We start from the raw sequence: 72,089 nt of genomic DNA on the forward strand, positions 1-72,089 counted from the left end.
TGTGTATATTTTAAAATCTACCTTACTGAGGCACACTCACTCCCTTTTTTCTATAATGGGAGAAGAACTTGTTCACTCACAGCAGTACTAAACTGGACATGACCACTTTAAGCCCTGAGACCTAAGAAAAGCCCTTAGAGTTTTGGTCTTGTTTTTGTCTATTCTCTCCAGTTCTAGATCCAGGAGACAGAGCACCAGTCTAGGAGCTTGAGCCATGGAGACTTTGAAGTCCAGGATTCCAGAATAGGTAGCAATCAGCCAAGCAGAGAAAAGATTTACAAGCTCTGGGTGGAGTGAAGAAGGTGGAGGCTTTGTCCTTTGATGGGACAGATGCTATGTAGGAACAGAGTTAAGTTTGTGAATCTCCCTCCCTTTCCCTTTCCCAGAACCCTTGCAAGTGATTTATGAGGAAATGTTAAGTATTAAGGGGAAATGTATGTATGTCTATTCAGTGCTTAGCACAGTTACTGACACAATGTAGGCACTTAACAAATGTCTAATGACTAAGTGATTGTTCTTGATATACCTTTGAAGTACACTTTTTTTTTTTTTTTTTTTTTTTTTAAAGCTAATCTAATGATTAAGTGGTTAAATATAATTGAGATGTCAGGATCCCTAAAAATGGATGAGCCAAATTGGTAGGAGTTTAAACCAATAGTAGAGGTGAGACTGTCTTCACCTCACCCCTCTAAAGGTACCAAAGTGCCATGGAAGGAACAGTGAAATCTAACAGACTAGATTTTCAATCAGTAGGAACAGAGAATCAATCATTGTTATAAATAGGAGATACCTGGAATCTGATGCTGAGATGGGAGATTTGGCTCATATAAAGACAATTTGTGTTGACTACCTATATAAGTTCCTCCATTTTAGATAGTCTAGGCATCTGCTTAAATTCTTGTTATAGGGGCAGCTAGGTGGTGTAGTGATAGAGCACCAGCCCTGAAGTCAGGAGAACCTGAGTTGAAATCTGGCTTCAGACATTTAACATGTCCTAGCTATGTGACCCTAGGCAAGTCACTTAACCCCAATTACCTCAGAAAAAAAAAAAAAAATATATATATATATATATATATATTCTTGTTTTATCAGGATTCATGAAAAGTATCTCCCCTCCCACCCTGACCCCAAGCCTATGCTGTATAAGGATCTACTTATACTTAAACAACTGGGGTTGTTTAACATCAAGGAAATAATATGATACGCTGCCTTCAAGTAGTTGAACTATCATACAGAAGAGGGATTATGTTTGTTCTGTTTAATTTTAAAAATTAGGAGCAAAGAAAAGTTGCAAGGGGGAAAATTTAGACTTGATCTAAGAAAAATATTTTCTAACAAAAAGATCTCCAGGTTGAATGGACTATTTTAGGAGACAGTACATTTCATTCTTAAAAGAGATCTTTAGGATCTAGATGACCACTTGAAAGGAATGTAGTAGTGGAAATTTTTGCTCAAATAAAGATTGACCAGATGACCTTCAAGGTCCCTTCCAATACTAAAATTTTGTGATTTTAGGTACATAGATAGTCATATAGCAGAAGTAGGTTATGTAGCATCTTCATGCTACATACATATGAGATAGGGATGGAGGAAGACCAATTATAAGGCTTGTTTAAAAAGAAGATGGGGAGACATTTTACATCCAAATTTAAAATAACTCTTTCCCTCTTTACATTTATTATTGTTCTTTAGCAAATTGAAAGTAGGAATCTCATAGATGTATGAAACTTATTGAAGGTAACTTTCTTTATTATTCCACACACACAAAATTAATAGTATTTTTTAAAATTACATATAAAGATAGTTTTCAACATTAATTTTTGTGAGATTTTCGAGTTCCAAAATGTTCTTCTCCTCACTCTTCTCTCCCTCTTCCCCAAGACAACAAACAATCTGAAATAGTTATACTTGTACAATCATGTTAAATATATTTCCATATTAGTCATGTTGTGAAAAAAATCAGAAAACCACTAGGAAAAAAAAAAAGAAAAAACAAATTTTTTTTAAAAAGTGAGGGGTAACTAGGTGGCACAGTGGATAGAGCACCAGCCCTGGAGTCAGGAGGATCTGAGCTCAAATCTGACCTCAGACACTTAACATTTCCTAACTGTGTAGCCCTGGGCAAGTCACTTAACCCCAATTGCCTCACCCCACCCCCCCAAAAAAAGTGAAAATATGCCACCTAGGGGAGGGAGTGGGGGGAAGGAGGGGAAAATCCGAAACACAAGGCTATGCAAAGGTCAGTGTTGAAAAATTATCCATGCATATGTTTTGAAAATAAAAAGCTTTATTAAAAAACCAGGGAAAATAAAATGCTTCAATCTGAATTCAGACTCCATAGTTCTTTCTCTGGATATGACTGGCATTTTCCATCTTAAGGCTTTTGGAATCATCTTGGATCACTGTATTGCTAAGAAGATCTAAGTTTACCATAGGTGATCACACAATGTTTCTGTTGCTGTGTACAACATTCTCCTGGTTCTTCTCACTCAATGGCAGTTTTTCTGAAATACATCTGCTGATATATCATTTCTTAGAGAAATTCCATTATATTCATATACCACAACTTGTTCAGCCATTCCCAAATGATGGGTATCCTAAGGATGACTTTAGACAACAATCTGATAGTTTTTCTCTTAGTTCCTTCTACTACAAGTTTATAGTGAATATATTAGGGAGTAGGAGGTAGGAGAAAAAAGAAGCAGGAAGAAAGTAGGAAATTATATGTGTATTTGTGGAACAACATCTTACTTAATATAATACATGTCTCTGAAAAAAAACAAACAAACCTGTATAATTGGCAGGTGGGTGGGCAGTACAATTATATTTTAAATGTTGGAAGTACTAAAGATATTATACTGTGAAACATTTTCTTAAAAAATCTGTAACAAAAATATGAGCTGCCACATATAGGTAAAACACGAACAAGTAGCAATAAAATTTAATTGAAATATATATATATATGTGTAAATGGGCTCCCTCATGTAGGAAAAAAATGGAAGCTCTAATGTGTAAAGGAAATTTGTGAATTCAGAGAATGGGATCCTACCCAGAATATGCCTACATATGTAAAAGGAATATAATAAACAGTAATGAGAGTCCCAAGTAAATGTGTCTATGTACATAAAAATGTATGTATGTATATATATACATATATGTACATATATATGTATATATATACATACATACACACACATGCATGCATGTGGCCTTCCTTGCAAGGTCTGAAAGGGAACAATTTTGATTCTAGAAACATTTCTAGGATCGGAGCAAAGATGAGAATATCACCCAGCTTTAGCAATAGAAGGTCTCCTTTGCTAATATGTCAAATTTTCTAGGTTTTATGTCATTTGAGCTTATTTTTTCTTCATTGATTTTTTCTTATAGGACAGGTCTGAGTTATCATGATACACATTATTTTCTCTCATCTATGTGCACTCAAGATAATTTATCCACTCTACTTCTGCTCTTAATAAAGAAAGTCTATTTTCCATTTATGGGTAAAACCTCTCCATTCTATCAATTAATATTTTCTAAATCAGAAATTAAAATACATTAGCTCAGACATATTTTGGTGGTCACCCTTTTTTTATATAAAGCTACTGATAAGAATTCAAAAGAGGACAGTTAAGAATGTAGTTAACATCCCAGAACTGACAAATCACTAGTTTCTAAAGAAATTAATCATATATAGCTGGAGACATGGTATAGCTCCTTTTAGCAAGCAAAGATTTCAGGTGATTAAGTTCAACTTTCATCCAATTTTCTTATTAATCTCTTGTCAGCCTTTGTCTTATTCCCTTAGCTCCCATCCTCTGTTGTCTACAATAACAATTCATACAGATACCAGAAAGGTTGGCAGAGTGCTCACAATATGGACTCTCCACTCTGACTTCAATCTCACCTCCTCACCCATCAGAAACTTTTGGTATGTTTCAGGCAAGACAGACTATCCACATCTTTCTTCCCAGAGTTTTCTATCAATACCAACAATTAGCTGAAATAGGCCAAGGTCACCCACTGCATTTGGGGCCATCTCCAGTCATCCTGATCTATATTTTCCCACTAGACCTAGATGGTTCTGGAGGAGAACGTGAGGCTGAGAGTTTTATACAGCCTTTCCCTCACTTAATTTCAATTCATTTGCACAGCATGTCACCTCCTTCCCAAAGTCATGGTCCTCATGGACAAACAACAAATGTCCTGAGTTTTTGTGAACTCTGAATAAAAGTCTGCTCCATTTTCATAAATTCTTTTGACATCCAAAATCTTCATGGAAATACTCCAACACTGCTGGACTAGGGATTACAAATCATTTTGTAATTTATCATAATTTGTATCTCATGTAAATTCAGATTTTTACAAATTAAGTTTGTTTAAAAAGTATCTTTAGTGTCTTCCTAATTAAATTAAAATAATATTTTTAAATTTAGGCATGAAACTAATAGTATCTTAACTTTTTATCAAATATAATAATGTTAGACTCATGCTTTAAATAATCTTTTCTATGGATGTAAACTATTGCTTAGTAAAATCTGTCTAGTAAAAATGACAAAATTATATTTGCTCCTTTCACTAATCCACAAAAAGAGATATTGCTAATAAAAAATAATATAAGGACTAAGAAGCATCAGAGACAAGAAAGTTTGAACTAATTTGATAAATTTTGAAAAATTTTTTTTTCCCTTTACATATGTGGACTCAGAGGGTAAGAAAAAGGAAGGAAGTGTTAGGTTTCATAAGCAAATAGAATAAGTTTGAACGAGATGAGGTGAGATCTTTCAAGACAGTTGTGAAAATCGAGTAAGGCTTCCATCTATTTCAAAGCTTGAGTAGGCCTGAAGGACTTTAAGCATCAAGTCAAGGGCATACTTAAGTTCCCTCCCTGCTATCCCCTAAGGGCATACTTAAATCCCCTTGTTATCCTCCTATGACATCAGTGTCTTTCTGTTAGGTCAAATATGGGCAACTATGTACTTATTGGTCAAGTTCAATTTCTTGGGTAGTTCCCCAAGTTTGGAATGTAAGATCCTCAGCCAATAAGGATGAGGGTCAGTGGTGGGAGGGGGTATTTGCGTTAGGGATAAAAAGTGTTGACCCTGCCCCCTACGGTGCTTCCTCCCTTCGATTGCTCGATGGGTTCGACACCCGATTCTCGAGAATGTATAATAAACTTCACTTTGCTTCTAGATATTTCTCCAGCTTTTTTTTATTAAATGCTATCTGAACCACACAATTTTGGGGGCTAGTCCAGATCACACTACTTGTGGTGAGTAGGTGAACCCCTGGGGTGCTGGCGGGGTGGCGCCCTGCCCTGATTTAGGTAGCCCGCCATTGTCCAGGGCTTCTCCTTAATCCCCAAGGGAAAGTGGGCCTGAAGTGGAGAAACTCGGAGCAAAGCAAAGGGAGAAACTCCGCGGTAAAAATTCCGACCAGTTCGGTGGAGGACCTATCAGTCAAGTAATTTGTTGGGCAGCAACCCAGAGGTAAGCCCCCTGTGAGGCCCTTGAGTCTTAAACTCTGGAAGGGTCTCTGGACAGGAACCTGTCAGGCCTGGAGTCTTAAATGGGTCTCTGGACAGGATAGGCTTGGTGAGGCCTTCTAGGGTGACTGGAATCAATTGGCGACAATTGGTGTGTTTGGGCGTTTTGGAATTTAGATTCCGTCCAAATTCAATGGGTATGGCCCAGTCTCAGCCAGCCCTTGTGGAGAGAAATGAGAAAAATGATCAGAAAATACCGGTAGATAGTCCCTTGGGAGATAAATTAAGTAATTGGAAGGAAAAAGCGAGGAAAAAGAAAAGCTGATAAGGTACAAAGATATTGTTGAAGGCACTATTGCAGACTGGGTGTGCCAAAGACTGAATTTGTACCTGAAAGAGAAGGAAAGGATTTAATTCCATCTGCCCCTCCAAGGGCCCTTGGGGCCAGGAGGAGAACTTGGGTCTATTTTGAATTCTCTCTTCTCACAAGAGAGGGGAGTAATTGGAGGTGCAGCTATAAAGGAGTGGGACAGGAGAAACCCTCCAGCTGCAAGAGTAGTTTCAGCTGACCAGAAATACCTTTAGCTGATCCCAAATGGGAGTACAATCACCCTATACATCGGGGAAGTATGTGGGATCTAGAGTGAAGATGGTGGCTTCTTTTCTTTCCCTCTCATGTGTCCTGACCTGCAGTAGGGCCACGTGGGACCAAGGGAAAGAAACTGCTATTTGGTGAAATTAATTATTTTAAATATGATGGCGAAAGTGGTTTTATATTATTGGGAATTTAAAGCCGTGTTTGGGATTTTAAGTTATAATATAGGTTATTAAAACAAAATGCTGGTAGTTTACCTTAGGGGAGGTTGGGGTTGTATCTCCCTACTTGGATGATATGTTGTTTTCTAGAGGTATTGGGTAATTTGTAACTGGGTTATGCCTTAAAAATTTGAAATCTGTTGGGCATGTATAAGTTATGACATTTGGTTCAGTTTGTGAACCTTGAAGTTTAAAGTTTAAAAAAAAATTTTTTTTTTACTTGAAGATGAGGGACAAGAAAGATTGATTTGCAAAAGCAATTAATAGTTTAAATGGAGCATCTAGTATTGGTTTGGGAGTGTTGAACATATGTTGGAGAAGGTTTAAGCAAGTAAGCTATGAAAGGAGAGCTATGGAACAGAAAGAGATGTGAGAGAAAAAGAGAAGAAAATAGCTCTCCAGAAATGGGGAAGAAAAAGGCACAATTACCTAGTGAATCTGCCATTTCCATGGGAAAAGGAGATAAATCCCATGAGGTTGGGGCCTGTCTTGAGCTGGCAGATTAGATCCTGGGGAAATGGCAGCTAAAAAGTGAACTGTGATAAGTTAGGGTCAGGAAGCATGGTGAAGTGGGGGAAGGATGGCCACGTGGAGAGAGACCTTGTCAGGTGATCTAATCCCCCTTCCCCTTAAGTATGGCGGCTGCCACACCTTGCTGGTTGGGATATCAATTACTTCTACTGTTAAAAGGAACAGCCTACATTTATATGGTGTTAATAACTGAATGTTTTTTTTTTTATTTTTCAAGTCTAGCTGCTCTAAGAAGTTTGGAACTGTAAGTTATTTGAAAGTGATTTATTTCTACTAAGATCCCATCTGTCTAAAGCAAATTATTTAATGCTTATTTATGTGCCTGATAGACTCCTTGTTTAAGGAAGAGGATAAAAAAAAAATCTAAGAGCAGGATTTTAGTCTGAGCTGATAATTTGATAGTGTTATTTCTAAAAATTAAATGAAGAGAGTATTAATGTTTGAAAGATCTAAAAGTTTCTTTTATGTGGAAACGGGATGGACAACATGCGATTTAGAATTTCTTTTCCTTTGTATTTGAGTATTTTAAAGGCAAAATGATCTGTGTAATGTTAAACTTAAGCTGTATAAGCTGTGAACTTTCTAGGATGAACCCTTTACTGTGATTCTTGAACTAGATTCATTTGAAGCCTTGATTAATGATAATTGCTGTAGGAGATAAAATCTTTTGGGACTGCAGCTAATATTTGTTGGGAATTTTGAATTCATGTGTGACTGCATAGGTCATAAGGTGGAATTGTGAAAACTTTAAGGACAGTTACCTGAAGTAAAACTGCCTTAAATAGATATTTTAATTTGTGGCCAAACTTTGGTTGCTGTTTACCTTTTTACTTCCTGGGGCTAGAGTTTCTTTATCTAAAGGTTTAGCCCAAGTACTTGTGGCCCAAGGTACTTGGGGCCACTCCCACCTTGCCTTTTGGGAAAAAAAAGGGGGGGGGGGGAATCTCATGCCCTGATTAGGCTAAGGTTTAAGTCTAGACTCTTTTACATTGTATGTTGATGGAAGGCAGGGTTATCTCTGGAACCCCAATCCTAGGCCCCTGGCTTACTTATCAAAGATCTATAGTGTCTTTAGATACGTTTTTCATGTTTTTCATGATCATGGTGTGTGGGAGGGCTGTATTGAAAGAGAACTTTTGACACCCAAACAATTACCCATTAAATACTCAGAGCAAATGAAATGAAGGGGAATTCACTCTAGGTGAAGGGAAGGAGGCTTATAGGATCAGCTGCCCATGTTGCATTACTGAATCTTAATCCAGCCTCCTGTCCCTTGGAACAGAACCACCCTTGCAGAGGAATATTGTTTAGAGTTAATTGATTTTCAAATGAAAGTAAAAGGATTCGCAAGAATCCCCAATGCCTGGGGGAGTAAATTGGTTTATAGATGGATCTTCTAGAGTGGTAGATGGGAAATTCTTTTGAGGCAAGGGGAAATAGATTAGCAGATGAGAAGGCAAGGGAGCTGGAGACCAGATTTCTCATATAATGGCCTTGATACCTGTACTTCCCTCTAGTCTACCCTCTCGCAGTTTTAACCAGAAGGAAAGAGAAGGCCTCGACTCTTGGAGCAGTTGGGAACTCGGAAGGATGATGGCTCTTACCTGATGGCAGAGAGGTACTGACCAAAGCAAGTATGAGGCAGGTCCTTCAGCAACTGTACCAGGGCAGTCACTGGGATGTCCAAAACCAGTGTGATGCTGTGCTGACAAGGTATGTTTCCCCTGGCCTATATACTATGGCCTGACAACTGGTGGACAGCTGTCTCGTTTGTCTAAGGACTAACAAGGCTGCTCAATACCAGATCCCAAAAGGGGAACGAGCTCTGGGAATCGGAACATTCTAAAGCATCCAGGTGTGGGCTTCACTGAACTGCCACCAATGGGTCGCCTCAAATACTTGCTGGTCATAGTGGACCATCTGACCTCATGGGTGGAGGCATTCCTCTCAGCCCGAGCAACTGCCTTGACAGTAAGGTCTTAGTAGAACAAATTATTCCTAGATATGGAATAGTGGAGAGGATACACTCGGATCAGGGAACACATTTTTCTGCCCAATTATTGCAGAATCTGATTGGGGCCTTAGAAATCACTTGGCATCTCCACACCCCTTGGCATCCTCCCTCTTCTGGGAAAGTAGAAAGGATGAATCAAGAAATAAAAGGGCAACGGACTAAATTGTCTTTAGAGACCCAACTACCTTGGACTAAATATCTTCCTCTTGCTGTAGTTAGAATCAGAACCAAGCCACATAGAGATGGAGGGCTTTCACCTTATGAATTATTGTACGGTCATCCTTTCTTGGCTTGTCCTATGGGAAACTGGGACCCTATCTTGGAGACAAAGGATTTATTTCTTAAGAGATATGTTAAGTCATTGCTAGTGTAATGCTGGAAAAACTGAGGCAGGAGAGAGATTAGAGAGTTTTCAATTTTTTATTAATTGGAGAGTATAATTGAATGGACAGGACTCTCGTCTGATTATCCAGTCAGATAGTGATAAAAATGTACTGGGACCAAGGAATCCATGTTGGTCCCAGGGCTGGGGAGACTGTCATTTCAAAGAATCCAGCAATCAGTAGGAGAAAGCCAACCTCTTAAATATTCTCTAAAGACAAAGAACCAAGAAGCCCGCGAAACTTTCTGTCAGGATAGGGGAGGCCATAAATCCTAAAAGCCCAGAGACAGGATGTCTGAATACTCAGAAATAAAGATGTCAATGAGGTATCTTGGAATATTTTAGAGGGATATTGTAAATTCTTGAACAGGGGAGGGTCAGGAGTTCTGCTCTCTTGTTTATCTTGCTAGCAAAGGCAACAAAAGGGTTAATAGCTCAGACTCCTCTAGGTTTCCCTGTTCATAGAATTCAGGTTGGTGATTGGGTGTTGATTCCATCCTGGAAAGATGAGAAGCTGACTCCGTGCTGGGACGGACCCTGCCAGGTGATACTGACCTCGGACACTGCAATTCGCACCCAGGAACGAAGCTGGACACATCACACCAGAACAAAAGGACCTGTGGCACCACCTTTATCCGAGTGGACAGTTGAAGATGGGGAGACTTCAAATTACATTTGAGGAGGCGACCTCTGCTGAATGGGAACACAAACTCTGAATCCAATGCATTGTAACTATGACTTTTCTTACATTAATTACTTTGGGAATTACTTTGGGAACTCTAATAGGGCTTTCCCTGAGCCTTGGGTTTGCCTATTTCCTCATGATAGCCATAGAAACTAGACCTCTGTCTTCCAAAGAATAGAACCAGCTCCTCCTGCTCGTGCAGAATATAGGGAGAACTCTTAACTTATCAAATTGTTGGATCTGTGGTGGATCCCAACAATTGAGCCAATGGCCATGGGTACCTGTCTCCTTAAGCCCAGCCTGGATCCTTAGTAACTGATCCCAAATTCATAATGGGACTGATTTCTGGAACCTAGAAGAGAAACATCAGTGGCCATTGACAGAAGATAGGTTTTGTTAAACAGGGCAAAGTTTGAAGCTGGGAAATGGTGTATGTGAGTGGACTTAACTCTGGACAAGGTAAAAGGCTTTCTTTCCTTATCTTGTAGTGGGCACTGCAGTCGTTGTTTGGAGCTCTTGGGAGCTCTGGCACAATTCCTTAGGAATTGCTGCGGATTGACAAAAGGCTTGCTTTTTGTCTGCTCTATCTCTAGGAGATACGAGGGAGGCTGCAAGGATTTGGAAAACTAAGTTTTTACCTGTCTAGACATCAATGGGGACACCTGGGAAACATGGGACTCTGTTTCCCACATTTTGGAGAACCTCTAACCTAATGGGTCAATGGCCAGTTGCCAACTGTAGTTGAAGGAAGGAGCTGGGTTTATGGAAATGTCAGTATGTCATCTTTGTAGGAGAAGGTCCCCTAGGGATGAGAGACCAGCAATATTAGACATATTTTTGAGGGAACAACCTGTTCTAATGGGTCATTATTAGATCTGTGGACTAACTGCTGGTACTCACCTACCTCTTAATTGGACAGGGATTTGCTATATTGGACTAATAAGGCCAGAATTTTTCTTCCTGAATAGGCAAACCGATATTTAGGGATTCAGTTGTATAATTTGGGAAGAGAGAAATGGAGTTTAGATACCTCTATTACTCAGACTGGAGATGCAAATGTTGGGGTGGTGCCTGGCCTCCAGAGAGAATAGAGTATGGGCCAGTCACTTGAGCTCAAGATGGGAGTTGGGGATATAGAACCCCAATATATATGTTGAACAGAATAAGCTTCAAGCAGTTGTAGAGATTACCTTGTTTGATCCGATCTAGAATGATTAGGTTAGAAGAGAAAGCTGAAGGGTCTGTTAGATTGATGGTGTTAAAAGGAGCCAATGGTCCAAGAGGACCAAACAGGACAGAACTGTGATTTATATTTAAGCAAAGCAGCAGGAAAAGCTGTTTTCCTGCATTAGTGAACATGGTAAAGCAACAACTGAAATATTCTAATCGAGTACCTTATAATTTTCAGACGGCTACCATGTTTGGTTGTAAACCTATTTTAAATCTTTCCCCTTTCCCTATTCATATATATAGATATATTTTATTTTATTGCCATTTTATCTCTACTAGTTTAACATATAATACTAAATAGTTATTTGCATTTATTTTGGTTTCTAAATAAAATGCATTAGAACAGCTACCGCAGCTTTCAAGAAATCAATGTATTAGCATTGAATCCGATACGGAATGTGAAGTTAGGCTACCAGAATTTGAAGAGATCTCAGTGTATAAATAAGAGGGGTGACTGAATGAGATGAGGTGAGATCTTTCAAGACAGTAAGGCTTCCATCTATTTCAAAGTTTGAGTAGGCCTGAAGGACTTTAAGCATCAAGTCAAGGGTATACTTAAGTTCCCTCCCTGCTATCCCCTAAGGGCATACTTAAATCCCCTTGTTATCCTCCTATGACATCAGTGTCTTTCTGTTAGGTCAAATATGGGCAACTATGTACTTATTGGTCAAGTTCAATTTCTTGGGTAGTTCCCACATTTAGAATGTAAGATCCTCAGCCAATAAGGATGAGGGTCAGTGGTGGGAGGGGTTATTTGCGATAGGGATAAAAAGTGTTGACCCTGCCCCCTACGGTGCTTCCTCCCTTCCATTGCTCGATGGGTGGGACATCCGATTCTGGAGAGTGTATAATAAACTTCGCTTTGCTTCTAGATATTTCTCCAGCTTTTTTTATTAAATGCTGTCTGAACCACACAAGTTCATTTAGAAGCTAGAACAATACAGAAGGCTTTCTGATGCACCTGTGTCATAATGCAATATTGTTCTGGGTTGGAACTAGTAACTCGGTGTCAGAAAGATGACCAGTGTCTCATACTTATTTCTTGATATTCGTATTGCTGTGTGGTAAGACTATAGTCACATCAGAAAAATGAAACCATAGCCCACTGAACAATTCACATGGCTAAGTAATGTTTATTGAAGAATGTAGCAAAGCTGATTGTATCTTGAAATGAAAGGGAAAAGTACAAGAATATGACTGCCTCCAAAATTCCTTCTAGATCCATAATGAATTTTCCAATTTCTCCATCAAGGGTGAGTTTCTATGTCTGTGCAAGATAGGTAGCATAGGTTTAATTATCCATTACTGTTATTACTTATTCCATTCTGGGATGTTTTCTCTTATGTGGGGCAGTACCAAGTACAAAAAACAATCAGAGAGCAAAAAGGGGTTTATTACTATCTCACCAGAAAAGGCATCTCCTATCTGTCAGTAAAAAGAGTACAAAGTAAAAACTGCAAAATGCAAAATTAATAGCCTAACCACAGAAGCCTCAGCCTGACCTTTTTTCCTATTGTTTAGGGGAGTCTGGGTTTACATTTTAATCATGGAAATCTAACCCAGAAACAAAAGAATAAATTGCCTTTAAAAGAGGTATTTAAATGCTAATTAAGAGGTTGTAGGAAACAGAAGGGGACCAACACCTGCAACTTTTTTAGCTAAAGCTGTACTTATTATAAAGTCTCAAGTCACAATTAAGTTATAGTTTAAGGATATATTCCCCTGAGAGTGTCTTCAATCAGTTAATTCCACACACTCTGAATACTCCCCATTTCCTCTTTGAACATTCTAGTGTTTCAAATGTCAGGAAGATAAGATGTTATTTGCTGCTTCTAATGACACAAATCAAATAACACAAAAGTCTAGTTGAGCATTTAATCTTACTTTAAAGATAGCCCCTCATATATTATTGTCAACTAATTATGTTCAGAATTAATGACTGACAACAGCCACTCACTAGCTATAATTTATTTCACTCCCTTCCCTTATGTCAAGGCATTTAGTTAAATTGTTGGTTACTTGTTGCTTCTTCTTATTTGTTAGTTCCTCCCAGAAATATCTAACTCATGGGGCATGGAGACCCCAAGAGGTTGGGGTTGTAGACCCATGTCATGAAGTATCTCAAAAGACTATTCAGGCCCTTTTTGTAGTGGCAAGAAACTGGAAACTGAGTGGACGCCTATCAGTTGGCGTCCACTATCAATAAGTTATGGTATGATTGTTATGGAATATTATTTTTCTATAAGAAACTAATGAAGTTTGGTGCAGGGCAGAGTTGTGGGAACCCCTTCTGGCTGGCACAGGTCCTTCATAAAAGAATTTTAAAACCTGAAAAGTTAGACTGGCAAAAAGAAGTTTATTGGCACTGAGAAGTCAGCTTTTGCTAGGAGGCTTACTTCCTCAGTGGCAAGCTCCTGACAGAAAAGTAAATGTGTAGCAGGGAAATCCTGGCAGAGAGATAAAGAGAAGTTAACACTGAGAAAAGGGTTTCTTCTCAGTGGGCAGGGGGTCCTCACAGGCAGCTCTGCCAAGGAGAGGTCCCTTGGCCTGGCATGTTCCTGCTTTGGGTCACTGCAAAGTCCTATTGGGGAAATGAAGGCTGACACTGAGAGGAGAATGCCTTCTCAGCAGGCAGTCCTAGAAGCTGAGCAAGCTGTTTTGGACATTCTGCCAGGTTCTGACAGAGAAGTAGGTGAGAGAGATAAAGAGGGGTTAATGATGAAAAGAGAATATCTTCTCAGTGGCCAGGAGGTCCTGAGTATGCCAAGGAGAGAGACAGAGAGGTTCCTTGGCATGGCATGTTCCTACTTTGGGCTTCTGCAAAGAAATGAGCCCTAAGTTGCTCATCTAAAAGAGATTTGAGACTGAACTTTCAAGTTGAATGAGGTTACTGCCCCCAGGCCTAGATTTCCAGTAGAATGGGACCATTTACTGGGAGTGGTCCTGAGCCAATCTTCAGCTCAATAGAGCTCAATGGTGGGTGAATCCACCCAATAGGGGTGAATAGAAATCTAGCTCTCCAGCTAAATGAGATTACCTAAATTCGAGGTAAGTAGGGAGTGGTCCTGGACTCAACTAGTCCCACCAAGATAACAGAATGAAACCACTTTATCTTAATTCCCTGAGACAGGCCTCTCCCAGGAGAGTTCAAGGACAGTTTCTCAAGCATTTACCCCAAAGTCAGGACAGTTTCAGGGTTCCCCCCCATCAAAAGGATCTGCAAGATGATTTCAGAGAGGCCTGGAGAGACAGAACCGGGAGATCATTATATACAGCAGTAACAAGATTATACAATGATCAATTCTGGTGGACATGGCTCTTAAACAATTAGACAATTCAGGCAAGTTCTAATGATCTTATAATGATGGGAGTCATCTACACCCAGAGAGAGGTCTATGGGAACTGAGTGAGGATCATAACTTCTTTTATTATTGTTTGCTTAAATTTTGTTTTCTTTCTCATTTTTTCCATTTTTGATCTGATTTTTTCTTGAGCAGCAAGATAATTATATAAACAGGTATGCCTATATTGGATTTACATATATTTTTACCATGCTTAACATATATTGGGTTACTTGCCATTTAGTGGCAGGGGGTGGGAAGAAGGGGGGGAATTGGAACAAAAGGTTTTGCAAGGGTCAGTGGTGAAAAATTATCCTTGCATATGTTTTGAAAATAAAAACCTTTATGAAGAAAAATAACAGGAAAAAAATGCAGGCTTGAACCCATCTCTAAGTCAAGGGGCAAAGTTTATTGTAATTTTAACACCAATTGAAGCTGGCTAACTTTCCAAAGAAAGATACATTAGAAAGACCAGAGCTTCATGGTACTTATTTGCTCATTTTATGGCTTACAGGTAGGTATCATTGACAAGATTGTTAAAACGATAGCATTCAGGGGACTTTAGGATTACTGCTGTATTTCCCTAAGAAGCCAGGAATGTCAGGAATACTGCAATTTCATTTTCTCAATGATTGAGTAATATAAAAAAAAAGATAGCAGCATAAATATTAAGCACATTATAAATATTACTTGATCCCCACAAGAACCCAGGGAGAAAAATGCTATTATTACTCCCATTTTACTGTTGAGAAAACTGAAGCAGAGATGAAGTTGTTGAGACAGAAGACATCCCAACAATATTAGGGTCCCCAGGTTATATGGCAAATGAATTCACAAACTCAGGTTGTCTCCAAGTTAAGGGGCAAAGATTTATTGCAGCTTACAGGGGGCTAAATTCAAAGAGAATTTAGCAAAGAGCCAGAAGCAAGAAGATAATTTTATGAGAAAGAGAAACAAATATCATGTTCAAGTTATTGCTATGCTAATTTGATGGCTTAGAGATATAATTGAGGAGTGGTAGGGATGGGATTTCACCCATTATTGAATTCTATGACTTCTTGAAGAGTATTGAATAGAGGTAGAGCAGCTCCTTTCATTGAATTCTATGGTTTACTGATCAACAGATTGTTCTCTAATAGCCCACATTGTCTGTAGCACTTCCAAAGCCAGGTAGGCTTAGGATTTCTCAGAAATTGCTACATCATCCCTAGGAGCTACACCTCATCAAAGTGACTTGCCCAAGGTCACACAACTAACAAATGTATTGAGCCAAATTTGAACTCAGTTCTTGATTTCAAGCCCAGCACTCTGTGCAACCTAAATATCTTGGAAGAAGCAGGAAACACGTATCATAAACCCAAGATTTAATTTTTAGCTTGTGGAAATTTAAATATTGTTTGATCCTTAGAGTTCATCTAAGTTTTTGGAGTCCTTTTTATTATTTTATTTTTCCTTTTTTAAAATAGTATTTTATTTTTCCAAATACATGCAAAGATCATTTTCAACATTTACCTTTTCAAAACCTTATGTTCGAAATTTTTTTCCCTCTCTTCCTCCATCCACCCTTCCCAAGATAGAAAGCAAGCAATCTAATATTGATTAAACAGTGCAATCCTTCTAAACAAATTTCCATATTTGTCATGATGCACAAAAATATCAGATTAAAAGGGAAAAAAACACCAAAGGAAAAGGTGAAGGAAAAAAGAAAAAAGCAAATAACAATAACAAAAGATGAAAATGTTGAGGCAGGAGATACCTCAACAAAGTTAAGAATCTGCAGGGTCAGCATCATGGGTATGGCTATTTGCAAACTCACTTTGTTTCCAAGTTAAGGGGCAAAATGCTGCTAACAGCAGGCTAAATTCCAAAAACAATTTAGCAAAGAATGAGGAGCTAGAAGATAAATTTATAGAAAAAAAGAAAGAAAAATCGGATTCTTTTTTTTGGATGTTGTTCTTTTAAAAAAAAAAAAAAAAGTTTTTCATCATATGTAATGGTGATAAACTGGAACCATTCCCAATAAAATCAGGAGTGAAATATAGTTGCCCACTATCACCATTGCTATTCAATATTGTATTTGAAATGCTAGCTTCAGCAATAAGAGATGAAAAGGAGATTAAAGGAATTAGAATAGGTAATGAGGAAACCAAATTACCCAAATTTGGTATGATGATATGCAGATGATAGATTCTGCACTCTTTGCAGATAATATGATGGTATGATGATATGCAGGTGATAGATTCTACTAAAAAGCTATTAGAAATAATCCACAACTTTAGCAAAATTGCAGGATACAATATAAATCCACACAAATCATCAGCATTTTTATACATAACTAACATAACATAAGAGACATAGAGAATATATATATATATAATGTATATTTCTATGGAATTCCATTTAAAATAACTTGATAGTATAAAATATTTGGGAATCTTATCTGCCAAGGGAAAGTCAGGAACTATATGAGCAAAACTACAAAACACTTTCCACATAAATAAAGTCAGATCTAAACAATTGGAAAAATATTAAGTGCTCTTGGATAGGTTGAGTGAATATAATATAGATAACAATACTACCTAAACTAATCTATATTTAGTGGTATACCAATCGAGCTCCTAAGAAATTATTTTAATGACCTAGAAATAATAACAATAAAATTAATCTGGAAGAACAAAAGGTCAAGAATTTCAGGGGAAATAAAAAATCAAATGAAGGTGGCCTAGCTGTACCTGATCTAAAACGATATTATAAAGCAGCAGTCACCAAAATCATTTGGTATTGGCTAAGAAATTAGATTAGTTGATCAGTGAAATAGGTTACGTTCACAGGACAAAATAGTCAATAACTATAGCAATCTAGTGTTTGAGAAACCCAAAGACCCCAACTTTTGGGATGAGAATGCACTATTTGACAAAAACTGCTGGGAAAATTGGAAATTAGTATGGCAGAAACTAGGCATTGACCCACACTTAACACCATACACCAAGATAAGATCAAAGTGGGTTCATAATCTAGTCATAAAGAATTCTCATTCTTATAAACAAATTAGAAGAACATAGGATAGTTTACCTCTCAGACCTGTGGAGGAGGAAGGAATTTGTGATCAAAGAAAACTAGAGATCATTATTGATCATAAAATAGATAATTTTGATTATATTAAGTTAAAAAGTTTTTGTACAAACAAAACTAATGCAGACAGGATTAGAAGGGAAGCAATAAACTAGGAAAACATTTTTACAGGTAAAAATTCTGATAAAGGTCTTATTTTCAGAGAATTGACTCTAATTTATAAGAAATAAATTTGACTCTAAAAGAAATCAAGCCATTCTCCAATTGTTAAATGGTCAAAGGATATGAACAGACAATTTTCTGATGATGAAATTGAAACTATTTCTAGTCATGAGAAGGTGTTCCAAATCATTATTGATTAGAGAAATGCAAATTAAGACAACTCTGAGATACCACTATACATCTGTCAGATTGGCTAAGATGACCGGAAAAGATAACAAATGTTGGAGGGATGTGGGAAAACTGGGACACTGATGCATTTTGGTGGAGTTGTGAATGGATCCAACCATTCAGGAGAGCAATTTGGAACTATACTCAAAAAGTTATCAAACTATGAATACCCTTTGATCCAGTAGTGTTACTACTGGGCTTATATCTCAAAGAGATATTAAAGAAAGGAAAGGGACTTGCATGTCCAAAAATGTTTATGGCAGCCCTTTTTGTAGTGGCTAGAAATTGGAAATTGAATGTACACCCATCAAATGGAGAATGGCCAAGTAAATTGTGGTATATGAATGTTATGGAATATTATTTTTCTGTAAGAAATGACTAGAAGGATTAATATAGAGAGGATTAGAGAGACTTACATGAAGTGAGGCTAAGTGAAATGAGCAGAACCAGGAGATCATTATACACTTCAACAACAATACTATATGAGGATCAATTCTGATGGAAGTGGCTATCTTCAACAATGAGAGGATCCAAATCAGGTCTAGTTGATCAGTAATGAACAGAACCAGCTACACTCAATGAAAGAACATTGGGAAATGAGTGTGGACCACAACATAGCAAATCACTCTTTCTGTTATTGTTTGCTTGCATTTTTGTTTTTCTTGTTAGGTTATTTTTACCTTCTTTCTAAATACGATTTTTTGTATGTGGCAAGATAACTATAAATATGTATACATATATTGTATTTAACATATTTAACATGTTTGGGACTACCTAGGGGAGGGATGGGGAGAAGGAGGGGAAATTTGGAACAGAAGTTTTTGCAAGGGACCCATGCATATATTTTGTCAATAAAAAGCTATAATAAAAAAAAAAAAGAAAATTACTCAGATTAACAGAAGAGGAAGTAAACTATTTAAATAACTGCAAAAAAAAAAGCTCTATATTTTGAAAATATATGCACAGATAATTTTTCCACATTGATCCTTGCATAACCTGATTCCAAATTTTTACCTTCCCCCCACCTCCCTCCCCTAGATGGCAAGTAATCCAACATATGTTATACATGTTAAAAATATATGTTATATCCAATATATGTAAACATATTTGAATGGGACTGATTGGATGAAGTATTTCTCAGTATTGAGTGACATGATCTCTGGAAGGATGAACTTTGAACCCTGAGATACAGGAAGTTACAGGAAATAACATGACCTGTGGGATGCAGCCAACATTAGTGACCATTGGTCAAGGAAGGTTATATCCTTTTAGTCTATCTAATGAAAAGAAGTGAGTCTTTTGATTTTAAGTCCTGGACAAGCTGGAAGCTGCCTAAGTTCCAGAAGTACATGGCAGGAGTTGGGATGACTCCCAGGTATATCTGGGCCTCTCATTGCAGGGATTAAATAAATGCTTTCTCTTTGTACCTGATGATGTCTCTGATTAGTTAATTGGGAAAGGGGGTCTTACACCCATCCCCCCCCCACATATTTGTATAATTGTCTTGCTGAGCAAGAAAGATCAGATCAAAAAGGAAAGAAAATGAATAAGAAAACAAAATGCAAATGAACAATAACAAAAAGAGTGAACATGTTATGTTATAATCCACACTCAGTCTCTGTAGCCCTCTCTCTGGGTATACATGACTCTTCATCACGAGATCAATGAAACTGGCCTCAATCATCTCATTGTTGGAAAGAGTCACCTCCATCAGAATTGATCATAAATAATGTTGTTGCCTTATACAATGATCTCCTGGTTCTGCTCATTTCACTTAGCATCAGTTCATGTAGGTCTCTTCAGGTCTCTCTAAAATCATCTTGCTGATCATTATTTATAAAAACGAAAATGTTCCATAACATTCATATACCATAACTTATTCAGCCATTCTCTAACTGATGAGCATTCACTCAGTTTCCAATTTCTTGCCAGTACAAAAAGGGCTGCCACAAACATTTTTGCACATGTACGTCTCTTTCCCTCCTTTAAGATCTCTTTGGGATATAGGCCCAGTAGAAACACTGCTGAATCAAAGGGTATGCACAGTTTGATAATTTTTTGAGCATAGTTGCAAATTGCTTTCCAGAATGTCTGGATCTGTTACACACATTTCCACTAACAATGTATTAGTGTTCCCATTTTCCCACATGCCCTCCAATATTTATCATTATCTTTTCCTTCATCTTGGCCAATCTGAGAGGTATGTAGTGGTATCTCAGAGTTGTCTTAATTTGCATTTCTCTGATCAATAGTAATTTACAGCACTTTTATGACCAGAAATGGTTTTAATTACTTTATTTGAAAATTGTCTGTTCATATTACTTTGACCATTTATCAAATGGAGAATGGCTTGAATTCTTATAAATTTGAGTCAATTTTCTATATATTTTAGAAATGAGGCCTTTATCAGAACCCTCAAATGTAAAAGTTTTCCCAATTTATTGCTTCCCTTCTAATCTTGTCTGCATTAGTTGTTTGTACAAAACCTTTTAAACTTAATACAATCAAAATTATCTATTTGGTGTTCAGTTATGAGTTCCAGTTCTTCTTTGGTCACAAATTCTTTCTTTCTCCACTGATATGAGAAGTAAACTATCCTATGTTCTTCTAATTTGTTTATAACATCACTATGTTTAAATCATGAACCCATTTCAACCTTTTCTTGGTATATGGTGTTAGCTGCTAACACTACATTGTATAGTCATTGACTATTTTGTCCTGTGAACCTAAACTATTTCAATGATCAGCTACTCTATTTCTTAATCCCAAATGATTTTGATAACTGCTGTTTTATAATATAGTTTTAGGTGTGACACAGCTAGGCCACTTTCATTGGCATTTTTTTTTTCATTAATTCCCTTGAAATTCTTCAGTTCTTCCAGATGAACTTTGTTATTATTATTTTTTCTAGATCTGTAAAATAATTTCTTGGGACTTTGATATGACACTAAATAAGTAGATTATTCACTCACTTTATCCATGAGCACTTGATATTTTTCCAATTGTTTAGATCTGACTTTATTTGTGTGCAAAATGTTTTGTAGTTGTACTCATAGATCCTGACTTTCCCTTGGAAGATAGATTCCTAAATATTTTATACTATTGACAAGTACTTAGAATGGAATTTCTATTTGTATCTATTGCTGCTGTACTTTGTTAGTAATATATTAAAATCCTGATGATTGATGTGGATTTATTTTGTATCCTGCAACTTTCCTAAAGTTGTGAATTGTTTCTAGCAGTTTTCCAGTTGATTCTCTAGGGTTCTCTAAATATACCATCTACAAAGAGTGATAATTTGGTTTTCTTTCTCTTATTGCCAATGCTAACTTTTCTAATACAATATTGAATAGAAATGGTGATAGTGAGCAACCTTGTTTCACTCCTGATCTTATTGGGAATGGTTCTAGTTTGTCTCTATTACATATGGTGCTTGCTGATGGTTTTAAATAAATGCTACTGACTATTTTAAGGAAAAGTCTATTTATTCCTGTACTCTCTAGTGTTTTATAGGAATGGGTGTTGGATTTTATCAAATGCTTTTTCTGCATCTATTGAGACAATCATATGGTTTTTGTTAATTTGGTTATTGATATAGTCAATTATGCTAATAGTTTTCCTAATATTGAACCAGCCCTGCATTCTTGGTATAAATCCTACTTGATTATATAGTACATTATCCTGGGGATAACTTTCTGTAATCTCCTTACTAATATTTTATTTAAGATTTTTTTATCTGTCTTTAACAATGAGATGATTCAAACCATGTTCAGTGATGAAGAGAGCCATCTATACCCAGAGAGAGGACTGTGAAACTGAATGTGGTTCACAACATAGCATTTTCACTCTTTTTGTTGTTATTTGCTTTCATTTTATCTTGCATCTCTATTTTTCTTGTGTGGCATGATAATTGCATAAATATGTATACATATTAACATATATTTCTACCATGTTTAACACATATTAGACAACTTCCCATCTAGAGGACAGTGTGGGGAAAGGGGCAGGAAAAGGTTGAAAAATTGTCCATCCATACATTTTGAAAAATAAAAAGCTTTAATTATCAATATTCATTAGGAAAATTTTCTTTCTCTGTTTTCACTCTACCTGGTTTAGCTATTAGCCCCATATCTGTTTCATAAAATGAATTTGGTAGGGCTCCTTCTTTCCCTATTTTTTCAAATAGTTTATATCATATTAGAATTAATTGTCCTTTAAATATTTGGTAGAATTCACATGGAAATCCATCTAGTCCTGGAGATTTTTTCTTAGGGAGCTGATTAATAGCTTGTTCTATTTCTTTTTCTAAAATGGAACTATTTAAATAATTTTCTCTTCTGTTAGTCTGGGCAATCTATATTTTAGTAGATATTCCTCCATTTCACTTAGATTGTCAAATTTACTGATATAGTTAGGCCTAATTTTATTTATTTATTTATTTATTTATATTTTATTTTATTATATTATTTGTCTAGAGACAAACTAGAACCATTCCCAATAAGATCAGGAGTGAAACAAGGTTGCTCACTATCACCATTTCTATTCAATATTGTATTAGAAAAGTTAGCATTGGCAATAAGAGAAAGAAAACCAAATTATCACTCTTTGTAGATGGTATATTTAGAGAACCCTAGAGAATCAACTGGAAAACTGCTAGAAACAATTCACAACTTTAGGAAAGTTGCAGGATACAAAATAAATCCACATCAATCATCAGGATTTTAATATATTACTAACAAAGTACAGCAGCAATAGATACAAATAGAAATTCCATTCTAAGTACTTGTCAATAGTATAAAATATTTAGGAATCTATCTTCCAAGGGAAAGTCAGGATCTATGAGTACAACTACAAATATATTATATTTTATTTATTTATTATCCTAATTATTGCTCTAATTTCCTCTTCATTTTTGAGACATAATAATTTGATTTTCTTCTTTCCTTTTTCTAATCAAATTAACCAAAGCTTTATCTATTTTGTTAGTTTGTACATGAAATAAACTTTTAGTTTTATTAATTTTTATTTATTTATTTATTTTTGCTGAAGCAATTGGAGTTAAGTGACTTTCCCAGGCTCATAAAGCTAGGAAGTGTTAAGGTTCTGAGGTCAAATTTGAACTCGGGTCCTCCTGACTTCATGGCTGGTACTCTATCCACTGTACCACCTAGCTATCTCTTAGTTTTATTTATTAATTCAATAGTTTTCTTTCTTTCAATTATACTTGCACTCTCTAAGTGTGACCATAACAGAAATAAAGTTCTCAAGAGTTCTTTCCTTTTTTATCTTTTTATGCTTCTCTTGAATTCTGTGTTTGGAGATTTTTTTTTTTTTTTTTTTTTTTTTTTGTCCAGGTCTGGTCTTTTCATCAGAAATAGATGAAATTCATGTGTATCATTGAAAGTCCATCTTCTTCCCTGAAAAATAATGCTCATTTTAGAAGGGCTCACAGATCTGTTCTAAAATTCTTCCAAGGAATCTTCTTCTGGAAATGTGTTGTACTCTAAATATTTGTGGATTATGTCGTTTCAAAAACCAGTTTGGAGGCTCATTTTACTGTTGGTTTGTGAGAAGGTCAAAGTAGGTCACAGAAAGTGTGTGTGTGTCAATTCTGTGACACTGAAAGTGAGTTGTGTCAGTTCTCCAACATCTTGACTTAGCCCCTTGAAAAATCAGATTCTTTAAGTCACTGATAAGGTAATTTTATGATTTAGAAGTAAAATTGAAGAGTGGTAGAGATGCAGTTGCACCCATTCTTGAATTTTATGGCTTAATTGAAGAATGGTCTTAGAGGTAGAGTTGCATCCCATACTTCATTATTATTGATTAACAGATTGTCTGACAGCCAGCATTGTTTATTACATTCTCAAGGTTGGGAATAATAACCCTAAGTGGTTATTGCTACACCCTCCCTAGGAGCTGTATTACACTAAAACCTCATGCTTTGATCCACATTCAGTCCCATAGTTTTCTTTCTGGATGTGCATAACACTTTATGTCACAAGTCAATTGGCTGTTGTTTGTCCTTCATTCTCTAAGAGGAGGAAATATCAGGGAGGTGACAACATGACATGTAAGTGAATTGGATTTGATATGAGGATGAGCTGAGCAAGGTTACCTGCCTCACTTTATCTTCTAGAGACATCTGGGTTTAGTGATAAGATACAGATTAAGATGACAGGAGATGGCCCTTAATGCAATGGATACATTGGCCTTTTTAAACTAAGGTCTTCAACAACTCTGGCAACCCCTATTCAGAATTGCTTTGAATCATCTCATCATTGAAAAGAGCCAAGTCCATCATAGTTGATCATCACATAACTTGTTACTGTGTACAATGTTCTTTTGAGCCTGTTCACTTCACTTGTTATCGATTCATGTAAGTCTTTCCAGGCCTTTCTGAAATCAGCCTGCTCATAATTTTTTTTTACAGAATAATAATATTCCATTATATTCATATACTATAATTTAGTTAGCCATTTCCCAATTAATGAGCATCCATTCAATTTCCAGTTCCCTGACACTTCAAAAAGGCCTGCTACAAACATTTTGCACATGTGGGTCCTTTTCTCTCTTTTATGATTTCTTTGGGATATAGACACTGTTGGATCAAGAGGTATGCACAGTTTGATAGCCCTTTGGGTATAGTTTGGAGTACTTTTTAACCCAAAACTTAATACCCATCCTAATATCCACTAAAGGTAGAAGAGCCTAATGCAAAGACTATTGAACAGATACAGAGTGATTTCCAATTTTTAAATCATTGATTCAAAGCTAAAAGGAAACTTAAAGGTCACTTAATGTGGTCTCCAGATTCAACTCACACTAAACTCTAAATGGATTTCTAACTCTTAATGTGCCTTACCAAATTAACCTTCAGCTACTAATATCCTCTCTTTGATTCCCATCATCTTGAAACTAATTTTCATAGAAGCATATTGTCTATTATAATTGAATGTAAGCTCCTTAAGGGAAGGGTTGTGTTTCACTTCTGTCTTTGAATTCAGTCTAACACATAGTAGGTACTAAATATATCCTAGATGACTGATTCACAAAGATGAGGAGGAGCAATTTTAAGTAAATTGCTTAAGGTCAAATAGGTTCTAAGTGGAACCATCATTTCCAGGGTCCTAAGTTTCCTCATTTGTAAAATGAAGTAAGTTGAATAGTAAGAGCTTCTGAATCATATGAATTCAGCACATCTGGAACACCCATTCTTCCTCTTCGTTTGTCCTCCCCAAAAAATCTTCTTTCCTGTTGGAATCCTTACAAAGTGTTAACTCATTAGAGTTGATAGAGACAATAATTATCTACTTTAGCATGGTTCAGTATGATTGATCTGATCCTATGAGGAGATGTTATGGGCCAGAACTCGAAACAAGGTACTAAGTGGAATTGAGGAGACAATGTTTAAATCTAGTTTAGCATTGGTTTACTCATACAATAAATAATGGTTTCCCAGTGGTTATAATGATGTGTACTCAGTGAACAGCATATAAGCAATATGGGCCAAAGAGCACTCAGGGAGACACAGAAGCCCACTCTCGGAGGTGGAGTCAGATTCATTCCATTTTCCACTTTTGTGCTGACTGGAGGCTGAAGGACAAAACTTTGGATTTGGAGACATTCAGAGGGAGCCCTTAGAACCAAGGAGAGAGATAGTTCTCTATTAAAGCTAACCGGGTCCCAGGAAGGAGAAAATAAACAAACATTTGGATTTTATCAGCTGGCTGCATTTGAAGTGATTATTACTTTGAACGGAAACTAAGGCTGCCTCCTGAAAACCTCCTCAAGAAACCTGCTCTCACAGAGAACCATCTTATATTATAAAAAAGAAGAACACCACATTTTCCAGCTTCAAGTGATTCTTTGTCCCTTTTATTTCCTGCATTTCCTTCTCTCTTCCTTCAGGTTGAGCCTCAAAGGGAAACAATGAAACCAGAATACATTCTGATTAGTTATTAAATAGAGAAGTGGGTATGGGCAGTTAGGGGATTTCCACTTAAGTTCACCCAATAGAGAATTGTCACTAATTGTTTGACTTTGCATTGAGGAGAGGCCTTCACAAACCCTAAACTGCATCATCTTCCTCCTGTCCTAACAAAGATTATTTTTGAGGGAGTTCTCTTAAGTATGAGTATTGCATATATAAATTTTAATAGCTTAAATTTGTGTTGACTTTTGGGAAATTCTGTATAAAACTAGAAGCCAGAGAATCCATTCAAATAAAGCATTTTTCAATGCTTAATAGCTTTTGGAAATATTTATTGACTTAATTTTACTTTGTCTCTCTCTCTCTCTCTATGTGTATGGTATTTTTGAGGCTGGTGGCCGAACTTAGCCTTAGCTCCCTATGTACTTTCTTTCTTTAAAGATTCGCCCATCAGCTGGGTGTCAAAGTTTACCACAGTATAGTGCTGGAAGTCAAGGCCTAACCCTACATGCCATTTCACCAGCCAACCCACTCCTCTCTCTATTGCCTACAATTCCCACAATTCCTCGCAGGCTATGTTTACGCAAGATAAGCTAGTCTAGCCCAAGGACCGAGGGGTGGGAGGGGCGGAGGGGAGGAGTAACAGGGCGCGGCTAGGAAGTACGTCAGAGGAGGAGTGCGGGAGGCGGGGCCGCCGTGCGACAAGCGGCAGGAAGTGCGGGCTGGTGGCGGCCCAGGACGATGGGCGGTGAGTCTGACTCCGCTTTAGGTGGGACGTGACGGGATTAGAAGAGCCGAGTCAGGCGAGGGAGAAACGAGAGACCCCAGCCAGTGGAGCAGGCCTAGGGCTCTGTGGGGGCGAGGAGGTCCTTCTTGCTGCAGCTCCCTTTCCTCTTGCTCCCGGAGTCGTCGGGCAGGTCTTGGGGTCACCAGGTCCTGTGGGGAAGTGAGGTGGGCGTAATCAGTGGTCGCCCAGGGGTTCCCCGACGGGAGGGGCCGAGGTAGGAGGAAGGAGGGATTATGTGGAGTCCTCAGCACTGGGAGACCGCCTCTTTCCCTTTCCCCTCCAGCTCCGCCCTCTTTTGCACGGCTGGATTTGTGTTGTAGACCCGGGCACTTGTGGGACCCGCCCCGCCCCGCCCGATCTCTCCTCCATCCTCTCCCAGAGATGAGAGCCCATCGGGCGCAGGGCACTTTTCTGGGCACGGTGGCCTTTTAAGCTTATTTAAGAATGGGTCAGATGAGAGAGACTGGAGGGAAAAAGCATGGAATCGAGGTGAATCTTAATTCTTGTAATCTCTGGGGTTCCCTTCCCTTCCACTCCACCCCCATTCCTATCTGAGTCACTTCTCAAATCAGCTCTTCCAGTTTTGTGAGGCTTTTATTATGTTGCTCTGTAAATTGTTTCGTGCTCCTTGCGCCGAGTGTACTCATTTGACTCAGCTTGGTTCATCTTAGTCATTTTGCTGCACTGTTATTGAACCCTGACTCTGGCTGAAGGTCACTGAGCAATATTAAATATTTATCTAATTATAGATAACTTGTTTCCTGCACTGAAGATCTGGGTGGGGAGAAAGATAATGAGATGTATTTGAGAGTTCGCAAAACTATAGGGGCTCGGGAAGCAAGGATGAAGGTTAAGAAATTGGTGAGAGGTTATCTAGGAATGAATTAAAGGAAAGACTGACATCTAAAATAATTGTATGTTTATTGTCCTGTTTGCTACTCTGAATTCAGAATAACCTTTCCCCTAGGAAAGCATTTACCAAGCATTGTTTTTTTTTTTATTATTATTTATTTTTATTTTTATTTTATTTTAAGCCTTTTAAAGGAAACTTTCATAGTTTTTTGGAATCTGGGTCTGACTTCCATTGCTTCCTTTCCTTGAAGAGTTCTGAAATTTAGCATTCAGGCAGAAAGCCAAAGCTTACTAAACTTAGATGTAAATTTAAATGCAGATTTTTAAAAAATTCACTAGCTCTACTGTTAACTTTATGTTTTTATCTGTATTTACATATTCATTTGCCAAATGTACAGTGTCTAGGGGAAACATGGAACTAAGAGCCATCAGGACCATGATACTACTAGTAATCATCAACATGACTTTCAGCAAGTCATTTACTTCACTGGAAAGTTTCTTCATCTGTAAAATGAAAAGAGTCTTCTCTGGAATTTTGTGATCATATGAGATGTATGTAAATTTCAGTGCTGTCCATTTTAGTTATGTAATGAAAGGACCAGGATCCTGTATCCATAGTGCCATGTGTATAATGGAATTTAATAAGGACTTTATTTTCTTAATAACTTTTATTTGAAATGTCCTATCAGAATGTTTATGATTCTGTGGATTGTACTGTCCATGAGGTTTTTTGGCAAAGATAATGTAGTAGTTTGTCATTTCCTTCTACAGTGGATTAAAGAATAAAGAGGTTAAATGACTTGTTTGGAAGCTAAAGTGTCTGAGATCACAAGTGAACTCGGATCTTCCTGACTGCAGGCGCAGTACTGTATCCATTGTGCTGCCTAACTGTCTTGATCAGTTAAGAAATTAGTATTTACCTAATTCTTTATCCTTAATCATAATGTATTATGCTAGAGAATTTAAAGTTGAAATTTAGACAATATTTTTACTTAAGGTCACAAATAGGCTAGAGTAGACAATCTGGATATTTTCCATGTCATGGACTCTTTTGACTGACTGATGAAGGCTGTGGACTTTGTTTAAATGATTGAAAAAGTGGCAAATAAGAGGTTAATGAAAATAAGGATGCAATTTATATTTTGTTTCTTATCCAAGTTCATAGACCCCCTGAAATTTATTCTCAGATATTAGACTAAGAAATTGATCTAGAGAATGAGAAAGGAATTATATGGTAATGAGTATTTTTTTTTTTGGTCATTTAATATTGTGGGGAAAAGTTGACTTGGTTTCCTAATGATAACTTATGTGTTTACTTTTTCTTTTTTCCCTTTTTAAAGCAAAAAAATTTGAATGCCAGAATGGATAACCGTTTTGCTACAGCATTAGTGATTGCTTGTGTACTCAGTCTCATATCTACCATCTATATGGCAGCGTCCATTGGCACAGATTTCTGGTATGAATATCGCAGTCCAGCACCAGAAAATTTCAGTGACTTAAACAAAATCAGGGATGATTTTGTTGACAGCGATCCTGACGAAAAGACTTATAATGATTTACTTTTCCGATATAATGGCACAGTGGGATTGTGGAGAAGGTGTATCACTGTGCCCAACAAAAGTACACCTTGGTATAGCTCTCCAGAAAAGACAGGTATGTACTTTTTTTTTTCCCCTTAATTTCCTTCACTTATATAAAATAATTAACTTTGACTTTGTAGTTCCTCTATGATATCTAAAGATGGATAGATAGATGTTTGGATATTTTGTGCCTTGTTTACGTCTTTGGATCTCTCACAGTGCTTTGCTCCACGTCTTGATCATATTGAATTCAATACAAATTTATTAAAGGGTCATCTATATTCAGTACCACCCACTGAGGGAGAGGTACCAGGTGAAATAAGACACAATCCTTGCTCTTTCAGTGCTTGCAGTTAAGTAGGGGGGTATAACATGATAGTAAATGTATGAAAGGGCCAGAATTCTATAGTAAAGCTGAGAGGGGAAAAAAACTGATTAGGACAGACCCAAAAAGATTTAAGGAGAACATAAGAATTTTAACTTGGCTTTGAGCAATGGGCAGGATTTCAGCAGACAAAGTTGTAGAGGTGTGGCAAATTAGATTCTAGACCTTGGGAATCGCATGAGGAAAGGCAGAAGCAAGAAAGCATGTAAGGTATATGGGAAGTACTTTTTCTACTTTGGCAGGATCCTAGTGTAGGAGAGTGGTAAGACAACCAGCTGGAAAAATTGGATGATGCCATATCATATGTGTTGTTAACAATTTTTAATTTTGTTTTCTTGGAAGTGAGAAATCATAGAATGATTTTGAGAAGAGAAAGAACATTAGCAAATTAATCTGCTAACAGTGTAAAGAATGAATGGAATGGAGACAGGAGGAAGTGAAGGTAGGAAGACCAGTTAGGCCATTGAATTAATTCAAAGAGGTGGTAATAAGAACCTATATTAGAATGGTAGCAGTGGGAATAGAATATAAGAAAGGTGCCAGTTATATATTGGATAATCCTTAGGACTTAGAGGTGAGGGAGAAAGAAAGATCAATAAATCAAAGTTTTGAACATAGAAGACTTAGTTTTTGAGGAAAGTATGTTTTTGAATTTGAAGTCGAGTTTGAGATATCTAATGTAGATGCATGTCTCTGAATCTAGAGAGAGTTCAGAGACAGATCTATAGATTTTATTGTCGTCTTTATAAAGGTGATAGCCAAAACTCATGATAAATGATATTGCCAAAGGACAGAAAATAGACAAAAGAAAATAGCTCAATAGGACCTTAAGGGTCAGTGAACTTAACGTTGAGAAATAAACATTAATGTTCTCTCTGCATTTTATCTCCCACTTATTAAACTGATTTTCATGAACCTCATAGAAATTGTGAAGAAATAATTTTAAAATGTCAGAGTACATACTTGAAAATACAAAATACCCTATACCAGTATGAATGAAATATCCAAAATCAAGCCTACAAATATTTATCTCTGCTCTCTTTAAGGCAAATGCCATGTGAGTTCTGTTTTTATTTTGGAAGATGTGATTTGGTCAGCTCTACATTCAAATCCATATAATGATCAGTGGTTTTATTTTGGACCTTATTGTAGAATTCTTTGGTTAAAAATAGGCAACAAAAGGATTGTGAAAGCGAAAAGTAATATTTACTATCTAAAGATTTATCTTTCAAGTTGGTTCGACAAGAGCTGGTACTTAACATTTTTAAACTTCAGTGTTTGTTCTATTGAGTATTTTAAATAATTTGAGTATTTTTATTAGCCATGGCTACTTCTTTTGGACATTTCTGAATGTAAGCACTATATTCCTTGTGGTTGTTGCAGAACATCAGGCTTGAGTAAGAATCAATGAGGTACTAAGTGTTAAGAGTACAGGAAGCCAAGGGGAGGAAGTTTGGTAAGGAATGGAACACATGCTGAACAGAAATTATACAATACCTTAAAAAAATTTTTTTTTGCTGATGATAACAGTGTCCACAGTTGTTCTGTATCTGTCTTTATTTTTATTCCTTTTTTTAAAAAACCAAAACCAAAAAAACCTCTTTCTTAACAGCGTTATAAACTTGTTAGTGACAATTAGAAATATAGGCCTGCACCAGTGCTTCACTAACTTTTGTAGTCACTCTACATTTCCATAAGGGTTGATTGTTGAATGTTTGCTATGAAAAGAACAAGTAATCATTGTTATTCTTCTTCCAGAGTCATCTGACTTGATCACAGAATGTTTCAGTTTTACATTGTCAGAGCAGTTCATGGAGAAATATGTAGAGCCTGGAAACCATAATACTGGGATTGATCTACTCCGGACCTGTGAGTATTTAGATCATAGCAGAAGGTTTGGGGAAAAAAAGAAAAAAGTTTTCTCCATCCTGTGTTACATACATTAAGTAAATGAAAGAAAAGTTTTCTTTGTAGAAGGAAAAGTCCAGTTTCTACTGTTTAGCAACTTGGACAAGATACTTAGCTCCCTGAAAATAAACTTCCTCATCTATAAAATGGGGTACAATAATAATATTCATTCTACCTCCCTCAACAGATTTTTGAGGATCCAATGCAAATTTATGTAAAAATAGAGCCATAGTGGTACAGTGAAAAGGCAACTCACTTCAAGCATTTTTCAGCTAACTCCTCTGTGTCAGGCACTGTGCTAAACCCACTAAGAAAGAAAAAAGAAAATTTCTGTCCCATTCTTTTTACTAGGGGAAGAAGCTGGTGGGAAATACCTTTTTTTTTTTTTTTTTTTATTAATACATAAAACAATGTGAGGTAAATTTATTTCTGGAAGAAATAAGAAAGGACTTTGTAGCTAATAGCACTTGGGTTGAACCTTGGAGGGAGTTAGAAGTACCAAGAAGTAGAGGAAAACATAAGCATGGGGACCACTGCAAAGGCAGAGAATAGAGATGGAATCTCCTGTGTAGGGAATGGCAAATAGACCAGTTTGTTTCAAAATATTGAGTATATGAAGGGAGTAAAATATAATAAGCTTAAATGGGCAAGATGGAACCAGATGTGAAGGGCTTTAAATTCTGAGCAGATAGTCTGTATTTGATCCTAGAGGCAATAGGAAACTACTGAAATTAATTGCACAGGAATTATTGTCAAACCAGGCAACTTTGTGGGTAAAAGATTGGAAAGGTAAAGGGTTAAGTGCTGGGAGTCTGGTTGGGAGAGTCTTGGAGTGGTTGTGAAAGGTACAGAGGCCCTGAACTAGGATGGTTGTGGAATAAGTAGAGTAAAGGGGATGAATTTGAGAGATGTTGGGTAGTAGCATAATAGGACTTGATATCCGATTGGATATGAAGTGAGGTTTGAGTAAGAGTGCTCTGAGAGATGAGAATGACTCCTAGGATACAAACTTGATGGAAAAATGTTAGTATTCTAATTTTTTTTTTTTTTTGGCCGAGGCAATTGGGGTTAAGTGACTTGCTCAGGATCACACAGCCAGGAAATGTTAAGTGTCTGAGGTCAGATTTGAACTCTCAGGTTCTCTTGACTTCAGGGATGGTGCTCTATCCACTGTGCCACCTAGCCTCCCCATGATAGTATTCTTTAAAGAAATATTACAAGAAGTGGTAGATTTGGGGGAAAAGATCTTCTTCTTGAGTTTGAGATGCTAATGGAGACATGGTTGGAAATGCCTAATAAGCAGATGGAAATGAGATAACTGTAGTTTAAGAGAAAGATGAGGGATGGATATGTTACTTTGAATGTGTCCTGCATAGAATTACAATGGGATCCATAGGAGTAAATGAGAATCATCAAGAGAAAGTATATAGAAGAGAAAAGAGCCCCTCACAAAGTCCTGAGGATCCTCATACTTAGGGGGAGTGGGACATGACATGATTCTATAAAGGAGACTAAAAAGGATTGATCAGGCAGATAGGAATCACAACAACGGCATCACAGAGACCAAGGGAGGAGTATTCGGAAGCTGTAGTAGCAAATGTAGCAAAAAGATGAAGAAAGATGAGAACTTGGAAAAAGGGTTTAAATTTAGCAATAAAGAAATAATTGTCTGTCTTGAAATGACTAGTTTCATTTAAGTGATGGGCTTGAAAGCCAGATTAGAACATGTTGGAAACTAAATTGAAGGTAGAGTGGCCATAACCAATGTCTGCAGCTTTCATTGAAATCCTGGCTATGAAAGGAAGAAGAAAGTAAGAATGATAGCCTGAGAGAATAATGACATCAGGGGAAATTATTTTAAGGATTGAGCCAATCTTGAGTATGCTTGTTGGCAGCTCACAAGGAGCCATCCAGTAGATGAAGTAGAAAGTTAAGGAAATAGAGCAGATTTGTTGTGCAAATAAATAAATTCTCCTTAGGAAACTGGAGGGAATTCATTACAACTATGACAAGAAAAACAACAATCTCTTACTCAGATGTATAGGAGGAGAAAACCGGGGTGATAAAATGATTTGAAGGGTGTAATGGGGGCAGGGGGGAGAGAGAACAAGAGAAAAGATCTCCATGGATGACAGGTATTTCAATGAAATACAATGTGAATCCCTGTGCTGAGAAGAAGTTAAGGGGATAGGATCGATAACTTAAGGACAAAGGTTTGGAACACACTAGGGAATGTGATAGAGTGTGGATCAGAGAATAACAGATTGCAGTGCAGTAATGAAGGTCAATTCGCAGTTATATTACAAAATTATAGTAATTTATGTTGGATTTGGAGTCAGAAGACCCGAGTTTAAATCTTGCCACATAAATCATGTGTGACTCAGAACAATTAATTTAACTTCCCAGTTCTCTCATCTATAAAATTAGGGGAATTGAACTTGTCCTTTCTAACTTAAAATCTATTAGCCTTTGTTTTTTGTTTATACATTTGCAACCCTTCACATAAATGTTGTGACTTTCTTGAAGATTCATTAGGAACTTATGTGTTGTTTTAGGAGGCAATGTATTCTGTTCAAGGTTTGGATTCTTTTGATGATAGTTCATTAGAGAAGCTCTTAACATTTGAACTACTCCTTTCTTACTTTTAAATAAAATTGTTCCTTAGATACTAGTAATATGGAAGAAATTTCTGTTTGAGAAAATGCTATAGCAAGATAATAACCTCCTTCCCTTCTCTCTCTCTCTCTCTCTCTCTCTCTCTCTTTCTCCTCCCCCTCTCTCTTTCTGCCCCCCTCTCCCTTCCCCTATTCTCTCCCTCCTCCTCCTTTCTTCTCCCTCCCTCCCCCTCTCCTTTCTTCTCCCTCCCCCTCTCTTTCTCTCCCTCTTTTTCTCCCCCCTCTTTCTATCTTCCCCATTTTCCCCCTCTCTTCTTCCTTCATCTGTCCCTTCTTTTCCACTCCCTCCCTCCCTCTCTCCTTTGGGCCACTTACCCTCTTCCCTCTATCCTTTTTCTCTCTGACAGATCTTTGGCGCTGCCAGTTCCTTTTGCCGTTTGTTAGCCTAGGTTTGATGTGCTTCGGGGCTTTGATTGGACTTTGTGCTTGTGCCTGCAGGAGTCTGTATCCAACCATTGCCACAGGAGTCCTTCATTTCCTTGCAGGTAGGTGCTGAGTTTTACTGTGCTTGGGTTTCTAACTTTCATGTGAGGGCCTTTTACTTGTGGTTCCTGAGCTGCCACATTCTGTTGTCACATTGAGACATCACTTACTGATGTGCTCTTTCCTTTTCTTCTGCTCCCAATTAGGTCTGTGTACACTGGGCTCAGTAAGCTGCTATGTTGCTGGTATTGAGCTACTTCATCAGAAGCTGCAGCTGCCTGAAAATGTGAAGGGCGAATTTGGCTGGTCCTTCTGCCTGGCCTGTGTCTCGGCTCCCTTGCAGTTCATGGCTGCCGCACTCTTCATTTGGGCGGCGCGTACCAACCGAAAAGAATACACACTAATGAAGGCCTATCGCATGGCGTAGGTGGACTGCAACTTCAGTTAGAGTTTGCTACACTACAGTATTTTTTAATGTCTATCTTATTCTCATAACTTTCTCTTCCCTCCCCTACCTTTCCCTTTCACTGGACACAATTCCATTCTGGATGTTTATTTAAAGCATTGTTTTCTCACCCTCAACTTTAAATTTGGGTGGTGTTCTTTAAGAAATCACACCTTTCATGCTACGTCCAATAAAGCTACATCCAGAATTTAGAAAAGAGAAATTAGATAAAGAGAATAAATTTATAATAGATACTCACCTGGGTGAGGCTTATATAAGCAAAGTTAACAAGTAACTAACTTCTGAGAGACTAAGATATAAAGGTGAAGTTACAGTATGTATGTTGAATTTTTGACATTCAATTTAAAAAGTCTCTTATCATTAACCTAACTTTAGTTTTGCTGTTGTGAAGAACTGAACATCCATGGATATGAGTGCTATTTTCAAATGTTATTTAAACTTTATGTGATGGAGAAAAGTTGTCACATTTCTCTGACTTTTGAAGTGTAGCTTCATCTGAGGTGAAATACAACAGCCCTTTTAAACTGCACTGTGCACAAAATCTTTGAGCAGGGTTGTGAAAAATAGATATTTCAGTTGAAGCTTTGTATGGCTCTTAAGCAGTACTGGAAGTTATCTCAAACGACAGGGTATTAACTTTTTTACTTCCTTTAAAATTTGAGTGTCCTAGATCACTTCCCTCATTGCACAGTCTTACTGAAAGATAACTATGCTTTCTACTAATGTGTACAAGTCAGGGCATTGAATGCCCCAACTGCCACCTAAGTCAGTTAAGTACTCCCTCAAAACATTTATCCAGAAGAAGGTCCTCAAGATTTAAGGCTTTGACTGCCTATTAATAACTGTGGTCTTTATTTCCTGTGATGGAATGAGGTGCCTTTTCTCACCCAGATCTCTTTCTTCATGGACATCTCAGCTTTGTTTAATTTCTTCTAATTTAGTTATTTTTATAAATATGTGTATAAACTTTTAAACTTTTAAAATCCTATTTATTTATTCCATTTCTTGTAGAACATGGCAGGTTTTTTAAAGAAAATGTAACATAGTAATTTCTTACCATGTCCCAAATCTGTTGTTTAAAAAATAAAATCAGATCAGAAAAGAGGTTCTCAGACATGTTTTTGAATGCCCTACCTTAGAATGATGAAGAGAAATGAAGAAACTAAAGTGAGTATGTATTGCCAATTGGTATGTATCCAGGGCATAAGCTTAGGCTCTTGATTTTGGGTTGGTCTTTTTATCTACATAGACAACTTATTTCTGTCTTATTATCCGGACCAGTGTGGATTCTACTTCAATAATTTACTTGTTTTCCAGTTTCTTTATTTAAAAATTTTTTTTCCTCCTACACCTAGAGTGAATCAATCAGTCAACAAACATGTATTCAACAACTATCATATGCCAAGTACTGTATTTGGTATGGGGGATAAAAACAGTGAAATAATCCCTATACTTAAATTCAAAACAGCAAAATTCAAGTGACAATTATTTTGCCTTGATCAGTGAGCCTACGTAAACAAGCCCAATCTTAAAGGCATATATCTGTTCTGTGCAGCATTCATAAAATAAAAAGGATTACTGATTTCATTTCCTTATGGCTAAAGGGACAAGATGATTACATAAAATGTCATCTCTTCTTTTAAAATAAGTTTTCTAAATTGCCAATTTTGTAAGCAAATCTGGGCCATTGCTATAAATTTTTTTATTTTCATTCATTTTCATTCATTTTTGCTACATTATTTTATTCTTTAACTTATAATAGTCACATATCACTTAAGAATATGGGGAAAAATACTGGTTATTTTTAATAGAGTTCCAAGCCTCTAAGCAAATTCTCAGACCAGTTCTGTGATCTTTATATATCATTCTTACATGATGAGTTCCCTACTAGGCCATTTATTGCTTGTGGAGACCTGGTTTTGCAACTAAAGCAACATACCTGCTCATTACCTTTCAAAAAGAACAGTAGCCTGAAACTATTAATTATCAAACTATCTGAGTATCCCTTTTCCTTCTTCTTGACTTGGATATTTTCTTATTCTGCTATCTTCATTGGAGTGTGAATAGGAAAAGGTACATAAATTCTAGTCAGCTTTGAGTAGTGGTTTGTTTAAACAGCAACAATAGTAACTATAGAGAAGGGAATGGAATTTGGCTGAAAAAGATGTCTATGAAGAAGGGATACCTTTTCTCACATTCTTGCCAACTATTGACAGGTTGAACTGTAGTTGTATACTAAGTACTAAGAAAGTAGTCTATTGATCTGTCGTAGCCATAAAGATGAACCTCTATAAGTAGTGTTATCACTAAATAGATGGGGTGGGGGTAAGTTATTAGTATAGCTGTGACCGTATTTTGTTCTGTTGGCTACATTCCTGATCGGTTATTCTATCTTAGTGATTTTTGCTGTTGTCCTGCTGATTGTGTTATGTTTTGTGAACATGACATTTCACCTGTTCCATATTGTCATATAATAGAGTGGCTTGGCCTAAAGTCAGTGCAAGGATAAATTCTGTTTCTGACATTTCCACTCATCTTAGAAATCCACAGAAAAGAAAGGTCTTTGCCTTTCAAGAATCTTTACGATGCTTTAATGTATATTTCCAATCAGACTCTTAACATTTCATAAATATTGGAGGAATGACAAATGTAAAACTTATACATCTTTTTAGCAAAGTATTTTAAAATATTAATAACTTCCTTTAAATCATAAAAATTCCCAAATATAAGTTCTGAGGAAATAGAAGAAAAAACCTTAGTGAAGAATAGACACTTATAATTGTTTCTAAACCTGTATACAAATTATTGGGGGGAAAATTTTATATATTATATGTGTGTGTGTGTGTGTGTGTGTATTGTAACAAAGTAAAATTGTAGTAAGTCATAAGTCCCAGAAGGCATTTTAACAGCAAAATACTTCCCAGGAAGAAAATCTAAGGCCTTAAGAGAAAGGTTGGGACCTTCCTTTTTCAAAATGTTTATCACTCTCCAGAAAAGGGAGAGAACCCTCTTATTGGGAAATGAGAAGATTCACATGGCAAACAATATGTGTCACAATCTCTAAACACCACAAAAAAATAAAATAACTGATTTTAATGAAACTGAAATAATGAATAGAGAAATAATAACTGAAATAATGATTTCTTTTTCTTCACTTATTATGATCTCTCCTGAATCATTCTAATCTTATCTACTTCTCTTCATTCTTCTCTTATCTCAAGTTCTATATGTTAATATATAAAGAAAAATTTTAATGCACTTATACACACATACATACATACATACATACAGATAACACACATATGAGGTAGTTTAAATAGGTCAGGTTAACTAGTCACATTTTATGTTACACACTTGAAGTATGTAACTTCTATAACATCTTAGGGAAATTTAAAATCAGTGTATTAGTCCTTCACACAAACTGACCTATCAAGTTTCACAGTAATCTTAATAGTCATGTTAAAATAAGGATTAAACACACATTTATTTTTAAGATTGAGGGCATGTTTTGATTTTCATGTCAGGGTTTCTCTTGCCAATATTTAAATTTATTTCTTCAGTTTAAACTGTTTTTTGCCTGCTCTAATCACTCAATTTTGTGACTGCTGAAGGTTCTTGGGTGAAACTTTGATAATGCAGCCTTAATCAATAACTATAATATTTGGCACAATCACTACATTCTGTCCTCCACCCTGCACTCAAAGAAATGATTCATGATTGCCCTAATTGAAAGGAGACCAAAAAGAATAATGCTTATTCTCAATTAGCTCTTCTATGCAGGAGAGTTCATGAAATCACCACATCTTCCATATGCTCTTTTAATTATATTGTCATTGAATAAAACAAATTTAACTTTGTTCTTCCCTAGATTACCTACAACTTGCTTGTATATACCAACTGTTGTGACATTTTTGGTAGACAGACTCTCAGTGGTGGAAAGGACTAAGATTAGCTTAATCTGTATCTTAACCAAAAACTCTTACAACGTACTAGGTAACTAGTCATCAAGCCTTGAAGACCTCCAATGAATCTGTGGATAACCAATTAGGAAGCTTTCCGTCCATCAAACCTGAAGTAGATTTTCCTAATTTACACCTTTTAGTCCTGTTCTGAGAGCTAAGCAAAAGAAGTCAAATTTGTTTCTTCCATTGACAATGTAATGAAAGAGCTATGGATGACCTAACTGAAGATTGGGACCCAACAAGTACATGTGTGGTGCAGGACATACACTAATTGAATAATCTGAAATTGCTTTACCTGTTTTGGCTTCCATGTCACATTTATTAAGTTTGTGATCCATTTAAATTGCCAAAATTTTCGGAGGAACTGAAGTGCTATAGAGCCATGCCTCTCCATTAATACTTGTGAAGTTGATATTTTGATCCCTAGTGCAAAACATTTATCCTAATTAAATTTCATCTTAGATTTGGCCCAATGTTCCAGCCTATCAAGATCTTTGGGAATCTTCATTGTCATATCATTAGCATTATATTGTTATCCATGTTAGTTTTATCATCTGAAAATTTGATAAGCATATCAGCTATGCCTTTCTCAAAAGTCACTGAAAAAAAAATAAATTAAAAAAATAACACAGGGCTCAGGGAAGATTCCTGGGCCACTACTCTAGAAACTGCTTTTCATGTTAACATCAAACAAAGGTTGTTTTTTGGGTCCAGCCATTGAATCAGTTCTGAATCTACTTAATTATATTACTTTTTGGCTCAAAAATTTCCATCTTTTTTATTTGAATTAAAAGGAATGTCAAATGATTTCCTAAAATCTATGTAAACAAAATCGGTCTAGAGACCCTGTCAAAAAAGGGAAAAGATGTTACCCTGTCAGGTACAATGCTTAATTCATGGTGATTCTGTTATCACTGCCCATTTCTACATGTGCATTAACCATTGATTTAATGTTCTCATCAAGAATTTTGACAAGTATTGAAATCAAGAATAACCTATAAATTGTAATCTCTCTTTTAAAATTTAGAATATTTACCCTTTTGAAAGAAAATACTATCTCCCATTCTCAATGATATTTCAATGATCACTGGCAGTGATCTAGCTTGTTCATCAGGTTTGGTAATTATGCATTAGACTTTTTTTTGTCCTTCCCATTCAAAAAGATCTTTCATTTTGGTTGATACAAAAGCCAATTAAAGAAGTAAGCAGCTAGGTCTCTACTGCAATTGATTTTCTTTTTATCTCTCCCCTCATTGCAATTCTTTTCCTACTTTCTTTACTTTTAAATTCTCTTCCCCAGTATAGCTTTAAAGCAAAACAGAACCCTTTTTGTTGTCCTCTGCATTTATTACTAATTTCAGCTAACTATGAGCTTTCATATTCCCAACACGATTTTGTAGCACTGTGAGGTCTTTTTGTATTCATTCTGTATTCCTATTGATCTTCTATTTCTCTTTTACACATCTAAATTGGTCAGTGAGAACCATGTACATCCTTTTAAATTGCTCCTTAGTCTACTCTCCATTTTCTTCTTTATTAAATTTATTTATATTTGTATCTTTAAAATTTAATTCTTGAGGGTTTTCTATGCTTTTGGGGTAATTTCATATGTGTATGTATATATACATTTTTACACACATGCATGCACATATGTATATGTATATACATAGATTTTCATTTGTATATCTATGATTATTTCATGTATTTGTATACACACACATATATATGTATATATTAGTATTTCCTTCTAAAGTCTTTGAAATCTGCTCATAGACATAAAGTACATGGAAAACTATGACTTCCTTCTTTTCTATTACAAATTTAAAGTATCAATTTTCACTCAAGATTTCTATCATTTCTACCCCCAAAACAGATTCCTCCTTAGTAAGAATGAGATATAGAAGTTCCCCTTATCATTTGAAAAATAAAATTATTGAGCCAAGTAAAAATATTGTTAGCTGTTTTGCTTTCTTCAGAGAGAATGCCTGAAGATGTCTTCTTAGCAAAAGTCCCTATCACTACTGATCTAAAGCCTCAGTGTTAGGCATGTGATCTGTTTCCCCAATTCCTTAAATTTCCACCATTGTTGATCTTTTAATTGGTATCTTTCTCTCCTTTCTCAAATTCTCCACATGAGTATATCTTTTTAATATACTTTTCTACTTTGTCTCCACTTTTCCCAACCCCTTCCTTTTATATATTCTATTTCTCTTGAATAAAATATGTCTTTCCAACCATATATTCCAGGCAGAGGACTCATCCCAACACTCAGTAAAATCTATGATATCAGATTCATCTTCAAGTGTTATCTGGTGCATGTTGCTTGTTAGCCAATCTTTGTGCATTTCTCTGTCATTTGAAAAAAACAGATTTATTAATGACTCTTTTCTTGGGTCTTATTGACCATGAATTTCTGAACATCTTTATCACTGTTTTACCTCTTTTTAAAGCAGTGTTCTCTTCTTTTTTTTTTTTTTTTTTTTTTAATAATTGGAACCATTTATTTGGATTTCAAAAAAGGCATACTCCATCTCTGATTAGAAGCCTATTATTACTATATATTTGAGTTTTGATCCAAAAATCCTAATCCTTTTTTTTAGATATCATTTAACTTCTGTATCTGAAGCCCTTGCTTTAGATTGAAAGCAGGAACAAATATGCTAAATGTGCCCCTAACATTTGTGCATCTGTATCAGCAGAATTGGAAAGTAGTGACAAGTTGGGAATTTTTTCTGTCTATCCTGCATAGATACTCCAGAAAAAAACAATAGATCTCAGATTGACATATAACTGCCTCAACAGTGGCCTACCTCAACAGAGACTCGCCAACTATAGCTAATATACATCATTCTTTGGAGGACAATTAGTTATTCCCTTTTTGTTGAGAATGACATTTTATCTATTACTTAGCTGGGATTAGTGTCCCTTTCCTCTGTCTTTTGTAATATAAATTTGATGTTGTTTTTACACTAAAGTCTTTCTTCCATCTTTTTAAGGAACAGAACAGTTTCTGATAACCTGGAGAGTGGAAAGGTCTTGTAAATCCAGCTTGCCCTTGGAGCAAATATTAAAAGTTATTTGGATATGGCTGGTATACCAGCATTGCACACTAATTTTCTATGTTCTCCATTAATAGTAACAGCTGGAAGTAACCAGCATCAATCAGTCCTTCATCTTTTCTGCTTGTAGACAATCGGGGAACATATGTGTCAAATTTCTTGTGAGAAACTGGAGTTACCACTTTCATTTTTACATCATTGGCATCTTTCCACATGATTAGCACTTTTTTTTAACCTTGCAAATACCTTTACTATGACTAATTTTCAATCTTTTGTCTTATTAACCTCTTGCCTTTTTTTTCTTACCTTGTCCTAATTTCCTTCTTCCTCTGCTCCAAGGTTGCTCCTCCTCAAATGGTTTTCTTTTCTTCATTTCCCCAATTCAAGTCCTTTTCTTGTTGCTTCTCCTTCCATTTGTTTTTGGTCTTTCTACTTGTGTCTTTCTCCTGGAAACTTTATCCTCTACAGTTTGAATTTTCTTCATTTGTCTGTAAACTTTTTTCCTTCTCAGTCTTCTCAAATTCTCTCAATTTTCCCCTACCTAAATAAAATATTGGATATCTTTTAGAAGTCTTCCATCTAAATCTCTTTCACAATTCATTTTTCCTCTTTCAGTTCAAATTATCCTGCACTGGAGGAAAAAGTGAGGTGGATGATTTTGTACAGAACCTCTTTGATTTAAATCTGATTCACTTGCATGTCATGCTGTTCTCCTCCCTGATGTCAAAGACCTCTTCGAAAACAAAGGATAAACAGCAACAATACTGCTCCTCCCATACTAATTTTATTTTTCAGTTAACAAGTATTATTATTAACAAAGATTTTATTACAATGTATGTATGTATGTATGTATTTGACTGGGTAAAAGAGGCTATTCTTTGTCTCATTTCATATCTACCTTTAATCACTGATTGGGGATTTCCTCAATCAATCAGAGACATGTTAAAGATTTTAAATTAAAAAAGGCCAAAGTCTCCTACTACATCCAGGTCCATCATCCTGATCTTGCCACTGCACCTAGATGACTGGAGGAGAAAGTGAGGCAGGTGACCTTGCACAACTCTCCCTCACTTAAATCCAATTCACTTGCATGTCATGGCATCACCTCCCTGATATCTCATGGTCCTCTTCAAAAATGAAGGACAAACCATATAGTAAGAAGTGATAGAAACTTGATTTGTATTGGTAGCTATGAGAGAAAAGGAGAGGGGTTGATTCAATAGATATGGAAGTAAAAATAGCAAAATCTGACAACTGAATGAATATATAAGATAAAAAAGAATGAGTTCAAAGATAGCACCGAAGTTGGAACCTTGAAAACTAGTACAGAGCAGATAATGCTATTGAGTACATACTCTACACCCATTTACTCCTCCAGTCATGGAGAGGAATTGATTCTTAGATCATACTTTTCTCTTTTTACTAGGTGGCCAGTGGGTTATGATCTTCATGTCAGACCACTTCTACCTGACCTTTTTTTTTTTTGGACAGAAATTAGAGATTTGAAGTCCTAGCTTGTCCTATATTTGACAATAAAAATGACCTGCATTCTAGCCTGGAAGTAAAATGACCCTTTGTTCCACATGGATTTCTTTCTCTGCCATTTTAAAGAGTTTATTTATAAGTAAAAATTTACAAGGTAATCAATAAACAATCACTTGAAGATCGTTCCAGAGTCCTCTGATGGTCAAATTCTGATCAAATTTTTAAATCTCTTCTGTTTAAGTTATGGGTGTTTCCATCTAGTCATTAGTTTTAGCCATTCCCCCTTTCCTAGTACAAAATAAAATATTGACATGCGGTACACAGCATCTATAATGGATCATGGATTTTATGTGAACAAAAGATAAGAATAAAGAAACATCTTAAAAGAATGGCAAGAAAATCACATAAAACACTACTGGCAGACAGACACAATGATAAGAAGTGAGAGAGTAAAACATTTCCAAACTTGCTCAATTCTTAAAGTCTGAGTCCTTTGTTTTATAAGATAAAGGTTAACCTGCTGCACTTATTCAAAATTCTAAGAACATGTACCACAGGGCCAAATCTTAATGATGCCATGGCAATTTAAGAGATGATTGTTTACTCTGAAGAGAACAGTTTCAGTTGAATATGAGTTTTGGAGACATATTAGAGATGCAGATTGAAAAGTGAGGAAGTGTTAGCAATGAATGAATATATTTTGACTGAGAAAATATGAGAAAAGATAAAGATGATGGTTTGAGGAGATAGGTTTAGTAATGATTTTAGTAGGAAATGATTCAGTAGATAAGAAAAGGTTGAATAATAGAAAACAGGATCAAGAGCAGATGTAGAAGTTGACCTTGAAAAGGAGGGGAATTACATCATTATCAGAAGACTGAAGGAAAAAGGGAGAATAGAAGATAATGACATGAGGTTTTGAGATGCCATTTTTTTGAGAAAAGGAGCAGCACACAATGAAAAGCCTCAATTTTTTAAGTAAAGCAGCAAGATCATCAGGGTGAAAGAGTGTAGTAGGGAAAGGTGAGGGAGACAAAAATAAAAAAGATTTAGAATAGCTTTCTTGGAGAATGGGATAAGAAATCATTTAGGAATAAGTCAAAAAAAAATCTTAAAGTAAATAAGTTAACAAAACCCCTGCTACAAGGAGAACCCCTTTGCAATATCTCTTAAATACACCCCCTTCTAGAGCAGGACCGGTGTCTAGACTTGAAATTGCTGACAGGTGGCTCTGCCTGCTTCAAGTCTCTGCAAACTCCAATCCATGCTCCATTCATCCACTGAAGTTATTTTCCTAAAGTGCAGATCTGACCATATCACATCCCACCATCCATACACCCGCCCCTGTTCACCCAACCCCTCTCCCACACACACACACACACACACACACACACACACACACACACACACACACACACTCCTATCTACACCCTCACCTTCTTGCTCCTCCCATTGCAGGAGCAAATACAAAATCTTTTTGGCATTCACTTCATAACCTGTCTCCTACTTTTCCAGTCTTCCTATTCCTTATTCTGGGCCATGTACATTTGGATCCAAAAAAAGTGGCCTCCTTGTACTTTTATGAGTAAGACACTCCATCACACAATTCTAGGTATTTTCTGTCTGCATGGCTTTCCTACCTCATCTCTCCCTTCTCATTTCCCTGGCTTCCCAGCTAAAATCCCATCTTCTATAGAATTCTTTGCTAAGCCTTCTAATTCTAAAGACCTTTTAATTATTTCTTAATTATTATTCATAATTTATATATATATATTTGTTTATCTTCTCTCTTCTGTTAAAGAGCTCAGAGGGCAAGGACTATGTTTTGCCTCTTTTTTGCATCCCCATTGCTTAGTATTAGATGAGTTAGTGAATATGGCACCCAGTGAGAGCTTAATAAATGTTGGATTGATTGAGATAACAAAAATGCATATAATGGGACTTTGGAACATGCCCAGAATGCCTAACATGGAGGCCTTCTGCATCCTCATACTATATGAGTGAGAGAAGCCTTCTTTTGATGCATTTAAAAAAATTTTCAGACAATTTTCTCTTTCCTGTTTGTTTTTTTCTACTAGTTCAAAGGGTAAAGGTTCACTCACTAAATGTATACATCATGAATTGAAGCAGAAAGAAGAGGGGGAATACTCTCCCCCCCCCAACTCTTCCACCCCACCCCCCATTTCTCTTACTTGAATCTGAAAAGTAAGACTGGGACTGTTTTTTTCTCTTTGGAGTTATTTGACCTCATTTGTTGGCAGTTAGGTGGGACAGTGGACAGAACACCTGATCTGGAGTTAATAAGATCTGAATTCAAATTTGCCCTCAGACATAGCTCTGTGACTCTGGGAAAGTCACTTAACTGTTTGCCACAGTTTTCTCATCTGTTAGATGAACTGGAGAATAAAATGGCAAATTCCTTCAGTATCTCTGCTAAGAAAATCCCAAATGGGGGGGGGGGTCTTGAAAAGATCACAACTAAAATGACTGAATAATAAAAGTCCTCCTCCGTTTCAGGTACTGGCAATGATCCATATTGGACCTGAATGTGTAAGTCATGGTGCTCTTAGAGTCAGGATTCCAAGTGAAATATTTTAGCCAGCCATTCCAGCAAGGAAGTCCTCAGAAGTCATGTGTAGAGGGCTGAAACTATTGAGTCGATGCACCTCAGGACTGCCGAGCACTTGAGGCTAACTACCAATTGGACAATACTCTATGGGCATATGCTTGAACAATGGTCCTTTCCACTGTCCTGTGCTGGCTCAATGACTGGTGTATACGGAGGATTGTAGGAGGGACTGGGGGTGGAGTAAGACTAGCTAGAGTCACACTTTGGCAGTAGATGAGGGAGAAGGCAGTTGTGGAGATTCTGTTTCCATCCTGTTCAATCCTGCATCTAAGGACCAAGAATAAAGACTAAAGACTTGCTTATCCTGACTCCAGCTGATTCTGGGGTGTCCTGGGTGGTAGCGCGGTCGTCACAGTCATGGTACCTGGGATTAGAGCCCAACTTGGGTTTGGAAATGGGACTGTGCTCTACAGGAAATGGGCTAATGAAATTAATTTTCTTTCCCTCCCAAGAGACAGGGATATAGGAATTAAGCTTAAGATTAAAATATTGCTGACACATAGTATAGTTTATTTATTTTAAAATTTCTATTAAATCTAGTTTAACTTTGCTTGAAATCTTTTTTTTTTTTTTTAAATAACTTTTTATTGACAGAACCCATGCCAGGATAATTTTTTACAACATTATCCCTTGCCCTCACTTCTGTTCCAATTTTTCCCCTCCCTCCTTCCATCCCCTCCCCCAGATGTCAAGCAATCCTATATGTGTTAAATAGGTTACAGTATATCTTAGATACAATATATGTGTGCAGAACCAAACAGTTCTCTTGTTGCTCAGGGAGAATTGGATTCAGAAGGTAAAAATAACATGGGGAAACAAAACAAAAATGCAAACAGTTTATATTCATTTCCTAGTGTTCTTTCTTTGGGTGTAGCTGCTTCTGTCCATCCTTGATCAATTGAAACTGAGTTAGATCTTCTCTTTGTCGAAGAAATCCACTTCCATCAGAATACATCCTCATACAGTATCATTGTTGATCTCCTGGTTCTATTCATTTCACTTAGCATCAGTTCATGTAAGTCTCGCCAATCCTCTCTGTATTCATCCTGCTGGTCATTTCTTACAGAACAATAATATTCCATAACATTCATATACCACAATTTACTCAACCATTCTCCAATTGATGGGCATCCATTCATTTTCCAGCTTTTAGCCCCTACAAACAGGGCTGCCACAAACATTTTGGCACATACAGGTCCCTTTCCCTTCTTTAGTATCTCTTTGGGGTATTGAAATCTTTTTGATTACTATACTTGCTTTTCTTTACATAATAAATTCTGCTCCTGTTTTTTTTTTTTTATTTTTGTGTATATCTCTCATTTTTATAATGTTTCCTGAAAGCAACATATAGTTGAATTTTTTTTTTTTTTTTTTTTTGCTGAGGCAATTGGGGTTAAGTGACTTGCCAAGGGTCACACAGCTAGGAAATGTTAAGATTTGGACTCGGGTCCTCCTGATTTCAAAACTGGTGCTCTATCCACTGTACCACCTACCCGCCCCCTGAATTCAAAATTTTTATCTGTTATCCATTTCCCTTTTATGAGTAAATTCATCTCATTCACATTGTAAGTTGCAATTGTATTTTCCTCCTTACTATTTTTCCTCACTATTCTTTTCACCTTATTTATGCTATCTTTCCTCTCTTTTGCCTTATTTCTACCCACTATCTTGCCCTCTTATTCCTTAAACTACCCACTCTTTTAAAAGTCCCTTACATTCTTTCCTCCCACCATATCCCCTTACCCTCTTAATTTTTTCTGAATTTAGAAGACTTTTATATCCTTTTCTCTCTCTGCTTTCATATGTATACATACATACATAATATGTACTTCCTTCTTTAATTCATTCCTCTTGAGAATAAAGTCCCCCCCTATTATCTGCCCTCTCTGCACTAGCAGAATCTTCTATGTAAATTTTTTCTTTAATGCCTCATTTGTATAATTATTTCTTTTTGTCTCTCCCTATACAATTTTATTTATAAATTATCTTATCATACTCAGCTCAGTCTCCTTTCTTTCAAACTACTCAAAGATTGATGATAATCATAAGAGCATTGCTAATATTTTCATATGTACAAAGTAAACAATTTGGCCTTATTGAGTCCCTTATAATTGGTCTTTAATGTTTACTTTATATTTCTCTAGGAGTTTATATGTCAAATTTCCCTTTAAGTCCTGAAATTTTTGTCACAAAAACCTCAAAGTCTTTCAGTTTGTTAAATATCCTTTTTTTTTTTTTCCCACTCAGGATTATACTTTGCTAGGTAAGTTATCCTTGGCTTATAACCCCACCTCTTTTGTTTTATGAAATATTGTATTTCAAGATCTATGGTCCTTCAGTATAGTAACTGCTAGATCTTGTGTAATCTTTATTTTAGCTACATGATATTTAAATATTTTATGGTTTTTTTTTTTACCTTTCCTATTTAATAAATTACGCTTATATGTTTTTGTCCTATACTTATGAAATCTTATAAATGAAGAAACTGTATTTCTGGTTTTAACATTGAAAAGTATAAAGGGAGACACCCTTATCCCTAGGCGAATTCTTGTGTCACATATATGACGTGTCATATGAAATACATGACATATGACATAGCATGTCATAGCACCAATTATAAATATTTTAAAACTAATATTATTATTTGTAGTCTAATATTTACATTTATCAGCTAATTAAATTTAAGTAGTAAAGAGTAGAGAGGAATGGGAAAGTTATATAAGATTACCAAAACAGAGATGCAGCCTTTTTAAGCTTCTCAAGACATAGAAGAGGATGTGGTTTTAATTGTTTCTTAGTTTAATTCTACAAGAATGTATTGATGCTTCAAAGATAAGATAATGTACAGTAAGACGTGGACATTTTAATATTACATTGACTTCCTATTTTGTTTTGTTTAAAAAAAAAAAAAGATTTTCTAAAAATTTTATGCCCCTTATGGTATGTAAAAATTTCTGATAAATTGTCATACCACAGGAATTATTTGGTGAATCTGATATAGTGAAAACCTATATTAGACTCAAAAATACATTTTTGTAATATGTATCTTTGGGGAATACAATATGACTCTGTTCCATCTCAAGTTTCAAGTATTTTGTAATTATACAAAATCAAAACCAGCACAAATGTAAGGAACTCAAGACTTTCAAAAGAGGAGAAATTTAACAGATGTTTTTACAGTTCTCACTTGCATAGAAATTAAATAATCTGGAATCTTTGTTTTAAAGACATAAAATGCCTAAGGAAATGAGATGTGTGTGTGTGGTTAAAGAAGGAAGTTTGTGGTTTTTTACCTAGATAGAACATACTCCTGAATAATGTGTAACATAAAAAAAAAAATCATTGTGAATTTGACAAAAAACCTTAGATTATAAACATTTCATTATACATAGAACAGAAAAAGAGTTGTATATGTCACTGAATCTTTATTCATACAGCTTGTTTTAAATATGTATAAATACTTAATCTAACATAGTGGCTTCAATATTATCCTGGGACTAACAAGAGAGAGAAAGTGTGTGTGTGTGTGTGTGTGTGTGTGTGTGTGTGTAATTGATTGGGGAGCAAGCTATATGGAGATGAGGACTAAATTTCTGGGAAGAATTGTTACAATGTATTTTTCCTTGCTAACTGAAGCTAGGAGATGAGTCCTATTTCTCTCTCTTATATGCTTTATTAAAAAATAAAGTGTTCTGATCAAACGTTTTTGGTGATCTTGACTGCTTACAGGTAAACAATATAACTAGACAAAAATTGTTTGATGACAAGTCATTTTGAGGTTACCTTGCTAATAATAACCTTGAAATAGTATGAATGACAGCAAGTGCTACCAAAGAAATGGGTAGCATGGGACAGTGGGAAGATCATTGGCTCTACTATTGAAAAACTGGAGTTCAAAGCTTTCTTCTGATGATTATGCATGTAATTTTGAATAAGAAACTTAATCTCCTTTTGGTCTCAGCTTCCTCATCTATAAAATGAATGTATTGGAGTAGATTGTCTGAAATTCCTTCAACTTTGGTAATGGAACACGGGGTGTATTCTATCTAAATAAAATTTTAAGGCAGAGCCAAGATTGTGGAGAAGACACCTCTTTCTGTCCTTTTCCAATGATCCTCAACTAATTACCAAATTCAGCTACTGAATTAGTTTTAGACTGGCAGAATTCATGAATATTGGGAGTGCAGCAAATTACCAACAGAAGATTATTTCAAAGATCACCAGAATAGGTCTGTTTTGGTTGGACATGGAAGAAGGCCAGGAGCAGGACACCAGCACACACTGGGCAGACCTGGGACAGGATGTGGTCTCCTTGGGGCAGTGCAGACTCCGTAAGGTGGAGAATCTACAGGGAAGACTCTCCAACAGTGTTGGCTACTCTGCCCTGGTTACATCCCAGTAGATCAGCAGAGAAGTTATAAAACATCCAACACAAATACAAAATGTAAGTACTGAACCCCAAAGTGCCAGAATCTCATGGGACTTGGCCACGCCCACCTAGCACCCAGAGTGAGTCAGCATGATTCCAACAGAGCTGCTGCAACTCTACTGCTGCTTCATGGCTTGTAGAGGAAGCTTGGAAAATCTCCCTTGCCCTAAAAGATCCCAACTATTTTTTTTAAAAATGAGCAAAAAGGCAATGAGAACTCTAACTATAGATAGTTTCTAGGATGAAAGAGAAGAACAGATTTCAAACCCTGAAGAGACTAAAAGGAGATTGTCCCCAGATGAAGTCTCAAAATGTGATATAACCTGGTCTCCATCACACAAGGCTCACCTAGAAGAAATTTAAAAGGAACTCAAAAGAGAACTAAAGCAATAATTAGGAATTATTTTGTCCAACTTTATGCCAATAAATCTGATAACATAAGTGAAGTGAAGGAATACTTACAAAAATATAGATTGCCCAGATTAACAGAGGAGGAAGTAAATTGCTTAAATAGTCCTATTTCAAAAAAAGAAATAGAACAATCTATTAATCAACTTCCTAAGAAAAAAATCCCCAGGACCAGGTGGATTTACATGTTCTTTAAATATTTGATAGAATTCACAATTAACTCCAGTACTATGTAAACTATTTGAAAACATAAATAATGAAGTACTCCTACCAAATTTTTTTTTTTAATGACAAGACATAGTACTGATACGTAAACCAAGTAGGATGAAAACAGAGAAAGGAAATTATAGACCAATTTCCCTAATGAATATTGATGCAAAAATCTTAAATAAAAATTAGCAAACAAATTTCAGAAAATCATTCTCAGAATAATACACTATGACCAAGTAGGATTAATACCAGGAATACAGGGCTGGTTCAATATTAGGAAAACTGTTAGCATAATTGACTATATCAATAACCAAATTAACAAAAAAACATAATCATCTCAATAGATGCAGAAAAAGTATTTGATAAAATCCAACACCCATCCCTAATAAAAACACTAGAGAGTATAGGAATAAATGGACTTTTCCTTAAAATAGTCAGTTGCATCTATTTAAAACTATCAGTAAGCCCCATATGTAATGGGATAAACTGGAACCATTCCCAATAAGATCAGGGGTGAAACAAGGTTGCCCACTATCACCATTACTATTCAATATTGTATTAGAAATGCTAACTTTGGCAATAAGAGATGAAAAAGAGATTAAAGAAATTAGAGTAGGTAATGAAGAAATCAAATGATCACTCTTTGCAGATGATATGATGGTATATTTAAAGAATCCCAGAGAATCAACTAAAGTTATTAGAAATCATCCACAACTTGAGCAAAGTTGTAGGATGCAAAATCCCCATAAATCCTCAGCATTTTTATACATCACAAACAAAATTCAACAGGAGATACAAAGAGAAATACCATTTAAAATAACCAATGATAATATAAAATAATTGAGAATCTATCTGCCAAGGGAAAGTTAGGAACTATATGAGCAAAATTACAAAACACTTTCCACACAAGTAAATTCAGATCTAAACAATTGGAAAAATATCCAATGCTCTTGGATAGGTCGAGTGAATATAATAAAGATGATAATACTACCTAAACTAATCTATTTATTTAGTGCCATATCAAACTCCAAAGAAACTTTTACTGACCCAGAAAAAATAACACTTGGTACATGAGTCTGACATATTAGAAACACTAAATGCTTCCCTGCTGGATAGAATTTAGTCTTAGAATAAAATAAATATTATTGAACTTGTTTCTTCTTTTACACATAGTTGACTCAATTCTTCTTAGGCTTATTAATTTAATAACTACCAAATAAAAATGTAGATTTTTTTTTTGGTGTGTCATTTCTTTGGAATAGTTTTATTGTACTTGAATCAATAAGTCACAGAGAATAAATTTTGTTTCAAATATCCTGACATTTTTTTCTTCAGAGTCTTTTTCAGGATACTGATTACTTCCTTGTTCCTCAGACTATAAATAAAAGGGTTTAAAAAGGGAATGACTATTGTATAAAAAATAGCAATTGGCATGTTCTTATCTCCTTCATTAACAGACCCTGGTCGAATGTACATGAAGAGAAGAGAACCATAGAATATCGAAACAGACACAAAATGGGATGCACAAGTAGAAAAAGCTTTGCCCCGTCCATCCTTGGATTTCATTCTAAAGATAGTAAAAAGGATATAAAGATAAGAAACTAAGATAATGACTATTGTAAATACTAGAATTGAACCTGAAAATATATACATCATCAGTTCATTAATGTAAGGATCAACACAGGACAGTCTGAACAATGGAATTACATCACAAAAAAAATGATTTATTTGATGAGATCTACAGAAAATTAACCTGAATACAAAACCTACGTGAACTGCAGAAGTCAGAGTACCACCTAAATATGACACAATGAGCATCTGAATACAGAGCTTCTTTGACATTATGATAGGATAATGCAGTGGGTTACAGATGGCCACATAGCGGTCATATGCCATGGCTGCCAGGAGAAAACAGTCTGAAGTTTCAACCACACAAAGAAAATAAAATTGTGTCATGCATTCATAGATGGAAATCATCCTATTCTTAGAAAAGAGGTTCACCAACATATTAGGAGTTACAGCACAGCCACAGCAAGCATCCAAAAGAGCCAAGTTACCAAGAAAGAAATACATAGGTGTATGAAGTTGAGGTTTAATTGAAATTAATATCACCAGTCCAAGATTCCCAATAATGGTTATCAGATATATTATAAGGAATACCACAAATAACATGATCTTCATCTCTGGGTAATTTGTAAATCCAATGAGGATAAAGTCAATTGGTAAGGTGTTATTTTCCTCATCCATCTTCAGCTTTTCTGTTGAAAACAAGAATTGTGTATACTTAAGAATGTAACACCACAGTGCCCTTCCTTACTTCTTTGGCCAAAAGGCACCTCCTTCCTTCTCCTGTATTGTCTCCTAAAATTTGGAGGTGACAGTGAAGCTGATGTCTTTGCACAGCTGATTCATTTAAATCCAACTCACTTGCAAGTCATGGCATCATCTTCCTGATGTCATGGTCCTCTTCAAGAATGAAGAACAAGCAACAACTTAAAATCTAAAGCAGTGAATTCTAAGGGAGGATTATTCTCTCTGAAATGTCAGTTCATCTAGTAATAAGCCCCCAAAGTTTTGAATTCCAAGTAAGCATTTTAAAAAATATCATTTAAGAGAATAACCATCTCACCACTGACATCAAAGACTTACCATTGAAGAACTTTTACCCTGGGTTTCCACTTTTCTGATTGGCAACTGTTTCTCCAAGAATACTATTTCAGTAAAGCTTCAGACTTCATTTCACTTCTTTCTTTCTGCTCCCCTTCTCTAGGTTTTCCAAATAACTTCTTTTTATAATCATTCCAGTTTAGTAAGCAAGAACCAAGACAAAAATCAACTCTGACATTGTTTCTAGATGGGGTGTCAAACTATTCCTTTAGAGCCCAACTAAACATCTCAGTAACTTTCCAGATTTAAGTGCTCCTCTTTAGCACTCTTTCCCTTTCATATGTTATATCCCCACCTATTAAAATACTCTTTAAGGTCAGACAGAGACCGTCTTTGTTGAATTCCTAGAGTTTAGCACAGTTCTTATCATATAATAAGCATTTAAAAAGTGATTGTTCATTAATTCATTTAATATTATATATGCAAAATGCTCTTCTTCATCAATTTATGAAAGCATAGTCTGTGATCAAGGATCAGAGAATGCATTTTAGTGTTTCAAAGCATCTCATTTTTCCGGTGGGGGAAAAAAGATCCATGTTCATACTATTCATGATATTCAAGTTTTATATAAATTTTTATTATCTACCAGATACATTATATTCTAATGAATAAAGACCTATTATTGGAGTCTATTTAGGCCTGCATTCAAGTTGACCCCTATTAATTGTATGCCACTGAGAAAATCATTTCATCTCTCAGAGTCTCAAACTCTCTAAGACTAAGTTGTATAACAGAAATCAATCTGCATTGGTAAAGGGAACTTTATTATTGAGAGGTCTATACAGCATTTTCAGTCTTCCAAAAGTTATTTCAGATGTCATTTTCTTAGACTCTAATCCTTCAGTATATTGTCATGTGGAAGTTCTTCCTCAAAATCTTTGCTTGGTGTATTAGGTCTTTCTTTGAGATTGGTGATATTAATTGCCTAAGATAACCTTTTTTGCTTTTCTTATGTTCTTTTAGAATTTTTAGATTCAGTATGTACTAGCCTATGTCTATCTTTAAGTAATCTTCTATAGAACCAAGTATGAATTGGATAATTTTTCATTACATGCATTACCATACATTTATCCTCTCTAAAACTTATCTTCCCTCTTTGCTCATTCAGGTAGCAATGTGCTATTTTCTTGTAATTCATTCCTGGAATTAAACAGAAACTGCTTTAGAGTCATGGTTTTAATCCTCTAATATCTAAACAGAAAAACAAAGAACTATCCTCAAAATACTATCACAATTTTGAAAAAAGGAAAAAGAAAAACTGGAAATGTCACTCCTACTTCATATTAATGGAAATATCACTACTACTTCATATTAGGGGATGCCTGCTAAAGATATGAGGTATGCAGCTGTAAGGGATTATTAAATTTTAATTGTATTGAAAGTCAATATTAATTTTTTTTTAGCATAAAAGCTGCCAAAAAACTTTTACAGCCCCCAACATTCAGACAAATAAAAAATGATTAATATATGTGTTTTATGGTCACTCCCATAAGAAATAATGTTGTGACCTTACCAGTATGCTTTGTCAAGTTGCATAAGTATTCTGTGTGTAGTGCTATAATCTAAATGGAAAAAAAATTGATTTTGGGAAAATTCCAAAGACTGATAACAAAAAAGAATTTTTTAAACTGTGAAAAACTTAAAGATTTAAAAGAAACAAATGTTTTTGAATATTGGCATTTTAGCAAAAATAAATAAAACTTTCTCTCACCTAAATTTCCTTGAAGAAGATTTTGTAGTAGTTATCTGTTTGCTTGATTATTGATTCTTGGCATCCAGAGTATACAGAAATAAACTATGGGCTCTGAAACTTTGAGGATATAAAGGATAAGAATTCAAGAGACTCTGAGTACATCTGCCAATATGTCAGTGACATTAATTCTGTTATTATCAGAAGCAAGTTATAATTTTCTTAATAATTCAAAAGGGATTTCCTTCGAGTTGACTTCAGGGTGTTTCTATAGGGTATGGTAAATTGAGAGATCCAATCTCTAAAACATTACAAATGAACCAAGTAGGGATTAATTAAATGTAGCCTTTGAGACACTGGGATTAATGTAAATGCCTATTACTAAAAGTTGTATAAGGGCTATGTTTAGTTTGTCTTGGAATTTTTTTTTCCTTTTTCTTTTTTTTTTTTGGTATCCCTAGCATTGTAACTAGCACATAGCACTTAATAAATATTAGTTCACTAACTTTTTATCTTCTTTGACCTTATTGGAAATTGCAATAGGGATAAAATGTGCATTCTATTCTCATTCTATTTTTCTTTGTATGTTTTGATTCCTTAACAGAGGATATTGAATTTTCCTTTTTATAAGATCATCATCATAGATAAATTGTGTATAGCTTTTAAAGGTTTATAAAGCATTTTCTCACAACTGTGTGATATAAATAGTAAACTTATTATACCTATTTAATGGATGAGAAATTTGAGGTTCTGAAGCTGTAATCATCTTTCTCCGAACTTCTCCAATGATAAATTCCTGAGGTGGAATTCAGACCTAGGTTTGCTACATCCTGTTGCTTACATCAGGCTTAATAAAACCTCAATTTATAATGTCTTAAAGATTTTTAATCTTATCCTGATTTTAGTCCCTCTGGCACTTTTAAACACGTTTCTTATAATGAACAACAATGGAAGTCTAAAACTAGTACATTGAAAAATTTTTTGATTTGAAGTAATCTTAAGATTTCTTTTAAGTTTTGGTCTACTGCTTACACTAATTTCAAAGACCAATGATGAGTCATCAAGCAAGTGATGTGTTAAATACTATATTTCTAATGATTCAGAACCAAAATGAATAAAAAGATGAAATATTTGATGAATTCAGAACCATCTGACTGGAGGCTGAAGAAAAGCACAGGCAGAAGCCAAGGACAAAGCTTCAAAATCTCTTGGAACCAAGCAGAGAGATAGGCCTCAACTAACCGGGCTAATTTGGAAGGAGAAATAAATGTTTACACTTTTTATCAGCTGGCTGCGATTTTGGAATAATTATTTATTTCAACTGAGACTAAGGCTGCCTCCAGAAAACCACCTCATATGTATATGCTTTAAATACCTTTTTGTGTTCGAGTATTTGTATGTTTCAAGTAGTTGTACAAATAAAAATATGCATATACATTTGTAATTGTATATGTATATGTATATACAAAGAGACAAATGCGAGAAAGACAGACAGACAGAGTGAGTCAGATCTGTGATTTGGGAAGTTTAATTTCATAGGTGACTGGAAGATGGACTGGAGTAGAGAGAAACAAGGGAGATCAGAAATTTCAATAATATATGAAATTATTAGATTAATAATAGCATAAAATGCCAATGTTTTAAAATAGGGAGTGTTTTTATTCATTGTAAATACATGTTCAGTGCTTGGACAAGGTATTTTGTTCCCTTACCAGGACATTTCTCAGTAAATTAATACTCCATTCACATTGATTGGTTCAATTGCACAAGAAAAAACATATAGCAAAGCTTCTCGTGGTATGTTTAGATTTTTAAAAATCCAAAAAACTAACTAAAGGACTAAAAAAAAGAAAAAAAAAGTAAAGTTTGAGAAAAAGCTAAAGAAACTTGGAGGAATGGATATAGTCAAATGCTGTCACTTAACATTAAAAATAAGAAGGTTTGAAGAAGTGAGTTTTTTTGCCTGTGTCCTCTGGTATTAAAGTGATTTAAAATAATGAAAGTATTAGGAGACCCTTTTTTATGTCTAATAGGAGGTCAGTAACAATGATTATAGCATCAGAGAAAAAAGTTCTTGTTAAGAAAATTTGTTTTCTTAACAATTCAAAAGAAATTTCCTTGGTGTTGACATTAGAGTATTTCTATAAAGAATATAAGTACTTGCATGTATTTTGTAAATGTATATATTTACACATATGTAGATATTTGCATAAATATACTTACATATCTACATATATTTACATGCATACATATATTTACATATATAATGTATATATTTACATATGTATATATGGTGTTCTTTTTCTAAAATATATGATGGTTCTCTAGGAGCAGGTTTCTTGGGGAGGTTTCTGGAGGCAGCCTTAGTTTCAGTTCAGAGTAATAATCACCTCAAATGCAGCCAGGGATTTAAGTACAGTCTTTTATTGTCTCTTCCAAAATAGCCCGGTTAGTTTTCCTAGAAGCCTATCTCTCTGCTTGGTTCCAGGAGCTCTTGCAGCTTGTCCTTTGTCACCTCCAGCTCCCTTTGAATCTTGGTTCTACTCCTCCGAATCCTTCACTCTGCCCTACTGCAGTCTCTAGCTTGTCAGTCTCCAGAACTGACTGACTCCACTGACTCGGCTCTTTTTTATGCTCTTTTAGAGGTGTAAACTCAATGATTGACTCCTCCTCCAAGAGTAGGATTATGGGAGGTGTAAACTCATGAATCTTATACTGAATACTGAAATCTCCCAACTTGTGAACTCTAATGTGTGAGCTAATGTGTGAACTCTCAAAGGTGTAAACACAAGCATTGTTTCTATCAATTCCATGAGTTATCACCTTATTTCAAGTTCTGGTCCATAACATGTATATGCTTGGGAAATCTGGTCTTCAAAACATTATGCGTAAAGCAAGTAAAGATTAATTAAATGTAACTTCCAAATGCCCATGACTAAATCCTGTTTAAGGATATGTAGTAAATTTTGTTTTATCTAACTTTATACTTTTTATTTTTTTCCATTTTAATCATGAAATGTGAAATGCAAGAAATAAATGACCACTGTCTTATTTTATTACTACCTTTTTGGTCTATAATTGATATGCTTTTTCTTCTAAAAACAGCATGTACCTCTTGGATTCTCTGTCTTTGTCTATCTTTCTCTCTTTCTCTGTCTCTCTTTTAAGTGACAGCCTTCATAACAAAGGGAATATGGTAGCATTATGAACATACAGCTGACTTTGGAGCTAGGAAGATCTGGACATATCATCTTTATCCCCACATTATATAGTTTCTTGAAGAAAATATTCAGTTTTACAATAAATTGTTTGAACAATCTTTCCAATGGTTTAATATTATTCTTATAAAAATGGATCATAGAACTATGACATTCCTGTAATATCTCATTACCAGATAGTCTGTTTGGTGAATAGCTTGAGTTTAGAGTTCTGAGCAGCAATAGGGGTAAATTAAAGACCTAAATTAAGCACTAATCTAATGAATCTTTGGCAGCAGGAGGCCACCAATCTGCATTAGGAGAGGTGAACCAGTCCAGGTTAGAAATAGTGCAGGTAGAAGCTTTCTGGAAGATTAGAAGTAGAGTCAGACCTGTGAGTGGCTATTTTACTTCTTCCTGAGCAAGACAGATCTAGTCTTTAAAAAATCACAAGAAGGATCAGAATTCTGAAGAACTGATTTTTTTTTTTAATTTCATTTCAATTAGAAGTCTTATATATCTGATTACTTGAAAATCTTTTTCCTCTGAGCTCCCACTAATATGAAGGATTGATGATGACTCATAAATAATAAAAGATGAATGAAGAATGATACAGAGATTCAAATCTTTTGCCTAAGATTTCAAAGAAATTCAAAATGTGATTTAGCACAAAAGTCTTCATTGGGAGGGCAGGGGGAAGAGGGCATACAAAACATATGAGGACACAAAAGTACATAGGGAAAGCAGCTCAAGAAATCCAAATTTGTATTCCTCTTTAATGAAAAGACCTTACCTCACAAAGTCCTTTTTCCTAGCCTACTTGGGGAAAAAAAAAGCTCTTAAAAAGCAGTAGAATGAACCTACATAATAAACATTAACCCTGAGGTTGTTCTTTCTCTGAAGGTAACCCTAATGTGGGAGAGACAGATAGAATCCTCAAAGATGTTGTCCATCGCTGCTATTTGCTATCTCTATCAACTGTCCTAGTTTCCCTAACATCTATCTGTTGCTAAACTCCTTGAATAAGGGAATGATTTTACATTGTATTTTGAATTCTTAGACCTCTTTTTATTGGGAACACAATATGTAACTTTACTTTACCTCTGGAAGATCTTTTCTTCTCTTCTTGTGAGAGGATGATAGTGATTCAAGGAGACTGAGAGGCAGTTGCTGTTCTCTGACCTCTCCACTGAGAGGCCATTGTATTATCTAACCTGTCTCCTCTTCCCTCTGTCTCCAATTTATTTTCCCAGTTGATAAGCAACACCTGTGTCAGAAAAGGCTGCTTTGCAACTCCTTCAGATATTCACAGCTGTGGAGGTTCATGTAGAATTGATTTACCTCTTACAATGTACTTAGGCATAGTCCTTAACATCTTTTCACAAATTTTCTATTTATTTAAATTTATGAAGGAATTGGTCTTTGAAATCCCAACAGCAAATCACAGGAAAGAGTTGGATAAAGAGATGTTAAACTAATTGTAAAAATGTAAAAAAAAAAAAAAAAAAAGTTTTGGGGGAAGTGCAAGTAAGTTCCTTTAGTGAGTCAGAATGGGACAATTTTGTTAAGTCCAAGCTAGCTCCCTCAGGATCAGTCAGAGTCAAGATAAGTAAGAGTCCTTGGTCTTTAGGGGGAGAAATGAAAGAAGCAAGCAAACTGCCAGTTTTGCCAAAGATCCCTTCTTGATTCTGGAGTCCAGAATGTCTACCTTTTTCCTCCTTTTCCTACTGCCAAGTGACTCTGGCCTATGTCACCCCACCCTCTAATGCTTGCTTATGATTATCTTCACACCAAACATTGAGCCAGCATCAACTGTGAGAAGAACCATTTATCCAAACATATGCTAATAGAGTAATGACTCATATCAAATAGGTAATTTGCCTTAAGTACTCTGTTGTCTGATTCAAGTACATCTTTTCATAGTTTTAGCTCTTTGCACAATTTCATTGGATGAATAATAATTGTCCATATCTTCAGGTGATCTTTACAAGATTGCTGTTTGAGAAATAAAGAGAGTGTTACCAAGGCTCCCAGTCAAAGGAAAAACCTGGGCTATGAAAGGGAATTGCTCATGAAGAGATGGTCTTTTACTTCTTGGCTCCCCATCCCTCTCTCTGGCCATGCTGATCAATAGTAAGAAATTCTGTAGTGATAGAAATGGCAAGATGTAGTAGCTAATTAGATTTGTTGCATGAGTAAAAATGAAGACTCAAAAAAGGTTACATTCTTGGGACAAACTTAAGAATGGCCATCTCCTTAATATTTCCTGCACCACCACCTATTCATCAACTACCTTGAAGCCTTTACTAAAGACCTTTCCCTGAAGGAACTCTTGTCCTGGGACCCAATTTCTTTGTTCTGTGACTTGTATCTCCTATTTCAGGAAAATCTCAGCTATTTCCTTCCCAGCTACTTCTTTTACAACTTTCCCAGCCATCTCATTGTGGCATAATTACCTTATTCTATCTCCAGTTCTAAATCCATGAACTTTGATCATTTGATAATAATCAAATAAATTCTTCAAGATGGAGTGTTAATTTACTTTTCTAAAGCCCCATTCACCCCAAACTGCCTCTCTAAGACCACTGCTCCTCTTTTCCTTGAGGACAGAGATTGTTTCTGCTTTTGGATTTGTATCCCAACCAACAGTTTCAATTAGGTCTCCCTGGGACAACTCTACTCAGAGAGATTGCCGTTTGTCCTTTGTTCTGATTGGGACCAAGTGAAGATTTCTCAGATGGAATATCAGACCCTAGGCTTAAGTTTCAGGAAATTATGTGACCCACAGGAAGTAGACAGCATTGCTGACCATTGGTCAATGGTTACTTCCTTTTCCATCCATCCAATGAACCCAAGTCTTTTGTTATTTAACCAATACATTTTGGGCTAGCCAGGCCAGGTACAATGCTGATAGATGGGAGCTAAGAGGCTTTGAATCTACTCAGCTGGTGTGCTTGGGCCTCTCCCTGGAGTAGGTCAAACTAAGGCTAAGCCATATGATCCCTATTCCCAAGAGTCTGCAGAGCTGGAAGATCAGGCCCTGGGTTCAGGTTGCAGAAAGTCACATGATCTTAAGACCTAAGGCAAGAAGGTCAGACTCTAAGTCCCAGTTTCAGGAAGTGACAGGAAGTGACATGACCCACAGGAAGCAGACAATATTGATGACTATTGGTCAATAATGGTTGTTACTTCCTTTTTAGTCCATCCAATGAAAAGACTTGGGTCTTTTTCTATTAAACCAGCTTTACTATTTTCGGCTTGCCAGGTCAAGCAGCAAGTTGGGAGCTGAGATGCCTCTTGGGTGTGCTTAGGTCTCTCCCTGCAGGGACTAAATAAATGCTTTCTCTTTGTATCTAAAGATGTCTCTGATTAGTTAATTTGGTTAAAAGAGTCTAGCACCCATCCCATACACTTCCTTCTGAAGCAAGTGAATTCTGTAAAATTTGTGAAAAATAATCACTGAAAATGATCTGAATGAATTTTGTAAAACTTGTGTAAAATCACAAAAACTATGTCCCCTTTGATCTGCAAAAACCCAAGCTCCAAATAGTCTCCTGTCCTCTCAGACTAATATAAGCAGTACCATTCAAGGGCAAATCAAACTTCTATTGATCTTTTAAGAAGTCACATCCTAAGAAAAAACTTCACATTCAATTGCAAAATCCTGGTCTGATTATCAAAACTCCCCCAGATTTTCCCATAAATAGGTCTTTTGCCAACCATTCATGGCAGATTCTCTTAGTGTAAAATAAAACCTATTTTTGTCACAACCTTTGGGTTAGTGAATTCTTTCACTTCTGAACCTGTGCTTCACTCATTCAATCATCATTACTTCCTTCCTTTGAAATTTTTTCTTTTTTGATACTTGAACACTCCCCAAATATCTTAGGATTTACTGGCTAGATTTCTTAAGAATTATGCCTCAAACCCAAATTGCTTTGACTCTGTTGACTCTGTTTAACTCTGTTGACCTCAGTTTCCTCATCTGTAAAATGAGCTGGAGAAAGAGATGATAAATTACTATAGTATCTTTTCCAAGAAAACCCCAGTGGGGGTCATAGAGAGATCTGCTTAAAACAATGAAACAACAGCAATCTTTGATAGAAGGGAAATTATTCTTTTCCTGGATAAAAGCTTCCTTAACTAACATTTTGGGAATAATGTAATGCCAGAGAAACTGAGCAAGACAGAGGTTAGAGATCAATTCAATAGTTTATTAAATGGAGAGAGATACTGGGACCAAGGATCCATGTTTGGTCCCAGGACTGGATGAGACTATCATCAAAGAGTCCAGCCTTAAGCATTAGACAGCAAGACTCTTTTATGGGATAACAAGAACAATGGCATAATGGGGGAGGTACCGGGGATGAAACAATGCAGGGAGGTACTGGAAAGGCTACTGATATTCTAATGACATCTAAAATGGATAAACTTTTATCCTATCAAACATTAAAAAGGAATGTCTATAACCTAAAGATATAAAACCTTTATCTCATCAACCATTTAAGAGCGAATGATTATAGCCTGGGGTTTTGGGGCAGAGCAACTGAGGTAGACCTTTATCTCATCAAACATTCTGAGTCAGAATAACTAAATAGGGCAATGGGGAAACTAGGTCAGGACATCAAAAGGGAACTTTGGCACAACAATAAAAGCATTATAAGAGAAAAATCAAACCCAAATTACCAAGAAATACATAAAAGTATAGAGATAAAACTCAATTGAAATAAATATCACTAGTCTAAGATTACCTATAAATGTTCTTAGATTGTAAAGAACAATATACATATTTTGAGGTCCTGGGTCCCTAGGTGGTGTTGACAGAGAAAGCCTGAAGTACTGATAAATTTACTCCTAGAGGTAAGTAGGGAAGGACATTGATGGAGATTAATCTTATAGTCTCACCCTCTGTTGATGTCATGTATAGCCCTACCTTCTATGTTCAGTCAGAAATCTGAGTTATGTCAAACTTCTGAGGTTAAATTTCCCCTATAAACCTCTTCATGGCTCATGCCATCTTTGCTGAACCCCTTTTAGGGTTATAGCACACCACAGCATTCTGCCTCTTTATGTCTTTGCCCTCCCCATCCCTTGTGATGTCTCTCCTTTCTTTCCCCCACCATATCTCATGGTGTCTTTCTCTTCTAATTGGTAACTTTTAGGATGCTAAAGGCCTTTTAGGATTTTACCTTCCAGTTAATGGTGTACTCCCACCTCATAGAGAATTTCCTTTCTCCTGGTTAATTGTGAGTTCCACTAAAGAACTTGTCTTTTCCATCATTATTGTTAAGACACCTTTTCTTGCTAACTATTGTTCTCCCAACTCTTCCACATTTACCACTCCTGGTGTCTATTGTATCTCTCCATTTTTTTCTATAACCTCTTCTCCTAAATAAACCTACCTTTTGCAAAAGAGAATGGCCATTGTGAATTCTTCATATTGTAATGCCGGAGAAACTGAGGCAAGATAGAGGTTAGAGAGTTATAATAATTTTATTTATTGGAGAGTAAATCAATTGACTGGGTCGGACTTTTGTCTCCAAGTATCCCATATCGAATGTAGGATATAGAGATTCTTTATAGGGTGACAGAAACAATGACATAATGGGGAGGTACCAGAGGTGGGGAAGTTATCTGATATTCTAATAGATTGTGATGGGGAACAGCATCTGATATTCTAAAATATAAGATCTTTTATCCTTATCAATTATTCTGATGATCAAGAGGGAAGGGTGGTTATGATAACCCGAGGTTTGGGGCAGAATAACTGAGGTAGGGCAGTTCAAGGATACTGTGGCATTACATTCCACACTCTCTCTCCTGAATATTCAAACAATTGAATCACCTTCCTCTTTTGCTACCCAGGAGGTCTTAGCACCATAATTTTGATTGCCTCCACCTGGGCACCGATGAGGTGAACAAGATTAGAGAAGATGCAAGGACCTACAGCAAGGGCAAGGAGAAGGAAAAGCAAGGGTCTTGTAAGGGATGTAATAAGGGTGGTTAGCCATGGGGAGGAATTAAACAGACACTGCTACCTGTTCTTTCTTTGACTCTGCTCCAGCATCTAGACTCAAGATTCTTACAAACCAGGGCTGGACTTTCCCTGATTACCCCAAAGTTATTAGCATAAAAACAGCATTCCTTGTTTAGGGAGCACATAGGCCTCCCTGTTGCAGAAATAGCATGTCAAGTCCCCTATGGTTTTGGAGTACCATCTCAGCCAGGGAATCAACATGGGCTTTCCAGTTTGAAGACGGATGACTCAATCTGAGTCAGGTCTGTGGTCATTTGTGCACTTAACTTAGCATATCCAGAATCGTGCGTCAGGAGGGCTGTGGTGCTAAGGGCAGCAGTGCCTGCCAGCCTGAGCCCTACTACTAGGAGAAGAAATGGCAGAGCACGTTTCTGTCTGATAGTCTCCAAGGGGGAAGTGGCTCCACCCATCCACTCCTGGAAGAACAGACAGGCTGGGAAACACCGCTACCAGAACACAGAAAGAATCTGGATTTCTGAGGAGGTACACCTGGTCAATCCATCCCTACAGGCAAACCATGAACCGTTAGGGGCTTGATACCAAACTGCAATGTCCACTGAGGATGCTGAAATATTAATTAAGGAACTGGGGTTACAAGACTGGAGGGGAAGGTCAGAAAGATTCATGGAAGCAGTCACCAAACAGGTCCCTAAGTCTTGAAAATTCCCCAGAGTAATTTTTTGTTGCTCCCAAGAATAGGCATTTTGAGAAGTTATCCCAGGAACTGAGTCTGCCAGGGCAATTCCAACAAAATAAGGAAGTTCAGAGTTAAAACAGAACCAACAATCACTGCTCAGCTGGGGACTTATGGAGTTCAAATAGGAGTGTACTATTGGCAGTAAATCGAGCATGGAGTAGGGACCAAAGGATTTAGGGGGGCTGTGGTCAAGGTCCAGGAGTGCCATGGATGGCATGGGCTAAATAGGATCAGCCAGGGTTGAAGTTCTAGGAGGGACTAGCTGGGGAGTCAGAGGTCCCACGGGACCCTTGGAGGGAGGTGGATCTATCTATTCTTTGGACCAGAAGGTAGTGGCTGAATTGAAAACTGCTACCCATCTGGGAAAAAAGGATGAGCCTTTGGAACTTCTTCCACTTTTGGTGGAATGGTTGCTGGATAGTTAGGATGATGTGGGGGTGTGGTTTGGGTCTGCTGGTCAAAGATTTGGATGGTCAGCTTAAAGGAGTCATTCCCTGGGAGGAAGTACCACCTGACATAGAAGCACAGTCAGAGCTGAGGGGCCACTGGGGCCCTAAAGTAGAAGCAGAGAGCCAAAGTGGGATCTATTGTCATAGAGAGTTCTAAACCTGAGTATTAGGTGGCAGAAAAAGAAGGACCCTCCCTCGAGGTCCCTAAAGGTCATTGTCCTTGTGGGCTTTGGGGCATGTGGATTTCCTGAAGCTTTGGAAAGCAAAGGGAGGAGGAAGACTAAGGCAAATTTCATAATGGTACCACACTCCTGGAGAAACTGCAAAGGAGGGGAGGGGCCCTTAGGGGAAGATATACAGACAAACAGGGCAATCACAAACAGTAATAACAAAGTAAATACAAGGATCAATCTTCTGAGGAGTTTCCCATCCAATGTCTTTAGGGGAAATTAAGGACCAGAGTAGTGGATCAGTCTCAATTTCAAGGGTTCTTCACCGATTTCTACTTTCCATTCAAGTGGTGATGGTTGACTTCATTCTGCTGTAGTGAATCCAGGCCTGGATCAACTCAACCTTTACAACAGTGGGCATGGTGAGGATCACTGTATGCAGTCCCTTCCAAGGGCTCCAAGCCAAAGGTAGAAAATTTCTTTATCGGAACTGCATCACTAGGCTGGAATGGATGAGCAGGCTCAGTGACAGGAACAGGAAGGACCTTTCTCAGAAGATGCCTTTCTGGGTTTTCTGCAGGGCCTGTAGGAACTTGACAAGGGAGGAATTAAAGACTTAAGCAATTATGTCTTCCTTGACCAAGGGTAGGATAGCTGGTGGTCTCCGAAACAGAATTTGAAAGGGAGTTAAACCCAGTCTGTTGGGGGTGCATCTATTTCTAATAATGCCAATGGCATCAGTGAGACCCAGGAACTTTGGGTCTCTAGGACAAGCTTTGTAAGAAATTCCTGAAATGTTCTACTCATCCACTTGCCCAGAGCTCTGCAGTCTATATGAGCAATGAAGTTTCCAATCAATTCCCAGTGCTTTGCTAATGCCTTGTGATATTTTGGCAACAAAGGCAGGGCCATTATCAGACCCTTATGGCTACTGAAAGATCAAAGCAAGTCATTAATTCATTTAATATCTTTTTGACCACTGTGAAAGCCATTTCATTTTGTATGGGGAAGGCTTCTGTCCACCTTGAGAAGGTATCTACAAAAACTAGCAGATATATGTACCCAGCTGTTGACAGTTATATTCCAGTATAATCTACCTCCCATCTCTCCCCTGGGATATGTCCCTTAAGCCTGATTCCCACCCGGCCTCTTTAATTCTTTTTATATTTATTCTAGCAGAAGTGTTGCATCTATGAATATAATTTCTGATCAATTGGCTAATATCCTTTATGTAATATCTACTCAATAATTGATGCATTTTCTTTTCACTCAAATGAGTGAAATCATGCAAGGTCTACACCAGCATTCTGCTTAATGCTGCAGATGCAACAGCCTGATTTCCCACTGCTTCCATTGTCTCACCGGATTGGTGACTTGGGCAATGAATAATAGCAATAGAAAGGGGTAACCAAATAGAGTCTAGTAAGGAAAGTATCTCTGTCTTATTTTTAATTTCCCTCCCAGCGGATTTCAGCAGGCCCCTTTCTTTATAAAGAGAGGCGTGGACATGAGCTATTAAAAAAGCATAGTGGCTGTCAGTGAAAATATTAGTTGTTTTTCTTTCTGCTATGTGCCTTCTGAGCAGAACACCCAGAGGGGAGGGAAGAAGACCACAGAGTAGAGAGGGAAAGATAGTCTACCACTGCTGCCCCAGAAACACAGGTGTCCCCCAACAAAACTGCTCCTGTCTGTAAAAAGAATCAGGTCAGGTTTTTTCAGTGGAATATCAGAAAGATCAGATCTTGCTGATTGGGATTCCTCAAGGAGCTGGAAGCAGTCATGTACAGGGGCCAGGTCAGAACTAGGATCTGGGAGCAAGATGGCAGGGTTCAGGGCAGACGATTTGGAGAAAGTGAGGTGAAAGGGCTTGATAATGGGTAATGTGAATGTTAGAGAGCCACTGGTCAGGGGCAGATGGGAGTAGAGCCTCAGCAGAATAAGGGGCAGAGATAGAGAGAGACTGGCCCAAGGAAAGCTTGTCAGCTGCCTTTACCAGGAGGGCAGTTGCAGCTATAGCTCTAAGACAGGGAGGCCACCCAGCTGTCACTAAATCTAAGCATTTAGAGAGATAAGCAACAGGATGCCATCAGGGACCAAGAATTTGAGTCAGAATGCCCTTTGCAATACCTCTAGCTTCTGCCACAAAAAGATGAAAGGGCTTTGTGACATCAGGGAGAGCTAGGGCGGGGGCCTTGCTAAGCTTGGTCTTGAGATTATCAAAGGCAGCTTGTTCAGCGGAGCCCCAAACAAGGGGACCCTGTCCAGCTGTGGTGGAATAAAGAGGTTTTTCTATCTCAGCAAAGGAGGGGACAGTATCCAGCTGTCCCCAAGAATTCCCAAACCTGCTTTTAGTAGTAGGGATTGGAATAGATAAGATAGCCTGGATACGTTTGGACACAGGGAGCAGTGGACAGATTTGAGAACATAGCCCAGATAAGAGACTTTGAGAAGACAGAGCTGAGCTTTTATAGCAGAAACCCTGTAACCTAAGAATTGAAGGAGTTGCAAAAGGGCATGAGTTGCCTGCAAGTAGAGGGACTCATCAGGGGCTGCAAGGAGAAGATTTCGACTATACCAAATTTCGACTATACCAAACTGAAAAGTTTTTGTACAAACAAAATTAATGCAGACAAGATTAGAAGGGAAGCAATAAACTGGGAAAATATTTTTACAGTCAAAGGTTCTGATAAAGGCCTCATTTCCAAAATATATAGAGAATTAACTCTAATTTTTAAAAAATCAAGCCATTCTCCAATTGAAAAATGGTCAAAGGATATGAACAGACAATTCTCAGATGAAGAAATTGAAACTATTTCTAGTCATATGAAAAGATGCTCCAAGTCATTATTAATCAGAGAAATGCAAATTAAGACAACTCTAAGATACCACTACACACCTGTCAGATTGGCTAAGATGACAGGAAAAAATAATGATGATTGTTGGATGGGGATGCGGGAAAACTGGGACATTGATGCATTGTTGGTGGAGTTGTGAACGAATCCAACCATTTTGGAGAGCAATTTGGAACTATGCTCAAAAAGTTATCAAACTGTGCATACTCTTTGATCCAGCAGTGTTATTACTGGGCTTATATCCAAAGAGATCATAAAGAAGGGAAAGGGACCTGTATGTGCACGAATGTTTGTGGCAGCCCTCTTTGTAGTGGCTAGAAACTGGAAAACTGAATGGATGTCCATCAGTTGGAGAATGGCTGAATAAATTGTGGTATATGAATATTATGGAATATTATTGTTCTGTAAGAAATGATCAACAGGATGATTTCAGAAAGGCCTGGAGAGACTTACACGAACTGATGCTGAGTGAAACGAGCAGGACCAGGAGATCATTATATATTTCAACAACAATACTATTGGACCTGGCCATCCTCAGCAAGGAGATCAACCAAATCATTTTCAATGGAGCAGTAATGAACTGAACCAGCTACGCCCAGAGAAAGAACTCTGGGTGATGACTAAAAACCATTACATTGAACTCCCAATCCCTATATTTATGCCCTCTGGGAGATGACTAAAAACCATTACATTGAATTCCCAATCCCTATATTTCAGAGTCTGATTCTTTTTGTACAGCAAAATAACAGTTTGGTCATGTATACTTATTGTGTATCTAATTTATATTTTAATATATTTAACATCTACTGGTCATCCTGCCATCTGGGAGAAGGGGTAGGGGGTAAGAGGTGAAAAATTGGAACAAGAGGTTTGGCAATTGTCAATGCTGTAAAGTTACCCATACATATAACCTGTAAATAAAAGGCTATTAAATTAAAAAAAAAAAGATGTCCTTTAGGGACAGAAAACTGAAGATACAGTTAGGGAACCCCCATCCCTAAGTTCTGATCAGGACAAGCCAAGGGCTATTGGACATCCTTAGCACTTGGAATTTAAATACTTCACAGGGCCTTGAATACTGCATTACTCTATGTACTAATTTTGCTTCAAAATGTCCCGAGATTGTAGAATAATTACTTCCTTATTCTTCAAGCTATAAATAAAGGGATTTTAAAAGAGGAATCTACTACTGCATAAAATATAGCAACAGATATACCTACACCTCTTTCATTAATTGAACCTGATCTAATGGACATGATCATAAGAGAACCATAGAATATTGTGACAGATACAAAATGGGATGCACAAGTAGAAGATGCTTTGCTTCGTTCCTCTTTCACTGAAGATAGTGAAAGGATATAAAAGTATAATGCCAAGACACTAATTATTCTGGACTTGATTCTGAGAAGAGAAGGATCTATATCTCTGAAAAAGCTGCAAAACAAGTGAGGGAAAAGTAAGTTAGTTGTCTAGGTGTTCTCTACTAATTCCTCCACTAATTCAGTCTTCTGCTGAAAATAAGATGTACAAAATATCTGTTCTTTCCTTCTAACTATTTTGGTCATAAGACTTGAGAACCATCTCTACTGCCCTTCTCTTGTGTGTGTCCTGTTGTAAGAAAAAATGGGTTTCACAGAGTCATTTTATGTGGCCACAAGCTCTGAAACTTTCCAGAATACCAGACAGAAAAATTCCAGATTGAATGGATAGGAATTTTTTCCCCCCATGGATTCTTCTGGCAAAATTCCATGTGGAAAAATTCTTCTCTTTCTGGGTTCATTCAAGCCTTTTCTAAGATCAAGAAACAAAGAATTGGACTCAGAGTTTCCAAACAAGTAAGATAAGAGCAACTCTATTGAATTTTATATTCAGAATAATAAACAATCATAGCTAGGTGGTACAGTGAATAGAGCTCTAAGATATGAGTTCAAACCCAGACTCAGATAGTTTATAACTGTTTGATCTTGGGCACTTAACCTCTAACTACCTCAGTTTCCTCATTTACAAAAGAGGTTTACTAATAGTACTTGTCTCCCAAGATTATTGTGAAAATTAAATGAGATGATATCTGTAAAACACCTGGAATTTAGTAAGCATTTAATAAATTCTTATTGCCTTCCCCACAATCATTCATTTAGAAATGTTATATTCCAAGGTGTTTGATTTTGGAAATTTCATCAGTGTCAAATGCATGCTCTTCATCCCATTTGGAATTCTGTCCTGAGACAATGGCTCCAAAGAATCCTGTTGTAACAGCATATTTTGCTTTTTTGTGTGTGATTTTGTTGTTTAGCCATTTTCAGTAGTATCTGACTCTGTGACTTCATCTGGAGTTTTCTTAGCAAAGATAGTAGATAGTAGACTTGTTGGCCATTTCCTTTTCCAGATCATTTTATAGATGAAACAACTGAGACATAGTTAAGTGACTTGCCCAAAGTCACACAACAAGTAAGTGTTTGAGGCCAGATTTGAACTCAGAAAGATAAGTGCTCCTGACTCCAGGCCCTACATTCTTTCCATTGTACCACCTAGCTGCCTTAATAGAATAGGTACATATACCTTTCATTCTGGATATCCCTTAAAAAACATGTTGTCTAAACCATTCTCACATCTTTTTGTTCTTTTTGTATCTTTTTTTGTATCTTTTATGTTTGTGTAACATATTCTATTTTTACTCTCCACTATGTATTCACCTGTATTTTTTTCCTTTATATTCTAGAAGTTCTTTTAGGATTCAAGTGATATTCTGTCATTAGGGGATTTAGTGAACAAGTCCATGACCACAGTATTGATATGCTTTAATATCAACATTAATTTCCATTACCTACCCTATCTAGCATATTTGAGTTTATAAAACAAAGCAGTTGTAAAGCTCCTCCATCAACTTGGATCATTTAATTTCTATAACATTCTTTAATGTAATTTTTGGTATTTTGCATTTTCTCTTTTGAAAGTTTCAAGTTCATATCACTTATCAAATGAGGAATGTCTCTTGTTGAGAGGGGGGAAGAGAGAAAGAGAGAGAAAGAGAAAGTATAGTTATATTTGATCTATCTATTTAAGCATTTGATTATGAAGATGATGATACCCAAATGAAGACAATTATGTCCTCCCCTTGTGACTCAAATGATCTCATAAACATTATCACCCCTGATTCCAGTGAAAGAGCAGCTGGTTGAAGATAGACATCATGGAC

At 36.5% G+C, this 72,089-nt stretch overlaps 2 protein-coding genes across 8 annotated transcripts; one reads left to right on the forward strand and one right to left on the reverse strand.

Moving 5' to 3' along the window:
- Window positions 1–12,172: 12,172 nt before the first annotated feature.
- Window positions 12,173–36,057, forward strand: CLDND1 (claudin domain containing 1). 7 transcript variants are annotated; one of them, XM_012546766.3, is made up of 6 exons: window positions 26,561–26,624; window positions 27,914–28,067; window positions 28,856–29,168; window positions 31,239–31,349; window positions 34,411–34,548; window positions 34,693–36,057. In XM_012546766.3, the coding sequence occupies exons 3-6, from the start codon at window positions 28,877–28,879 to the stop codon at window positions 34,911–34,913; spliced, it is 762 nt and encodes a 253-aa protein (XP_012402220.1). In that variant the 5' UTR covers window positions 26,561–26,624; window positions 27,914–28,067; window positions 28,856–28,876; the 3' UTR covers window positions 34,914–36,057. The 7 variants fall into 7 exon arrangements, with proteins under 7 accessions (XP_031814734.1, XP_012402219.1, XP_012402220.1 ...); XM_012546768.3 differs by lacking the exon at window positions 26,561–26,624 and adding an exon at window positions 26,642–26,827; XM_031958875.1 differs by lacking the exon at window positions 26,561–26,624 and adding an exon at window positions 26,964–27,152.
- A 16,355-nt stretch (window positions 36,058–52,412) lies between these two features.
- Window positions 52,413–53,405, reverse strand: LOC100916723 (olfactory receptor 5K1-like). Its single transcript, XM_003766366.2, has one exon. The coding sequence runs from the start codon at window positions 53,379–53,381 to the stop codon at window positions 52,413–52,415; it is 969 nt and encodes a 322-aa protein (XP_003766414.1). The 5' UTR covers window positions 53,382–53,405.
- Window positions 53,406–72,089: the final 18,684 nt, after the last annotated feature.

Source organism: Sarcophilus harrisii, chromosome 3 (genome assembly GCF_902635505.1).
Source record: "Sarcophilus harrisii chromosome 3, mSarHar1.11, whole genome shotgun sequence".
NCBI classification, from domain to species: Eukaryota; Metazoa; Chordata; class Mammalia; order Dasyuromorphia; family Dasyuridae; genus Sarcophilus; species Sarcophilus harrisii.

Coding starts and splice junctions, on each gene's coding strand:
- LOC100916723 (XM_003766366.2), bottom strand. CDS start 53,381: ATGGATGAGGAAAATAACACCTTACCAATTGACTTTATCCTCATTGGA.
- CLDND1 (XM_031958874.1), top strand. CDS start 12,334: ATGACTGCCTCCAAAATTCCTTCTAGATCCATAATGAATTTTCCAATT. Junction 12,394..28,855: donor TTCCAATTTCTCCATCAAGG/GTGAGTTTCTAT, acceptor CCCTTTTTAAAG/CAAAAAAATTTGAATGCCAG. Junction 34,549..34,692: donor AGTCCTTCATTTCCTTGCAG/GTAGGTGCTGAG, acceptor GCTCCCAATTAG/GTCTGTGTACACTGGGCTCA.